The sequence below is a fragment of the Triticum urartu genome, chromosome 7A (assembly GCF_056163025.1).
Source record: "Triticum urartu cultivar PI428250 chromosome 7A, HENAU_Tu73, whole genome shotgun sequence".
NCBI lineage: Eukaryota > Viridiplantae > Streptophyta > Magnoliopsida > Poales > Poaceae > Triticum > Triticum urartu.
Window position 1 is genome coordinate 456,396,956 of NC_141879.1, and position 72,089 is coordinate 456,469,044.

The window sequence follows — 72,089 nt, forward strand, 5'->3', positions numbered from 1 at the left end:
GAGCATCGTTGAAATCATCATGCCTAGCTAGGGGCGTTAAACGATAGCGCTTGTTGGGAGGCAACCCAATTTTATTCTTGTTCCTTGCTTTTTGCTCCTTTTTAGTAATAAATAATTCATCTAGCCTCTGTTTAGATGTCGTTTTATGCTTTTAATTAGTGTTTGTGCCAAGTAGAACCTTTGGGAAGACTTGGGGGAAGTCTTTGAGATCTTTCTGTAAAAAACAGAAACTTTAGCGCTCACGAGAATTGCTGCCATGTTTTATTGGAGAGTTCTATTTAGTTAATTCTTTTTGCATATGATTAATAGATAAATTCCTCAGGTCCATAAATTTATTTTATAATTTTATGAGTTCCAGAAGTATACGTTTGATCCAGATTACTACAGACTGTTCTGTTTTTGACAGATTCTGTTTTTCATGTGTTGTTTACTTATTGTGATGAATCTATGGCTAGTAAACTAGTTTATAAACCATAGAGAAGTCGGAATACAGTAGGTTTAACACCAATATAAATAAAGAATGAGTTCATTACAGTACCTTATGATGGTGATTTGCTTTCTTATACTAACGGAGCTTACGAGTTTTCTGTTAAGTTTTGTGTTGTGAAGTTTTCAAGTTTTGGGTAAAGATTCGATGGACTATGGAATAAGGAGTGGAAAGAGCCTAATATTGGGTACGTCAAAGGTAATATCCAAGGACACCAAAAATCCTACGCTTGGGGATGCCCCGGAAGGTATCCCCTCTTTCGTCTTCGTTCATCGGTAAGTTTATTTGGAGCTATATTTTTATTCACCACATGATATGTGTTTTGCTTGGAGCGTCAATTTATTTTGTTAAGATTTTCTTTCTGTTATTTAGAACAATGTTTTGCATATTTTATTTCAATAAAAGTGGCATTGATAGCCTTTACTATGCCTATTTTAGAAGTCCACATGTTGCTGTTTGAAAACAGAAAGTTTACTTCCTGTTGCAATAATTCCCTAGAAAATTCAGAATGTGATAAAATGTTGAAACCTTTTTCATATTAAGCTCTGATAAATTTACTACAGTGGGAATTTTCTTTCATAATTTTTGGAGCTAGGGAAGTATGGATGTTGCTGCATTCTTTACAGACTGTCCTGTTTAGGCAGATTGTTGTTATGTTTGCATTGTTTGCATATGTTTGCTTCTTTAATGATTCTATTTGAGGATAGGACTATTAAATATGCATAGGCATTTAGTATTCAATGTTGAATAATAATTTTAGGGATTTTCTACAGTAGAGTATGATAAGGTTTTTGCAATGGTTTATACTAACTTATCTCACGAGTCCTTGTTGAGTTTTGTGTGGATGAAGCTTTTGAGATTTAGGGAGACCGTGATATGAGAGGAATTAAGGAGACACAAAAGCTCAAGCTTGGGGATGCCCAAGGCATCCCGAGATAATATTTCAAGAAGTCTCAAGCATCTAAGCTTGGGGATGCCCTGGTTGGCATCCCACCTTTCTTCTTCAACAACTATCGGTTAGTTTCAGTTGATCCTAAGTTTTTGCTTCTTCACATGATGTTTGCCATTCTTAGAATGTCATTTTATTTTGTTTTGCTTGCTGTTTGAATAAAATACCAAGATCTAAAATTCTTAATGTTAGAGAGTTTTCACATAGTTGCATAATTATTCGACTACTCATTGATCTTCACTTATATCTTTCGCAGTAGTTTGTCATTTGCTATAGTGCTTCACTTATATCTTTTTAGAGCACGGTGGTGGTTTTATTTTATAGAAATAATTGATCTCTCATTCTTCACTTATATTATTTTTAGAGTCTTAAATAGCATGGTAGTTTGCTTTGGTTATGAAATTGGTCCTAATATGATTGGCATCCAAGAGGGATATAATAAAAACTTTCATATAAAGTGCATTGAATACTATGAGAAGTTTGATACTTGATGATTGTTTTGAGATATGGAGATGGTGATATTAGAGTCATGCTAGTTGAGTAGTTGTGAATTCGAGAAATACTTGTGTTGAATTTTGTGATTCCCGTAGCATGCATGTGTGGTGAACCGTTATGTGATGAAGTCAGAGCACGATTTATTTATTGATTGTCCTCCTTATGAGTGGCGGTCGGGGACGAGCGATGGTCTTTTCCTACCAATCTATCCCCCTAGGAGCATGCGCGTAGTACTTTGTTTCGATAACTAATAGATTTTTGCAATAAGTATGTGAGTTCTTTATGACTAATGTTGAGTCCATGGATTATACGCACTCTCACCCTTCCACCATTGCTAGCCTCTCTAATACCGCGCACCTTTCGCCGGTATCATACACCCACCATATACCTTCCTCAAAACAGCCACCATACCTACCTATTATGGCATTTCCATAGCCATTCCGAGATATATTGCCATGCAACTTTCCACCGTTTCGTTATTATGATACGCTTCATCATTGTCATATTGCTTCGCATGATCATGTAGTTGACATCGTATTCGTGGCAAAGCCACCGTTCATAATTCTTTCATGCATGTCACTCATGCATCATTGCACATCCCGGTACACCGTCGGAGGCATTCATATAGAGTCATATCTTGTCCTAAGTATCGAGTTGTAATTCTTGAGTTGTAAGAAAATAAAAGTGTGATGATCATCATTATTAGAGCATTGTCCCAGTGAGGAAAGGATGATGGAGACTATGATTTCCCCACAAGTCGGGATGAGACTCCGGACGAAAATAAATAAATAAAAGAGGCCAAAAAAGCCCAAATAAAAAAAGAGAAAAGAGGCCATAAAAAAAGAGAAAAGGCCCATATAAAAGAATGAGAGAAAAAGAGAGAAGGGGCAATGCTACTATCCTTTTACCACACTTGTGCTTCAAAGTAGCACCATGATCTTCATGATAGAGAGTCTCCTATGTTGTCACTTTCATATACTAGTGGCAATCTTTCATTATAGAACTTGGCTTGTATATTCCAATGATGGGCTTCCTCAAAATGCCCTAGGTCTTCATGAGCAAGCAAGTTGGATGCACACCCACTTAGTTTCTTTTTGAGCTTTCATAAATTTATAGCTCTAATGCATCCGTTGCATGGCAATCCCTACTCACTCACATTGATATCTATTGATGGGCATCTCCATAGCCCGTTGATACGCCTAGTTGATGTGAGACTATCTTCTCCTTTTTGTCTTCTCCACAACCACTATTCTATTCCACCTATAGTGCTATATCCATGCCTCACGCTTATGTATTGCGTGAAGATTGAAAAAGTTTTGAGAATGTCAAAAGTATGAAACAATTGCTTGGCTTGTCATCGGGGTTGTGCATGATTTAATTATTTTGTGTGGTGAAGATAGAGCATAGCCAGACGATATGATTTTGTAGGGATAACTTTCTTCGGCCATGTTATTTTGAGAAGACATAATTGCTTAGTTGGTATGCTTGAAGTATTATTATTCTTATGTCAATATGAACTTCTATCTTGAATCTTTTGGATCTGAATATTCATTCCATAATTAAGAAGAATTACATTGAAATTATGCCAAGTAGCACTCAGCATCAAAAATTTTGTTTTTATCATTTACCTACTCGAGGACGAGCAGGAAATAAGCTTGGGGATGCTTGATACGTCTCCAACGTATCTATAATTTTTGATTGCCCCATGCTATGTTATCTACTGTTTTGGGCAATATTGGGCTTTATTATCCACTTCTATATTATTTTTGGGACTAACCTATTAACCGGAGGCCCAGCCCAGAATTGCTGTTTTTTGCCTATTTCAATGTTTCGAAGAAAAGGGATATCAAACGGAGTCGAAACGGAACGAAATCAACTGGAGAAGTTATTTTTGGAAGAAAAGCTACCGGATGGACATGGACCCCACGTCAGGAGCCAAGGGAGGTGCTCACGAGGGTGGGGGGGCGCGCCCCCTGCCTCGTGGGGCCCCCGAAGCTCCACCGACATACTTCCTGCACCCATATATACTCACGTACCCTAAAACTTCCAGAATAGACAATAGATCGGGAGTTCCGCCGCCAGAAGTCTCCGTAGCCACCGAAAGCCAATCTAGACCCGTTCTGGCACCCTGCCAGAGGGGGCAACCCCTCTCCGGTGGCCATCTTCATCATCCCGGTGCTCTCCATGACGAGGAGGGATTAGTTCTCCCTCAGGGCTGAGGGTATGTACCAGTAGCTATGCGTTTGATCTCTCTCTCTCTCTCATGTTCTTGAGGTGATACGATCTTGATGTATCGCGAGCTTTGCTATTATATTTGGATCCTATGATATTTTCTCCCCCCTCTACTCTCTTGTAATGGATTGAGTTTCCCCTTTGAAGTTATCTTATCGGATTGAGTCTTTAAAGATTTGAGAACACTTGATGTATGTCTTGCCGTGCGTATCTGTGGTGACAATGGGATATCACGTGATTCACTTGATGTATGTTTTGGTGATCAACTTGCGGGTTCCTCCCATGAACCTATGCATAGGGGTTGGCACATGTTTTCGTCGTGATTCTCCAGTAGGAACTTTGGGGCACTCTTTGAGATTCTATGTGTTGGTTGAATAGATGAATCTGAGATTGTGTGATGCATATCGTATAATCATACCCACGGATACTTGAGGTGACATTGGAGTATCTAGGTGACATTAGGGTTTTGGTTGATTTATGTCTGAAGGTGTTATTCTAGTACGAACTCTAGGGCTGTTTGTGACACCTATAGGAATAGCCCAACGGATTTATTGGAAAGAATAACTTTGAGGTGGTTTCGTACCCTACCATAATCTCTTCGTTCGTTCTCCGCTATTAGTGACTTTGGAGTGACTCTTTGTTGCATGTTGAGGGATAGTTATGTGATCCAATTATGTTATTATTGTTGAGAGAAGTTGCACTAGTGAAAGTATGAACCCTAGGCCTTGTTTCCTAGCATTGCAATACCGTTTACGCTCACTTTTATCATTGGTTACCTTGCTATTTTTATATTTTTAGATTACAAAAACCTTTATCTACCATTCATATACCACTTGTATCACCATCTCTTCGCTGAACTAGTGCACCTATACAATTTACCATTGTATTGGGTGTGTTGGGGACACAAGAGACTCTTTATTATTTGGTTGCAGGGTTGCTTGAGAGAGACCATTTTCATCATACGCCTCCTACGGATTGATAAACCTTAGGTCATCCACTTGAGGAAAATTTGCTACTGTCCTACAAACCTCTGCACTTGGAGGCCCAACAACATCTATAAGAAGAAGGTTGTGTAGTAGTCATCAAAACACCCCGGTGCCACACTACAGAATCCCAGCCACGCGGTTGCGGTCAATCTCAGACCCACGGATTTGGGTCAGCCTTGGAGATGCCTTCATCGCTGGCATTGGGCTATAGGCTGGAGAGCCTGTACGATGCGAAAGAGCAAAGATGAGGGCTCTGTGCTTTTTTCTTCTCGTGCATGGTAAGGAAGAGTATAGCAACGACATCCAATGGCCAACGTGAGGCCATCGTGCGGCGAGGCAGGAGGCGGATTCATGACTTGGATCGATCGATCGACACCAAGAAGTAACCAATTTCACCATCGACAGAACAAAAGGAAGACTTGGCTGGATCTTGGACTAGGAATAGTCTCTAAGAGCACCTCCAACAGCCACGCTAAAGAACGTGCGCGGTAAACTGCCCATTTAGCGTGCGCGGAAAGTTTTCGTGCGCTCCAGTCGAGACGGGAAACTAGCGCGTGGGGGAGAAAGTTGGCGGTCGCGCGCTAGATTTGGCGCACCGCTTCCGGCGCGCCTATAAATTGCGACGCTCGCCACACGACTATCCATAGTGCCACGCGCGCTCTTCCCCGCTTTCTCGCTGCTTCCTCTGCTTTCTCGCCGCTTCAGCACCCTGCCACCAACGCGCCACCACCATGCCACCATGCCGCCGCGCCGCCGGGGATCTTCGCGCTACCGAGGCGTCCGCGAGCGCCCCTCCGGCGCCTACTACGTTGAGATCCGGTCCGGCGACGTCCGCCTCGGCCTCGGCACGTTCGAGACCGCGCACGAGGCCGCCGGCGCGTACGACGCGGCGGCGTGGCGCCTAGAGAGGCCTCGTGCGCAGATGAACTTCCACGACGTCTACACGCGCGAGCAGGCGCAAGCCGTCGCCCCTCCGCCTCGTCTTATAACAAATCAGGACCAAGAGGAACACCGTCGGCGGCAGCGCCGCCTCCTCATCGTCGAGGAGGACGAGCGAGCCATGGCGGAGTGGCGTCAGCGCCACCCGGAGGACGTCGCCGACGAGAACGCCTTCTGGGCGGAGAGGACGGCAAGGCGCGGCACGGAGCGGGCGGACAGGCATCGGCGGAAGGCACTGGCCATATCGCAGTGCAATCTCGTTAACGCCGGTGGGAAGTCGTCCTTCTCGTCAGACGATGATCATTGGGATGACGTGTGGCTCGTTATCTCGGACAACACCAGCGAAGATGATGATGAGGACGACTCGAAGTAGGTTCTAGTTGCACCGTTTTTATTATGTAGTTGCACCGTAGTTCTTTTATCTATCTATACTATGAACTATGTACGCATTGTGAAATATCTATGTATCGTTTTTATCTATCTAACCTTTTATATATCTATATCTATGCATATACATCGTAGTCCAGAGTGTTTGTGCGAGAGAGCGCGCTGCATTTTAGCGCTCCTGCTGGAGCTATGCGCACGCTAAATTTATCGCGGCCGCTGGAGCCAGCGCTCCCCGCCGCGTCAAAGTAGGGGATCGATGCGCTGCAAACTGATTTTTAATGCGCTGCGCGTTGGACGTTGGAGATGCTCTAACGTTAACCGCCTGCTTACGAGCTAGTTAGACCTCGATCCGATCGAGTCTACACATGAAAGTCCGATCTAATTAGGGCATCTACAGCTAAGCTTGTTATTAATTAACTCCGGAGCTTGTGCTAGTGGAGTACTTACAGAGCAAACCAGTTAGCATACATACATTGGCACAGCTCCATACACGCATCGTACGCGCGCGCACACGGCCGGACGAAAGAACTAATGGCGAGGCCGCACGCCGTGGTGGTGCCGTTCCCGGGCTCCGGCAACATCAACCCGGCGCTGCAGCTGGCCAAGCTGCTGCACCGCCACGGCGTCTACATCACCTTCGTCAACACCGAGCACAACCACCGCGTCATGGAGACCACGGAGGGCGCCGCTGCCGTGCGTGGCAGCGAGGGGTTCCAGTTCGAGGCGATCCCGGACGGGCTTGTGGAGGCTGACCGGGACGCCGGGGACTATGACCTCGTCCTGTCTGCCGCCACGAGCCACCGGTGCGCGGGACCGCTGAGGGAGCTCATCCTGCGTGTCAATGGCAGGGCGGGCGTGCCACCGGTGACGTGCGTGGTGCCAACGGCGCTGATGAGCTTCGCGCTGGACGTGGCGCGGGAGCTGGGCGTGGCCAGCATGGTGCTCTGGGGAGGTAGCGCCGCATCGTTGATGGGTCACATGCGGCTCCGGGAGCTAAAGGAAAGAGGCTATTTGCCACTCAAAGGTAATACCAGAGCCAAATTATTAACCATGTTAGTATTTCACAAAAATGTGATGCCATTAATCGAATCATATGCTATACTCAATCACTAGAACGTGTGTGATTTTTACAGTGCATGTATTGTTCATCTTTACATCTTCAAAATTTACACACATGTACTATACATATGTGTTTGAATTTTTTTTTACTTCTGCTGTGTAAACGTATTATAAAAGTCATCTAAAACATATTACAAAAGTTTACAGAGGTGGATTTTTAAAAATAAAGAGCTTCATGAAACTCGTCCTCCATTTAGCATTTTCGGCCAAACTCCTCCCTATTGAGTGGCAACTCAATCGCCAAATCTATGATCAAAATAGGTGTTAGTGGGGAACATTTGAATTACACCTACCAAAATTCTTATGAAAGTCCTACGGTCTAAAAAATACTTCAAAATCGCTTCTGCATGAGGATTACCATAGCTAAGCTATATAACTGAGAATGCATTTCTAATCCAATTGACAATAAATACATAGAAGAGATAATTAATCTGTCATATGATTTATCTAAATTGTTATCTTATAGCCATGTTGCATGCTTTTATCACTGTTATATTGTTACTTTTTTAATTGACGCTTTGCGAACCAGTGAACCAACCCGTGATTAGACTAGCCACAGTGGGAGTAATTTCTAATATCGAGTCCAACTCGGCAAATCTGCTTATGTGGCAATGAGTTAATGAAGAGAGAGGTAGTTTGAATAACTTAGCTAGTTACTGTAACATCACATGTCCCAATGCAATATGCGTCTACAACCTAATAAATGAAGCTTTGCATGACACAACACTTAGGCTAGTCATAGTGGGGAGTAACTTAGACTAGTGTCATGCATATGACACTAGTCTTTGTTACTACCTTCATAGTGCAAAATAATATACAAGTAGTATCATAGATGATGCATTTATTACATCATAGACTCATTTTGCTTTGGGTTGCGTTATGTTACAGTAACATATTATGTTACTCCAAACACCTCTCTCCTTATTAACTCTATGCCACATAAGTAAACCTGTCTTGAAATGCGCTATGTTATTTGCTAAGTTACTCCCACTATGATCAGCCTTATGTTACTATCCACTATGTAGGTAGTAACATAGTCTAGGGATATGTGTATGTTATTACTGTATGTTACTCACCATTATGACTAGTCTTAGGAGTCTATTCTTATAGGGGTGCGCAAAAAAAACATTTTGTCATTGTGATCAATGCACATCGGAAGGGTCGTTCTGACTCATCAAGACCTCCCATTAAAATAGATCAATCATCTCGCTCAAGGTGCATATGCATGTGTAAGTGAGATTCTCTCACAAGCTATAAAAGTCAAAGTATTGCAAGATCAGCTTAATTAAGCGCTTAACTTGATGTTATGATCTAGGGTATACTTTACTTGTAACTATATATGAGCCCCGAGATCCGCTGATCTCTTTATCTAGTACTACATCCGTCCCCAATTAGAGCATCTCCAGCCGTTGGCCCCCAGGCAACTCGGGAAATCGCCGTCTGGGGCCGAACCGGCGCTAAATTCGGTCTGGGGGTGATCGCGTTCCCAACCGACGTCCCCAGGGTCAGCCCCAGGCGCCTGTTTTAAATTTTTTTAACATTTATTTGACTAAAATTCGGCGAACGGGACAAATATTCGGTGAAACAGTACATTACTTCGGCGAACTGATATAGTTTTTCACATAAATAAAATACTTAAGAGACCGCGACTACAAGTCGAATAACACACTGAGAGAGGCGAAGTCGCCGCCGTCAGCACCGCTTTCGTTGTCCTCGTCGTCCTTCTCCTCCTTCAGGCGGCCGCCCCTGCTGGACCCCTGCCCGGGGTCGCCCTAGCGGACCGGTGGCGGCGCATCGTCGTCGCTATCGTTGTCGAGGACGACGACGCCTCCCTCGTCGCGGCCGCGGCGCCGAGCGACGAACTGCTCAAAGGCGCGGTGCTGGTGCTCCAACTTCGTCCATGCTCAGTCTTCACGTGCCCACTTCATGGCCGCCGCGTCGTCAAGCCCTGACTCCGTCTTCACGCCGGCAAGCCCTGGCTCCATCTTCACCCAGCGAGCCCCCGCTACGTCTTCGGCTTGGCGAAGCGGGGAGGAGTCGAGGAGGAGGCGCGCCCGACCTTGTTGATGACGATGTCGGTGTTGCGGGTGCGCCGGCTGAGCGGCGTCTCCGCGAGCTCGGCCTTGACGCCGAACAACGCCGACGACCCAGATGAGTGGGAGGAGGAGCGGGAGGAGGAAGAAGAGGAGTCGGCCCTCCTCGGTATCCATTGGCCGCCGCTCCGGCGAGGGACCGGGGTGGCAGGGTACGTCAACAGCGGCTCGTTGCCGCCCTCGAGGTGCTGGAGTATGGCGTGGAGAGTGCGGCCGGGGGCGCCCCACCACAGGCGGCGACCCTTGCTGTTCTTGGTCCCCCGCACCACCGGCGCCCCGTTGGTGGAGGCCAGCCGCTCCGCCTGTCGACGCTGGAAGTACGCCGCCTATGCCTCGTGGTTGCCGGCGGCGTACTGCAGGAGGGCCCGCTGCTCCTCCGTCAGCGACGCCCGCACGCGGTCAACCTCGTCGGCGAAGTAGTCGGCGCGCGCGGTGACGTCGGGCAGCGGGGGAATGGGGACACCACCGGCGCTGAGCTTTCACCGCCCCGGCGTGTGCATGTCGGGAGGCGTCGGGCCGTTGGCCTCGAACAGCAGGTAGGCTTCCCACTCGTGTAATGAGTGGCGGCCGAAGCCATTGGCCGCTGCCCCATCGCCGGGGAACCTCTCGCCCATCGTCGCGGCTGGGCACGGGGAGAGAGGGGAGGAACGTCGGCGGCGGCGGCGCACGGGGAGAGAGAGAGCTCGGCGGCTGTGGGCGGGGTGCGGCCATAGGCGAGGGAAGGCGCTGCTTATATAGCGGCCGGGGGGTGTGGGCGTCCTGTGTACGCGTGGCGGGAGGTGGTGTGTCGCCGCGCCGCGCCGCCCGTGAGGAATCAATGGAAGGCTGACCGGCGGCAGCCTTGGCATTGCTTCCCCGTGAGAAACCGAGATGATGAGGACGACGAGGCGCAGGGGTCGGGTCGCTGACTCGGCGGGCCCGCCGTTTTTTCGCGTCAAAAATGATTGCCCCAACGCCCCTGTTGGGGAACATAGCATGCAATTTCAAAAAAATCCTACGATCACGCAAGATCTATCTAGGAGATGCATAGCAACGAGACAGGGAGAGTGTGTCCACGTACCCTCATAGACTGAAAGCGGAAGCGTTATGTTAACACGGTTGATGTAGTTGAACGTCTTCACGATCGAACTGTCGGTTCTATATCTGGCTTATCTCGTAGTAGGGGTCCTAAGCTAGGCGTCTTGGAGCGATGGTAACATGGACACAGGATTTACCAGTTTATCTTCGGTCGTCGGTCTTGAAAACGGGTTCAAGAAATCTTCTCATCTTCGATCTTGAGGATCGCCGAAGTGAATCCGAAGAGTATACACGTTGGGTATCCAAGGAGCCCCTTTTAAGTTTTCAGCCTTCATCAATGCGTTGTTATTGTTATGCCACACCTCGGGTTTGAAGTTGTTTCCGGGCAGCAATGTCCTCTTGCGTCTGAGCTGCAATGCCGGACTGCATGTGAGGTATCCTCTTGCAGCCGAACTCCAACGTCGGACTGTATCCAAGCTCCATTGCCGGACTGTAGCCGAGCTCCAACGCCGGACTGCAACTAAGGTGGCACATAGTAACTCATGTTTGAAAAAGTTTGAAGCAATTTATCCGAGCTTAACGCTGAAAAGTTCTCTATGGAGCCAGCCGCTCGCGGCCGAGCTTTATGCCGGAAACATCCTATATGGATTTAGTCACTTGCATCCGAGCTTTATGTCGGATTACTTTCGAGTTGTGAAATTTATTTACTGATGAGATGTATATAGCCAGTAGCCCTCAAGGTGTGTGTCGGCCTAAAACCCGAGATGCGCATTAGAGGAGATAGTGATCAGCGAACGGGCCCTTGAGAGAGGGTTTTGAGAAGTCACCGTAATATATTAGCTTGATGCCGGATAGGTCCCAGATGATGCCTATTGTTGTCCGAAGACGCGTTTGCCCATAGTTCGGTCAAGTCGAACACTGAGCCCTTTGAATTTTCTGCATTGAATAGGCAATGCAGTAGCCCCCGAGACACTGGTCGGATGGCAACACCATATCAGGGGATCGTTGTGCCCCTTTAATATTAGTAAATTATAAGCTCGAAGCCCAGTAGCCCCCGAGCCTTAATGCGGGCACGGGTGGCCGAATTAAGGATCGATATCCGGAGTAAAATCACAAATTATGTGTAATGATTCTATGTATCCAAGTACTCTACATCATTAATGCTCGGATCCGCATTGTACAAAAACCTTGTTGACCGACCATCGGCTTCAACCTCTTCGGCCAGTAGCCGAGGAGTGTTTCCTACTTTATAAAGCCGTTATAAGGGCAAAGATTTACGGAAAACAAGGCAATCCGGCCATACGGTTTTATAAACAAAGGTATGTAGAGAGATATGAAACATCTTTCAAAGAAAATAATCCCGCTATCGGTTCCTTTCTTTGGGTTGTCATGATGATCATGATCATGAAACCTCACCTCTGATCCATGTGGGAGGAAAATATTGAGGATTCAGTTTGGGGAAAGTTCCCGAACTCTATGGTATTAATGAACCAAAATTTTCACTTCCGTCGTTGCCGACCAATTATATCCTTTAAGATCGCTAGCTTTCGGCTTCACCCATTCTGAGGTAGTAACAATCACAGAGGTGCTCCCTTTACCGCCTAGCCAAACAATCGGGAACATAGGGGTAAGCACAAGAGCCAGACAACCCAGCTTGGCCAAAATCATAAGTCAAATTGATGCATATATATGGCTTTATAACGATGATTACGGAAGGCAGCCTGAGGGAGTCCTGGATTAGGGGGTCTTCGGACAGCCGGACTACCTCCAATGGCCAGACTGTTAGACTATGAAGATACAAGATTGAAGACTTCGTCTCGTGTCCGGATGGGACTCTACTTGGCGTGGAAGGCAAGCTAGGCAATACGGATATGGATATCTCCTCCTTTGTAACCGACCTTGTGTAACCCTAACCCTCTCCGGTGTCTATATAAACCAGAGGGTTTTAGTCCGTAGGACAACAATCATAACATACAATCATATCATAGGCTAGCTTCTAGGGTTTAACCTCTCTGATCTCGTGGTAGATCTACTCTTGTACTACTCATATCATCAATATTAATCAAGCCGGACGTAGGGTTTTATCTCCATCAAGAGGGCCCGAACCTGGGTAAAACATCGTGTCCCCTGCCTCCTGTTACCATCCGGCCTAGACGCACAGTTTGAGACCCCCTACCCGAGATCCGCCGGTTTTTACACCGACATTGGTGCTTTCATTGAGAGTTCCTCTGTGTCGTCGCCGTTAGGCTTGATGGCTCCTACTATCATCGATAGCGATGCGGTCCAGGGTGAGTCTTTTCTCCCTGGACAGATCTTCGTATTCGGCTGCTTTGCACTACGGGCTAATTCGCTTGGCCATCTGGAGCAGATTGAAAGCTACGCCCCTGGCCATCAGGTCAGATTTGGAAGTTTGAACTACACGACCGACATCCGCGGAGACTTGATCTTCGACGGATTCGAGCCACAGCAGGGTGCGTCGCACTGTCGTGATGGGTATGACCTAGCTCTGCCACCGAACAGTACCCCAGAGGCCGCGCCCGCATCAGCTCCGACCCTTAGCTCGGAGCCAACTGTGCCAATCAAGGACGGGTGGCTAGACACCGCCTCAGGGGCTGCAGTCTCGACGACGATCGAGCCAAACACCAGCATAATCCTCCGCACAGCCCGTGACTCCAAGGTGCCGGACTCTTTTTCTGACTCCGAACCATCCGCGCCCCTGCCAATCGAATCCGATTGGGCGCCGGTCATGGAATTCACCGCCGCGGATATCTTTCAGCGCTCGCCCTTCGGCGACATTCTGAATTCACTAAGGTCTCTCTCTTTGTCAGGAGAGCCCTAGCCGGATTATGGCCAACGGGATTGGGATGCGGACGACGAAGAAATTCTACGCCCACCCACCACCCACTTCGTAGCCACTGTCGATGATTTAACCGACATGCTCGACTTCGACTCTGAAGACATCGACGGTATGGACGACGATGTAGGAGACGAACATGAACCAGCACCTATAGGGCACTGGAAAGCCACCTCGTCATATGACATATACATGGTGGATACACCCAACGAAGGCAATGGCGACGAGATCGCAGAGGGATGACCCCTCCAAGAAGCAACCCAAGCGCCGACGTCAGCGGCGCCGCTCTAAGCCTCGCCAAAGCAAAAGTGGTGATACCGGCACAGGAGATAATAACACTCCGGATAGTGCTGAAGACAACAACAATCCCCTCCAGCAAGATTTAGAGCAGGAGGACGAAGGAGCCAGCTCTCCTGAGAGAGCGGCAGACAAAGAGGAGGAGGATGATCACATGCCCCCCTCCAAAGATGAGGCAAGCCTCAGCGACGATGAATTCGCCGTACCAGAGGATCCCGTCGAACAATAGCGCTTCAAGCGCCGGCTTATGGCCACGGCAAATAGCCTGAAGAAAAAGCAGCAGCAGCTTCAAGCTGATCAAGATCTGCTAGCTGACAAATGGACTGAAGTCCTCGCGGCTGAGGAATATAAACTCGAGCGTCCTTCCAAGAGTTACCCAAGGCGCAGGTTACTACCCCGACTGGAGGAAGAAGCGTATGATACGGCTGATCGGCCACCTTGTGGCCGCGATAGAGAGGCATTCCAGCCAAAAGCTCAGCCTCCACCCCAACGCCATTCAAATAAAAAGGCATGGGGAGATACGCCAGACCTGCGAGACATATTGGAGGACAAGGCAAAGCATTCAAGATCGATCTACGGATCACGAGGGCGCACCACTCTGCGAGACGACAAACATCACGCTGGATACAGTAAAAGCAAATCCGGTCGGGCCGAACACAGCGGGCAAGACCCATTCGAGCTGTGTCGCGATATAGCCTAATACAGAGGCGCCGCATACCCCTTATGCTTCACAGACGAAGTAATGGAACATCAATTCCCAGAAGGTTTCAAACCTGTAAATATTGAATCATACGATGGCACAACAGATCCCGCAGTATGGATTGAGGATTTCCTCCTCCACATCCACATGGCCCGCGGCGATGACTTACACGCCATCAAATACCTCCCACTAAAGCTCAAAGGACTAGCGCGGCATTGGCTTAACAACTTGCCAGCGGACTCCATTAGCTGTTGGGAAGATCTGGAAGCCACATTCCTCGACAACTTTCAGGGCACTTATGTGCGACCACCAGACGCCGATGATTTAAGCCACATAATTCAGCAGCCAGAAGAGTCGGCCAGGCAATTCTGGACTCGGTTCCTTACAAAGAAAAATCAAATCGTCGACTATCCGGATGCGGAGGCCTTAGCGGCTTTCAAGCACAACATCCGAGACGAGTGGCTAGCCCGGCACCTTGGTCAGGAAAAGCCGAAATCTATGGCAGCTCTCACGACGCTCATGACCCGCTTTTGTGCGGGAGAAGACAGCTGGCTGGCTCGCAGTAATAACATATCAAAGAACCATGGTACCTCAGATACCAAGGACGGCAATAGCAGGTCACATCGCAACAAGCATAAGCGCCGCATTAACAGCGAAAATACTGAGGATACGGCAGTCAATGTCGGATTCAAAGGCTCTAAACCTGGTTAGCGGAAAAAGCCATTCCAACAAAGTACGCCGGGTCCATCCATCTTGGACCGTATACTCGATCGCTCGTGTCAAATACACGGCACCCCAGACAAGCCAGCCAATCACACCAACAGGGATTGTTGGGTGTTCAAGCAGGCCGGCAAGTTAATTGCCGAAAATAAGGACAAGGGGCCGCATAGCGATGACGAGGAGGAGCCCCGGCAGTCGCACACTGGAGGACAGAAGAGGTTTCCCCCGCAAGTGCGGACGGTGAACATGATATACACAACCCACATCCCCAAGAGGGAGCGGAAGCGTGCGCTTAGGGACGTATATGCGTTGGAGCCAGTCGCCCCAAAGTTCAACCCTTGGTCCTCCTGTCCGATCACCTTCGATCGCAGGGACCACCCCACTACTATCCGTCATGGCGGATTCGCCGCACTGGTCCTATACCCAATCATCGACGGATTTCACCTCACTCGAGTCCTTATGGACGGCGGCAACAGCCTGAACCTGCTTTATCAGGACACAGTGCGCAAAATGGGTATAGACCCCTCAAGGATCAAACCCACAAAAACGACCTTTAAGGGCGTCATTCCAGGCGTAGAGGCCCATTGCACAGGCTCAATTACACTGGAAGTGGTCTTCGGATCCCCGGATAACTTCCGAAGCGAAGAGTTAATCTTCGATATAGTCCCGTTCCGCAGTGGTTATCACGCGCTGCTCGGGCGAACCGCATTTGCTAGATTCAATGCGGTACCACATTATGCATACCTCAAGCTCAAGATGTCAGGACCTCACGGAGTTATCATAGTCAATGGAAACACAGAGCGCTCTCTCCGAACAGAGGAGCACACCGCGGCCCTCGCAGCAGAAGCGCAAAGCAGCCTCTCAAGGCAATCAACCAGTTCGGCGTCTCAAAGCCCGGACACCTTCAAGCGCGCTCGGGGCAATCGGCAAATAGGCCGCCCGGCGCGATCTGAGCTCGCGTAGCAATACGGCGGCCACCCCAATCCCAGCACAACGGCGATATTCGTGCCGCGCGTACATAATTACGCATTAAAAATACCATGGACACAGGTGGGGAGGGGGGCACAACTGCGGCACGCCCCAAAATGGGGCCTAAACCACACTAGGGGCTTCCCGTTTGGTTATTTTTCTTTTTTCTTTCAGGACCTTAATCTCTGGAGACACTGTCCAGCAGCACTATTGCCGAACACATGATACAGCAACCAAGGAGGCAGATAGCTACGTTATACCACGGAATTCCCAGGTTGATTACAGTAATGAGCGAAATTGTAGCGACCCGACCCGAATGGATCAAGTCTCTGTGCTTATGTGTCATCCCTGGATCAGTATGCTGACACACACAGTACTCGAAGGATTTATAACAGAGGTAAATCACATGTATAAAGTAACGTAAATACTATTACCTCAAACCATATAGCGGAAGCAACAAGGTTGTGGTTTCCCATCAACACCAACGGCAAAGTTGAGTGTAGAAACCGTAACCCTAACGTATCACTTACTCGTCGTAAGAAACCTGCAACATAAGACGTTGCAGCCCGAAACGGGTCAGTACATTGAATGTACTGGCAAATTCACACCATAGAGAATAATGAACAATGGCTATCACTATATGCATATTTGGCTGGTGGAAAAGCTCTATGGTTATAAGGTTTTTGCGTAAAGCCAATTTTTCCCTACTGCAAAGGAATAAATTTTAATTAACTATCATGGTGGTTGTGAAACATCGAGAATGGTTGACAGCATTCTCAATCCCAATTAAAAATAATTAAAACCCAACAACATTAATTAGGAGTAACGTGATGAGATTCACAATGATATTCAAGTACTAGATACTCAAGTTGTCCATAACCGGGGACACGGCTAATCATGATTAGTTTGTTACTCTGCAGAGGTTTGCGCACGTTTCCCCACAAGACTCGATCGCCTCCGTTTGGTTTCTCGCACTACATGGTGTTTGAGAAGACGGATGACCGAGACACAGTCTTTCAGAAGTGCTAGCACCTTACATGTGGGGTAGACCGTACCACCTACAACCCCTACATCTGCTAGTCCACCCCGTAAGAGTTCGCACAACTTAGTCAACTATGCCAGAGCCCATAGTAGCATGTGGCTGCACACGGAAGTTTCTAGCATGAAAGATCTTATGATCCCTTTGAGCCTGGGTGGCGGTCCAAAAAAAACAGGAAAGTCCTGATAGACATCAGGTGCCTCAATCCACCCAGATGTGTGTTAGGTTGCCACCTTAGATAAACCATTAAAATTATCAATCTCACATCTGTCATGGATATCACTCATCCAATCCACGTCTACTAGCATAGCATGGCATAATAAGTAAACGTAGAAGTAACTCCCAAAGGTTTCATAATAATACAGGTAATAGGTACTACCTCATCTACTTCCCATCCCACAATTTATTAGATCCTAATCATGCAATGTGTGAGGATTGATCTAATTCAATAAAACATGGGTTGTAGAAAAGGTATGATCAAAGTGTGAACTTGCCTGCAATGTTGATGAAGATGATGCGCACTCAAAACTCTTGATAGATCTACTCGTCACACTCCGGTCAATCTATCGTAAGAAAACAATAGTAACCACACAATAAGTACTCATCTAATGCACAAGTAAAACTCGAACGAGAGAACGAACCAGATAGTTCAAATTAAGAACTCCGGTTGCAAAGAAAGAAAGAACCGAACAAACGACGGAAAACGGCGGAAAAACAACTCGGTTCTAGCAAGTTGAAACTAGGTCAAATTTTACTGGGGCAAAAACTTGTTCAAGTTGATTAGACGGAACGGCGGTTTCGAGATGAAACTCCAGGCGCTTGAATCACCTGATTCCGATAAACGAGCGCGAAGAAAAACTAGAACGAAGATCGGATCTGAGATCGCGATCGCGGAATAAATCCGACGAGAAGAAAAAGAAGAACGGTTATACGAATGGACGTTCTTTAACCTAGAAGAATCTGGTGATCACGTTCGTTAGGACGAACGGTCCGGCGAACGGTCCAAAGGCAACTAAATCGGAAAAGAAAACGAATCCGATCTAGGGTTTCGGAGAAAAAGAGATCGAAACGAAAAACCGATCTAGAAAACCGGAACGGTTTAGCGAAGAATCGGAGAGAAAACGAATCGGTAGAGAAGAAAAGAATCGGAACGGTTTATAAGAAAACCGAACCGAGGGAAAGAAGAGAAGCGGCGCGGTACCTCCGGTGAACGGCGGCGACGGTGGCGTTGACGCAGGGCGGCGGCGACGCGGTGACGCATGGCGGCGGCGGCGGTGTATGGCGGCGTTGGGCGCGGCGGCGATGCACAAGGGCGGCGGCGCGGGTGAGGCGGCGGGCGAGGCGGCGTGGCGCGGTTGAGGGACGCGGCGGCGGGTGAGGGGTGGCGCGGTTGAGGGACGCGGCGGCGGGTGAGCAAGGTGCGGCGGCGGTGCTAGGGCACAAGGGCGGCGGCGGCGCTAGGGCACAAGGGCGGCGGCGCGGGTGAGGCGGCGGGCGAGGCGGGGTGATGGTGAGGTGGTGGTGCGGCGGCGGCGGTGGGCAAGGTGCGGCGCGGCGCGGTGATGGTGAGGCGGCTTAGGCGCGGGGCGGCGGTGACGCAGGGCGCGGGGTGGAGCTGCGTGTTGCTGCTTGTTGCGGCTTTGATTTGATGTGTTTAGAGGGGGGTGCTTGAGTATTTATATGGGTGAGGGGAGACAAAACTTAAAGTAGGGGGCAAGGAATAAGAATAGGAATAGGAAAGATCTAGAAAAATAAACGGAAGTAGGACAAAAGTCCTACTAGGATTTCCTAAAAGAAAGAGGCGGCGGCTCCCTGGCGCCTGGCGCCTGCGCACGGGGAGGTTGGGGCGCTAGCGATGGCCTTGGCCTCGGCCGGCTGGTGGCTTGGGCCTTTGGCCCAAGGCGCTGCAGTTTTTTTTTAAACAGATCCGCGCTCGGAAAAACACAGAAAAACAAAATCTATCGGACTCCAAAACTAATAAAGTAAATTTTCCCCCACTCCTAAAAATGAGCCGAACAAAATGAACTTTTCTCCGGGCCTAAAATAAAATTTTCAAAAACGCGCATTTTTCCCTATCCAAATAAAATGCGAATAAACACCGAAAAACAAAATTTGATCTATTTATTAAATCTTCATTTTTCCTATATTTTGGGAAAGTCATATTATTCCCTCTCTTATATTTTTGACGTCGGAAAAATAATTGAAGATGAAATAAATAAATCAAATGACCCTCTTTTCAAAATTTGAGAAAACTCAAATATGAAAATAACGAAATCTCCAACTCTTTCCGGAGGTCCTTGAGTTGCGTGAAATTTCTAGGATCGACCAAAATGCAAGAAAAAGATATGCTTGACGGTCTAATGTATTCCAATTTGAAAAAAAAATAAATTCAAAAGAACTTTGAATTTAATTCTTTGAAACTCCCAACTCATATTTCATAATTTGAAGAAGTCATTTTATCTTCTCTCGTGAAAATCATTGAGTTGCTTAAAGTTTCTGAATTGGAAATATTTTCAAATGAAATTCAAATATTTTCAACACCCCTTGTCATTTAAATAAATGGAAGAAGTCATGTCATCTTCTCTCCGGGGTTTTGTGTTGAAAAGAATTTGAATTCACGAAGATCAGAAAACCAATATGAAAGTTTGGGAAAGTCCTTTTATTCCCTCTCATTTAACTTTCAAAAAGAATTCGAATTTCACTCAATTCACGCAATCAATCAAACAATCAATCAATCTATCTATGTGTTTATAACATTCCAAAATTTAGAATTTTGGGATGTTACAAACCTACCACCCTTAAAAGGAATCTCGTCCTCGAGATTCGGAGAGGCTAGCAAGAAATAGGTTAGGGTTTGGGGGTCTCCAAAAAAATCCATCAATCGTCTCCGGGGTCTGGGGTGCTACCACCCTTAGAAACATCATTACTGTTCCATCAAAACTCATATACTTCATCCATATTCTTGACAGCGTCGGTCTTCTCAAATCCTCGAGAAAATTTCTTCTCTGAGCTCTTCAGGTAGTGGCATAACCTTTACCACAATTTTTCTATCCTTCATCTAGGTAAGGTTCTTCCGAGATTGGGTCTTCTTAGCTGACGGGTCTGGCGCCAAAACTAAACAACTATCGATATCTCATGGTGGTCAACAATTTGTGGTTTCTCCTGCAGGAAATGGGTCTGGGTTGATCCTCACCGTATAACCTACGGTTGGCAAAAAGCTGCCATGTACAAGGGAAAAATTCTTATACCATTCTAAGGTTTAACAAGGTTTAATATCGTCGTCTCTCTACTATAGGCAAGCCACTCAGATTTACCATCCCATATAGCAAGGCGAATAATAAGAGTAAGTCGGTATGGTGATCAATCCATCCCGCACCCAAATCATTACCATGTATACAGTTTAGCGAATCTCGCATTCTAACACTCGGTCATCCTCACAAGCATTGCAGAATTTCTCTTGTCGACGAACCAAGTTCGGATAATCCATTGATTCTGCAAGCCAGACATACAACTATCGTTCCTTCACAACTCTCAGGTTTTGCGTAACTCCTATAAGATCGTCTGTCGATAAAATCGTAACTTCTTCCAGGGTTTTTCCTTCAGCAAGAATGTGCTTGCTTCTTCGCAGGTCCTGGGCCTGTGGGTTATGGCCCATCTCATCACTTATAGTCCTTGAACTTATCATCGGGCAACTGTTCATTATTCCAACATCCAACTTCCAGCTTCCTAGCATACTTAAATCCATCCAATTGTACTGTCTTCCTTCCTTCTATTGGCACCAAACTAAGTCTTGGTTACTCAGACTCATCAAGGAGTTTCCATTGATCCATATTTCCAACATCATACCTCCTTTATATCCAATAGTAATTCATCTCTTCATCCTCATGGATTATTCCGCATACCGAGATAAAACTTATACTTATGAAGTCCATATTCCACTTCGTGGAACATCATTATCCTTTCCGCGGTCAAGCGTCCTTACAGGGGAATATTGGCCATCTCTGCATGGCACTTCTTCAACTGGGAAACGTGAAACACATCTTGAACTCCTGACAGTCCTTCGGGTGACTCCAACTTGTTGGCCACTTCTCCATACGCTCCAAAACTCGGTATGGTCCTACAAATCTCGGGGCTAACTGTCCCTTAACTCCAATCCGTTTAACTCCTCGCAGAGGGAACACATGAAGACATGCTCTATCTCCAATATCATAGACTATCGCCTTGAGTTTTGAGTCTGCACAACTCTTCTGCCTGGACTGAGCTACCTTCAGTCGATTTTGAATAAACTTAACATTCTCTTTTGACTCCTTGATCACAGTTGGTCCAAACCACTGTCGGTCTCCAACTTCATCCCACATACTCTTGGGGCATCATACATATCGAGACAAAACTCGTATTCATTTTGTCCAAAATCCACGCAGTGGAGTATCTTTATCCTTTCTGGGGGTCAAAGGTTCTTACAAGGTACTACCACCCTTAAAATGCACAAATCTTCCATAGACCATATTTCTCTTATCCTCAAAAATGGTCAAAATCCTCCTTCATAGAGTAGCAACTCATAAAATCCATATAAGTACCAACGATGCTACTTTATTCCTTCTCAAATGATTACAATCTCTCGTTTCTCCATTACATGTCTCAACTCAATACCTCAATATAAAATAAAAATGTTCTCACTTCTACTACTCCATTTCTTTTGTTGCAAACTCAACTATTTATCACAAGTCTCCTTCTCCTTCGGACAACCTCTGGCAAAGTGCACTGCTCCATTACAACGGAAACATATTACTTCGGGCAAGTTTCGAGGTTTCCTTGTGATTATATAGCCTACTTGGGTCCTTGGCTTCCTTTGTGGGCAATTGCTGAGGTAGTGCCCTGACTCCTTGCATCTGTAACAGATGATATGACTCAGGTTCCTCCTGGGCTCCAATCGGTTTCTCTTCCTGGACCTTTCCATTCCAATCATGGCTTCTATTTCCTGTGGGTCATATTCTACTTCCTCTGTCGGGAATTCTACTAGATTCCCATTCATACAATTCTGGGAGATGTGTCCTTCTTCCCCACATGAATAGCAAGATTTAGTGCAGGGTTTACTCGGGTCCTCTTTACGTGTGTCTTCCACATCTTCCTTCATCACGGGTTCCTTTAAAATTTCCATGAGGGCTTCTTTCATTACTTCGTTCTTCTGCTGGATGGTTCGTTGTACCAAGGGGTAAATGTGACACTGTGCAGGGTAGTGGGTAGTCCCTTCACACAAGAAACAAGTGATCTGCCTAGTTGGGCATTCTTCAGCTGGGTGACTTCCTTCACAATTAGGGCATTCATCCTCGTGTTATTTATGGGTGTGTCCGATTTCTCCACAAATCTTGCATGCACAATGTTTCTTCATATCCTTTCCATAGGTCTTCAACTTCTGGGAAACAAGCCGAGACTTTGGCAGAGTCAACTTAAATTCTTTCCAAGTGGTTACTCTTTGCCATCCATTGATGGTTTGGTACATCCTCCACCAAGTAGCAGCACCTCTTTCAAAGCATTGAAGAGCATGCTGGGCCATATCCTTTCTGACTATAGGGTTGTTCTCCATATGATCCTCCATGTTCTGAATCCATCGGTCCGTCTCCAATTGACTCATCGGTCCAGAAAATATAAGCTCATCTTCATTTATCCTCTATTGGGTCCATGGGTTTTGGGGTGAGATAAGAGAGATCAAGAGAGAGGGATACACAAAATGCAAACAACAGTTTTGAAAAGACAGATTTTTGTTGTGGCTGTCGAAAAACATCAAACAAGTGATAGCTCACAATCGTCGCATCTAACGTAGGTATATAACAGGGGTTTGGTCTTCTAAAGGTCAATAAATCTTCAACGTCTCCAAACTCTTCAAGCCTTGTTCATGCCTCCAATGGCTTCTTTCGGTCGTGCTTGATCTTTCTCAAGTCCTTTTGCCAGATCAACTCTGTTGACGCGAAGTCTCTCATGACATCCTTGAATATTCTGGAGATGCATTTCAAACTTCTGGGTTTCAACATCCTTGGCATGAGCCATGGTCATACTATCCTTCCGTTCCTGATAAATCTCCGGTATCTCGAGGTTGTAGCTCCTCCAGATTGGCTACTTTCAGCTTTTGGTTCCTGGGTTCTTCACGAAATGCTCCTTGTCAAAATACGGCTTCTTGTAGCTCCACCTTAAACTTCTTGATGTACTACTCCAGACCCTGGTGTTACACCGGCTAAGGTTAAAACTTCATCTTACTATTAGGTGCTCCATCAGCCTTCTTCCATCAAATCCATTCTGAAGAAATGCATCCTTAACTCAGCACGGTGACAATAGCATTAGCGGGTGATAACATCACGGATAACCGTGTTTCTGCCCTTGTCATTGCCATGAGCTATCTTCCATAGTTGATATCCCCTGCCTTAGGGTTTTCTTGACAAAACTTTGAGTTCTCAACTCTCCATATTTTGAACTTTCTCCAATACACCTTGATCTCGGGTATTGACAACTTCCATAGTCTTCCAAGTTCCATAAGGGTAGCCTTCCTAGGTCATACAAATCTGGGGATTCTTCGGAGCCTTCAAATTCTACTTGTCTTCGGTCTTCAACCGTTGTAGTTTCCATTATCATAATGTATGGTAAAATCTCCTTCATTCCATAGTGGTCTCAGTTGTCCGATATCTTGTACTTCTTGGAGTGGTCTCATCCGTCGAATCTTCGAATGGTCAAAAGGGGAAAGGGGTATGGTCTCACTAAAGGGAATTTTTGAATAAGCTCAGAAGAGAAGAGAGGTAAAAGGTCTTTTTGAAAGGGAAAGTTGTAGAGAAAAAATCTTTGCTATGGGCTTGCCAGTTTCTAGGGTCACGTCCTACAGTCAACATGTGCTCTGATACCATCTTGTAGCGACCCGACCCGAATGGATCAAGTCTCTGGGCTTATGTGTCATCCTTGGATCAGTATGCTGACACACACAGTACTCGAAGGATTTATAACAGAGGTAAATCACATGTATAAAGTAACGTAAATACTATTACCTCAAACCATATAGCGGAAGCAACAAGGTTGTGGTTTCCCATCAACACCAACGGCAAAGTTGAGTGTAGAAACCGTAACCCTAACGTATCACTTACTCGTCGTAAGAAACCTGCAACATAAGACGTTGCAGCCCGAAACGGGTCAGTACATTGAATGTACTGGCAAATTCACACCATAGAGAATAATGAACAATGGCTATCACTATATGCATATTTGGCTGGTGGAAAAGCTCTATGGTTATAAGGTTTTTGCGTAAAGCCAATTTTTCCCTACTGCAAAGGAATAAATTTTAATTAACTATCATGGTGGTTGTGAAACATCGAGAATGGTTGACAGCATTCTCAATCCCAATTAAAAATAATTAAAACCCAACAACATTAATTAGGAGTAACGTGATGAGATTCACAATGATATTCAAGTACTAGATACTCAAGTTGTCCATAACTGGGGACACAGCTAATCATGATTAGTTTGTTACTCTGCAGAGGTTTGCGCACGTTTCCCCACAAGACTCGATCGCCTCCGTTTGTTTTCTCGCACTACATGGTGTTTGAGAAGACGGATGACCGAGACACAGTCTTTCAGAAGTGCTAGCACCTTACATGTGGGGTAGACCGTACCACCTACAACCCCTACATCTGCTAGTCCACCCCGTAAGAGTTCGCACAACTTAGTCAACTATGCCAGAGCCCATAGTAGCATGTGGCTGCACACGGAAGTTTCTAGCATGAAAGATCTTATGATCCCTTTGAGCCTGGGTGGCGGTCCAAAAAAAACAGGCAAGTCCTGATAGACATCAGGTGCCTCAATCCACCCAGATGTGTGTTAGGTTGCCACCTTAGATAAACCATTAAAATTATCAATCTCACATCTGTCATGGATATCACTCACCCAATCCACGTCTACTAGCATAGCATGGCATAATAAGCAAACGTAGAAGTAACTCCCAAAGGTTTCATAATAATACAGGTAATAGGTACTACCTCATCTACTTCCCATCCCACAATTTATTAGATCCTAATCATGCAATGTGTGAGGATTGATCTAATGCAATAAAACATGGGTTGTAGAAAAGGTATGATCAAAGTGTGAACTTGCCTGCAATGTTGATGAAGATGATGCGCACTCAAAACTCTTGATAGATCTACTCGTCACACTCCGGTCAATCTATCGTAAGCAAACAATAGTAACCACACAATAAGTACTCATCTAATGCGCAAGTAAAACTCGAACGAGAGAACGAACCAGATAGTTGAACTTAAGAACTCCGGTTGCAAAGAAAGAAAGAACCGAACAAACGACGGAAAATGGCGGAAAAACAACTCGGTTCTAGCAAGTTGAAACTAGGTCAAATTTTACTGGGGCAAAAACTTGTTCAAGTTGATTAGACGGAACGGCGGTTTCGAGATGAAACTCCAGGCGCTTGAATCACCTGATTCCGATAAACGAGCACGAAGAAAAACTAGAACGAAGATCGGATCTGAGATCGCGATCGCGGAATAAATCCGACGAGAAAAAAAAGAAGAACGGTTATACGAACGGACGTTCTTTAACCTAGAAGAATCCGGTGATCACGTTCGTTAGGACGAACGGTCCGGCGAACGGTCCAAAGGCAACTAAATCGGAAAAGAAAACGAATCCGATCTAGGGTTTCGGAGAAAAAGAGATCGAAACGAAAAACCGATCTAGAAAACCGGAACGGTTTAGCGAAGAATCGGAGAGAAAACAAATTGGTAGAGAAGAAAAGAATCGGAACGGTTTATAAGAAAACCGAACCGAGGGAAAGAAGAGACGTGGCGCGGTACCTCCGGCGAACGGCGGCGACGGCGGCGTTGACGCAGGGCGGCGGCGGTGCGGTGACGCATGGCGGCGGCGGCGGTGTATGGCGGCGTTGGGCGCGGCGGCGATTCACAAGGGCGGCGGCGCGGGTGAGGCGGCGGGCGAGGCGGCGTGGCGCGGTTGAGGGACGCGGTGGCGGGTGAGGGGTGGCGCGGTTGAGGGACGCGGCGGCGGGTGAGCAAGGTGCGGCGGCGGCGCTAGGGCACAAGGGCGGCAGCGGCGCTAGGGCACAAGGGCGGCGGCGCGGGTGAGGCGGCGGGCGAGGCGGGGTGATGGTGAGGTGGTGGTGCGGCGGCGGCGGTGGGCAAGGTGCGGCGCGGCGCGGTGGTGGTGAGGCAGCTTAGGCGCGGGGCGGCGGTGACGCAGGGCGCGGGGTGGAGCTGCGTGCTGCTGCTTGTTGCGGCTTTGATTTGATGTGTTTAGAGGGGGGTGCTTGAGTATTTATATGGGTGAGGGAAGACAAAACTTAAGGTAGGGGGCAAGAAATAAGAATAGGAGTAGGAAAGATCTAGAAAAATAAACGGAAGTAGGACAAAAGTCCTACTAGAATTTCCTAAAAGAAAGAGGCGGCGGCTCCCTGGCGCCTGGCGCCTGCGCACGGGGAGGCTGGGGCGCTAGCGATGGCCGTGGCCTCGGCCGGCTGGTGGCTTGGGCCTTTGGCCCAAGGCGCTGCAGTTTTTTTTTAAATAGATCCGCGCTCGGAAAAATACAGAAAAACAAAATCTACCGGACTCCAAAACTAATAAAGTAAATTTTCCCCGATTCCTAAAAATAAGCCGAACAAAATGAACTTTTCTCCGGGCCTAAAACAAAATTTTCAAAAACGCGCATTTTTCCCTATCCAAATAAAATGCGAATAAACACCGGAAAACAAAATTTGATCTATTTATTAAATCTTCATTTTTCCTATATTTTGGGAAAGTCATATTATTCCCTCTCTTATATTTTTGACGTCGGAAAAATAATTAAAGATGAAATAAATAAATCAAATGACCCTCTTTTCAAAATTTGAGAAAACTCAAATATGAAAATAACGAAATCTCCAACTCTCTTCGGAGGTCCTTGAGTTGCGTGAAATTTCTAGGATCGACCAAAATGCAAGAAAAAGATATGCATGACGGTCTAATGTATTCCAATTTGAAATAAATAAATTCAAAAGAACTTTGAATTTAATTCTTTAAAACTCCCAACTCATATTTCATAATTTGAAGAAGTCATTTTATCTTCTCTCGTGAAAATCATTGAGTTGCTTAAAGTTTCTGAATTGGAAATATTTTCAAATGAAATTCAAATATTTTCAACACCCCTTGTCATTTAAATAAATGGAAGAAGTCATGTCATCTTCTCTCCGGGGTTTTGTGTTGAAAAGAATTTGAATTCACGAAGATCAGAAAACCAATATGAAAGTTTGGGAAAGTCCTTTTATTCCCTCTCATTTAACTTTCAAAAAGAATTCGAATTTCACTCAATTCACACAATCAATCAAACAATCAATCAATCTATCTATGTGTTTATAACATTCCAAAATTTAGAATTTTGGGATGTTACAAAAATATTCGATTTCATATCATTCCTCAGCTTGCCCTTGGAAGGGACATAGTCCTACTCTTTGCTTATCGCACTATCTGTATCACCCTGCTTTAACACAATTTTTCAATAAACAATGCATGACATTACGACTATTATTGCATTCTTGTTATATATATATATATATATGTGTGTGTGTGTGTGTGTGTGTGTGTGTTCATTAATGACGTCTTGCAACCATACACTCTGGTACGGCCAATACACCAGGGGCTTACGTACCCCACAATGCGGTGTGAAAAGTCCGAACACTTTCACAAGTGCGGCACCCCGAACTTATAGCATTATATGCATCAGCTCCGAATCATGTCTTTGGTCAAATGTTGGGGTTTGCCCGGCTCCTATGTTTTGGTACCTTACGTTCCGCTCTATCGGCTAAGGTAGCGCTAGGAGAACTACTGCGATTGTGCCCCGGTTCTGCCGGGCTGAGCACCTCAGTAGAGAAAGCTAAAACTGACTGTCATGATAAGGTGAGAGACTGGTCGCTGTTCGGCGAGGTTTTTCGAGTCCCTAAAGACTTATGCCGCTTAGGGCGAGGGGCCGTCCCTGTCCGGCTTACAGGCGTGTATCGCGCCCCGAATTCGGCCTTCCGAATACCAGGGGCTTTGCCAAAATTTAAAATTATAGAATTCTATGGCTAAGTGAGAGTGATAAAGCATTATTAGTCTGGTTGCCTTGTTCGTTGTGCTGAGCACCTCTCTCGAAGGACCCAAACATGGGAACAAGAGTGCTCAGGTTTATCCCGAACACCCCAGCACTCGTGGCATGGGGGCAGAAGTCGAGGACTAGCCATCTCTTAGATTGGATAAACAGCCAAACAGAAGGTAATATTTTAAATTCCAACAAGCGTTGCATAGCGCATATGAAACAAGTTTTCATACATACAGGATAAAACGAGCAAGTTTCATTCAAATATTACATCTTTTGAACACTCGTCCGCGATGAGACGGGTGCCCGGCAGAACACCCTCGTAGTACATCTCGGGGTGGCGGTGCTCCTTGCCCTCTGGCGGCCCCTCCTTAATCAGCTTCATGGCGTCTAGCTTGACCCACTGCAATTTCACACGGGCGAAAGCCCGGCGTGCACCTTCAATGCAGACAGATCGCTTGACGACCTCCAGCCGCGGGCAGGCATCCACGAGCCGCCTCACCAGGCCGAAGAAGCTGTTCGGAAGGGCGTCGCCAGGCCACAACCGGACTATAAAGCTCTTCATGGCCTGATCGGCCGCCTTATGTAGCTCGACCATCTGCTTCAGCTGGTCGCTCATTGGCACCGGATGTTCGGCCTCGGCATACTGAGACCAGAACAGCTTCTCCGTCGAGCTTTTGTCCTCAGCCTGGTAAAATTGTGCGGCATCGGACACACTGCGGGGCAAATCTGCGAATGCTCCTGAAGAGCTCCGGATCCGGGTAAGTAATCGGTAATTTACTTTTACATGCTTGCTTTGCATATAGAAAGCCTTACCCGCCACTATCTTCTTCATCGCGTCGATCTCTTGGAGGGCCTTTTGGACTTCGGCTTTGGCGTTTTTTACACTCTCGAGGGCCGCGGCAAGCTTAGACTCCCGCGTCTTTGAGTCAAGCTCCAACGCCTCGTGCTTCGCCATGAGAGCCTAGAGCTCTTGCTGCACCTCGCCCACCCGAGCCTCGTGCTTCTCTCGCTCGGTGCGCTCCTTGGCCGCTTTATCTTCGGCCTCGGTTAGCGCTTGCTTCAGGGTCGCCACCTCGGTCGTGGCCCCTGACAAACATACAATGATCCTGTCATTTTGCAATCGCGTCCTTTTTATATATACCTATCTATAGACTGGGTATTACTTACCCTTGTTCTCCTCGAGCTGCCTCTTGGCAAGGCCGAGCTCTTTCTTGGACCCCTCGAGGTCCTGCTTCAGTACGGCGACCTTCGCAATTAGTGCGACGGATGCCAGTAGCGAAGCCTGCTTATGCATATTGACATACTTATATTAGACTCCTGCGATATTATTTGATCCTCTGTTCGGCTTTTCTTTGTGAACACCGAACAAAGCATCAGGGGCTACTGTCTATGCGGTAATATTTCTACTACATTTTAAAAACACTTAACTCAAAGCCTGTTAGAAGGCTGGCACAGGCTTCAGTCAATCCGCTCTTGGCGGACTGAACCTTCTGGATCACCGCACTCATGATAGTGCGGTGCTCCTCGTCGATGGAAGCACTGTGAAGCGCTTCCAGCAGATTGTCCGGTGCCTCTGGATGGACAGAGGTCACCGGCACAGGCGTTTTGCCCCTCTTAGAAGGAGGCCGCCTGCCCGAGTCCGGAACCGCTGGAGGGTCCGGCACGGTGTTCGGCTGAGGGCCGAACTCGGAGCTCTCGGGGCCCCCGTCCCCGCGGCTCCCGGAGTCCGGAAGGTCGCCTTGAGGCGCCTCCAGGACTGTCTCCCCTTGATTCGGTGCCTCTTGAGACAACACCTCGGCGTCGTCGGCAGGATGAGGGGAGGTGGTGGTCGGGACTGGATCGCTATCCATGTCCGACAAGCCCAAGGAGCCGTCCGATGATACATCGATACTGGCTCGTGGCGGCCTGCATAATTGCGTTCCGCGTTAGGGAAAGCAGTGCGACAAAGGAATCCTAGGAGTTACTTTGGTATCCGAATACTTACGATCTCCCCGGGGCCTTGACCCTAGGCAACCACTCGCCTTCGCCTTCATCGGCGGCGGTGGAACTGTCCAGAAGGAGAGTCCTTCCCTTCTTGGACCCTCCGGCCTCCCCGGTTGGGGCGGCCTTCCTTTTCTTGTCTCCCCCAGTCGGTGGGGGGCCATCTTCTTCTTCTTCTTCCTCGTCTTCGGGGGAAGAGTGCGCCGCAGAGTCATCGGACGGTGAGTCCGGCAACACCGGGCGTCGGGAACTCTTTCGGGTTCCCTTGGCCTTCTTGGTCTTCTCTGGCACCTTATAAGGGGCCGGAGTTAGCATCTTCGCCAGAAGAGCGTCTACGGGGCCTTCGGGCAAAGGAGCCGGACAGTCGATCTGTCCGGCCATCTTTTGCCAGTCTTGTCAAAGGTATGGGAGTTTAGATCCCGCATAGAGTCAATCTATATAAAAAAGTATCCTGTGAAAGGTAAAGCAGCTTACCGCACTGGCTTGGCGCTTCACGCTGAATCCGTGATCCTCAGTAATAGGGGGAGAGACCTTGGCACTTTTGAACAGCACCCTCCAGGCGTCTTCATGAGTCGTGTCGAAGAGCCTGTTCAGAGTCCGGTGCTGCGCCGGATTGAACTCCCACAAGGTGAACTCCCATTGTTGGCACGGGAGTATCCGGCGGATGAGCATAACCTGGACTATGTTGACAAGCTTGAGCTTCTTGTCCACCATGTTTTGAATACATGTTTGGAGTCCGTTTAGCTCTTTCAAACTACCCCAGGACAGGCCCTTCTCTTTCCAGGAGGTGAGCCGCATGGGGATGCCAGATCGGAACTCGGGGGCCGCTACCCATGCGGGGTCGCGCGGCTCGGTGATATAGAACCACCCCGATTGCCACCCCTTTATGGTTTCCACAAAGGAGCCCTCGAGCCATGTTATGTTGGGCATCTTGCCCACCATGGCGCCTCCGCACTCCGCCTAGCGGCCGCCCACTACCTTCAGCTTGACATTGAAGGTCTTCAGTCATAGGCCGAAGTGGGGCTTGATGCGGAGGAAGGCCTCGCACACGACGATAAACGCCGAGATGTTGAGGATGAAGTTCGGGGCCAGATCGTGGAAATCCAGGTCGTAATAAAACATGAGCCCCCGGATGAAGGGATGGAGAGGGAATCCCAGTCCGCGGAGGAAATGGGTGAGGAATACCACCCTCTCATGGGGCCTAGGGGTGGGGATGAGCTGCCCCTCATCTGGGAGCCGGTGCGCGATGTCGTCGGGCAGGTATCCAGCTCTCCTCAGTTTCTTGATGTCTCCCTCCGTGACGGAGGAGACCATCCACTTGCCTCCTGCTCCAGACATGACTGGAGAAGGTCGAGGTGGAAAGTGCGGACTTGGGCACTAGAGCTCGAGTGTGCGAGAATGGATGAGCAAAGGAGGAAGAAGGCATGGATAGAAAGGTGAATCCTTATCCCTTTATATGGTCGGACGAAACTAAGCATCCCCACTTGCCTGGTAAAACTCGCTTATCCCCCAAGCGCCGCAATTGATGGCACGGTTGGGTTACCCACGCCCGTATTGATGAGAATCCCGTAATAAGGGGACACGATCTCTGCTTTGATAAGACGTGTCGAAAAACTGCCTCGCGTTATGTGTGGGGCTGGTTAAAAGAAACGGTTCGAATAATCACCAGGCCATGACGCAACGTCACGCTGCCAAAACAAGCCAGCAGATTAGATCTGCAAAAATATTATTCTCTCTACGGTGGAATGTGGAATTTATTTTGCAGGGTCGGACACTATCCTCGTATTCAAATTCTTCTGTGATGTATTCGGAGAAGGAACCCGCCTTGCAATGCCGAAGACAATACTGCGCGCCGGACTCATCGTCATTGAAGCCTGGTTCAGGGGCTACAGAGGGAGTCCTGGATTAGGGGGTCTCCGGACAGCCGGACTACCTCCAATGGCCGGACTGTTAGATTATAAAGATACAAGGTTGAAGACTTCGTCTCGTGTCCGGATGGGACTCTACTTGGCGTGGAAGGCAAGCTAGGCGATACGGATATGGATATCTCCTCCTTTGTAACCGACCTTGTGTAATCCTAACCCTCTCTGGTGTCTATATAAACCGGAGGGTTTTAGTCCGTAGGACAACAATCATAACATACAATCATACCATAGGCCAGCTTCTAGGGTTTAGCCTCTCTGATCTCGTGGTAGATCTACTCTTGTACTACTCATATCATTCATATTAATCAAGCAGGACGTAGGGTTTTACCTCCATCAAGAGGGCCCGAACCTGGGTAAAACATCGTGTCCCCTGCCTCCTGTTACCATCCGGCCTAGACGCACAGTTCGGGACCCCCTACCCGAGATCCGCCGGTTTTGACACCGACACAGCCCTCGTATATGAAATACGAGCGCCGATGATATGTTTATTTTGACTCTGTTGCGACCGTTTATTTGTTGAAAGTGGCCCATTGACAGCTTCCACCCCCTTGTAGATGCTACTCAGGGTGTTTCTGCAATAACAAAACAACCCTTAGCCGACGTCTCGGTGCCCGAAGGCGGTTGTGTTAGCAGAAACAAGGCAATCAAATATGCGGGATTTATAACTTTCACTTAGACTTAGTCATAGGAGCTTTAAACTGGGGAAGCTGGCTACGAGCCCCCGGTTAGTGTTCGGCACCTACTGAAGTCTAGCCATTAACACTTCAGCCAATGTTATGAAAGGCCCATCGTCTAACATGGGGTAATCGGTATCGATCTATAATTTGACATCGTCATCGGATCGCTGACCAGTTTACGCCCATTGTGACAGTCAGTTTCCGGCTTTCTCCACTAAGGTGCTTAACCATTCGAGCTGAAAGCACAATCGCAGTGGTTCTCCCTTTGCACACCTAGCCGAACAAAGCGGAACATGGGAGGCAAGCACAGGAGCCGGGCAACCCAACTATTGACCAAAGACACAATTCGAAACCGATGCATATAGAGCAATATCCGAGAATGTTTTTGCCGAATCTCTAAAGGTGCCCGGCGTTGCACTGCGAGACTTATGCTAGAAACACACAAATAGTTTAAAAGTGCCATAGACTTGGAAAACCAAAAACATCAGTAAAAACTTGACGTCCGAACTAGATCAAGTGTTCGGTACCAATACGAAAATTGGTCTTAAAAAAATATGCTTCTGTCGTGCTTTAACATGACACATCCTATCTCAAAAATTCAAGCGAGTCAGCCTACGGCTTCAACCTTCTATCCCGAAGGCGGAGTACTTCTCGTTAGGCCAGTTTAGCAAACTAAACTTTAGCGGCTTTGAGAGAGAAATTAGGCTCCTCGGCTATTGACCACACACACTCGCGTCGAAAAAAGGAGTGATAAAAAAGATTTTGCAACGACTAAGAAGAATAATACTTATTATAAAACAGCTCACATAAATTTAAGAGCCCCCAAGTGATTTGGTAAAATAATTTTATGTATAATGATTGTATGTACCGAAGTACGTATATCATATATGTGTTCATCCGAACTTTGAACGCGTCTTAACCGACCGTCGGCTTCTCCCTCTTTGGTCAAGGGCCTAAAAGTGTTATATACTCCATCTATCGAGAATATCGACGGTGTTTCCGATAACCAGACAATCAGGACATAAGGCTGTAACAGACAAATCACGCTCAAGGAACTTATGCTATATTACTGATGAAGTATAAGAAGTATCTTTGAAGAAAATAGTACCCCCACCGGTACCTTTCTTCAGTTGCTCATTGTTACTATGAGACTTGTGCAATAGATTTTTTGTACTCATGAGTTCTGTTGTGTGCCGACCATGATTGAATACAATAAGAGTGCTAGCTTTTGGCTTCATCCAGTCTGAGGTCCGAGCTCGGATGACCCGATCGTGACAATCGCAGAGGTGCTCCCTTTACTCCCTAGCCGAACAGTCGGGAACATGGGGGTAAACACAGGAGCAAGGCAACCTAGCTTGCGGAACACTTAGGTCAACATGGTGAATATTGTGGCGTAATACACGAACAAGAAATGATGTCGTACAAGTATAATCATATGCAAGAGGAAAGGCTTCATAAAGGAAGCCCCCAAGTAAACGGAGTATTTGAATTTGTGTGTCACAAACAAAGTTTTGACAAGGAAATTTTTCACAAACAACTCTTTGCCAAAGAAAAAGTATAATGCTTGGTCGAACCGAACAAAATTTAAAACTGAAAGCTTTTGAGCATGAAAGCGACTTAGCTGGTTAATGTGCTTGATGTCGATGACGCAGGCCGAGATTGCGGCGGGACGAGGTCCCAGCCCCCGAGCCGGTCCTGAGATGGCCGAGCACGGAGTTCGGCATTCCAAAGTGGTGACATAGCACGGTCGATGTGACCAGCCGAAATCCTCAGTCCGACTGAGGCGTGATGATGACGTCAGCACGCCGAGGTGAACGCGTGACGCAGCCGAAATCGTTAACACAGGGACACGCACTGAGGCGACGCCACAACTTGATCGATGCAGGCAGGACAACGACGTCGGCCCACAGAGTTGACCGCGTGACGCAGTCGAAGTTGATTATCTACACACATAAAATAGTGCAAGCAAGAAATTACAACAATAGTAATAGTTGAAAGAAAAAATGATTATTTGCACAATTAAGTTTATGTAAAGTAGATAAAAGAAAAATAGTCTGGCGTCTAGGTTAATGAAGACGGAGGAGTGACGACGTATTTTTATAGGGTAGATCCGGTTGCAGATATGGCGTTCGCCAGACTGCGGACAAAAAATCCACATCCATGTGATGATGAAGCGCTAGTGCAAAGCTAGTTTGCATTGTTTGTTAATTAGACCTCAAAAACCGTATTGCAAAAACTGGCATTTTTGCATTAGTACTTTGGCCTATACACACGGTAGAGAAAACCACTACCAGTGGACGATAGCAACCAATTGTGCCGAATTAAAGAAAGGAAAGAGCACAAAGAAATAGAAAGGACTTCCTGGATGGCCGCTGCCCCTGTCGGAGTATCACAAGACTGCATCGAGCTGACCAATATGCAGAACGGCTGATCTGAACGTGAAGGTTGGTCTGACGAAGGTTCTGATACGTAGGTCGGCCTGCCCGATTGACGCAGACAGAAAGTGTTTGTACATGCGCCATTAAATATCTCTGTAGAAAATAATGCAGTACAAACAGACAAAAAATATATTCTGCATGTAATAATTTTACGTGTTGACCAAATAGTTAGGAAGAAATAAACACGCTCGACTACGATGACCGTAGCAAACCGAGGTGAGAAAACAAAAGTGATCTGGACAAAACTAGTATCAACTAGTACCTAGACTACATTGGTTTTGATCTTATACGTTGAAGTAGTAGTACTCAAATTACCAGAATCTACCAATCAAATCTAGGGTACCGCACTGTAAAACTAGTAGCCAACCAGGTTAGCAATGCCCCAGGTCCATGCACTTTTTAACAAAAGGTAGAGGAGGACCGGCAGCCGAACTAAGGGCCGGAATAAAAAACAAAAAGAAAGGAATCTTCCTTGATATGCCCGACCGAGGCGAGATGTGATCGGCCCATGGATCGCCCCTGTTTTTGCACTGACCCAAGCAGTGTATCTGCAACCCCAAGGTGCTGCTGCATGCACACGTTTCTTCGGGAGTTTCCATGGCGCGCGGGGTAGCAATCTTTGTGATTAATATTGCTTTCTATAACCGCAGCGGTGTCCCGATCTAACACACTGTCAGGCGACGGGTACGACCATCGTCGTTAAAATTTTCCTGATCTTGGTTTGACCGCGAACAAAGTAGCCCAATTCGGCAGCAACAATTTGCAAAAAGAGATGATATACATAAAATAGATCTAACTAGAAGAATATCATCTGATTGTCCCATCAATCCGCGACGATCGTCCAGCAGGCTCTCAATGAAAGCACCAATGCCGGTTCTATATCCGGCGTACCTCATAGTAGGGGTCTTAAGTTAGACGTCTTGGAGCGATGGTAACATGGACACAGGATTTTACCCAGGTTCGGGCTCCCTTGAAAAGATAATACCCTACGTCTTGCTTTTGATTGTATTGATATGAGGATAGTACATACTACAGGTATCTACCACGAGATTGTAGTAATGAATATGAGATTATCTATTGACTAGCCTGGCCTCGGCTTTTATATGCATCCTAGGCCTAGGCTTTAGGAGAGCCCTTGACTTGAGCGCCAAGTCTTGTGGAGTCTTTATTGTATGCGGCATGGGCTGCCTAAATTGGCCCATTAGTGAAACGTCATGGGGTCCTCGGCCCGACCCACCTGGTCGGGAGACGACGTGGTGAGTACCCCCTAGTCCAGGACACCCTCACCAATTGATCTAAGTACCGAACGTACGGCACCTCCGTGTTCAGCACACGTTCAGCTCAATGACGTCCCTCGAACTCTTGATCCAGTAGAGGGTCGAGGGAGAGTTCCGTCAGCACGACGGCATGGTGACGATGATGGTAATGTGATCCGCGTAGGGCTTCGCCTAAGCACTACGACACTATGACCGAAGGAGTAAACTGTGGAGGGGGCACCGCACACAGCTAAGAGAATTCTTGGTGTGCCTTTGGGGTGCCCCCCGCCCTCGTATATAAAGGGGGGAGGAGGAGGCAGGCGGCCAGGAAGGGCGAGCAAGGGGGAGTCCTACTTGGACTCCTAGTCCAAGTAGGATTCACACCCTTCCCCTTTTCCTTTCTCCACCGGAGGGAATAGGAAGGAGAGGGAAGGGGAAAGGGAAGGGGGCCGCGCCCCTCCTCCTTGTCCTATTCGGACTCCCTAGGAGGGGGCGCGCGCCACCCCCGCAGGCTTTCCTTTCTCTCCCTTTACGTCCATGTAGGCCTAACACTTTCCCGGGGGCTCCGGTAACCCCTCGGTACTCCGGAAAAATACCCGAATCACTCGGAATCATTCCGATGTCCGAATACTATTTTCCAATATATGAATCTTTACCTCTTGACAATTTTGAGAGTCCTCATCATGTCCGTGATCTCATCCGGGACTCCGAACAAACTTCGGTCACCAAAACACATAACTCATAATACAAATCATCATCGAACGTTAAGCGTGCGGACCCTACCGGTTCGAGAACTATGTAGACATGACTGAGACACATCTCTGGTCAATAACCAATAGCGGAACCTGGATGCTCGTATTGGCTCCTACATATTCTATGAAGATCTTTATCGGTCAAACCGCATAACAACATACGTTATTCCCTTTGTCATAAGTATGTTACTTTCCGAGATTCGATCGTCGGTATTCTCATACCTAGTTCAATCTCGTTACTGGCAAGTCTCTTTACTCATTTCGTAATGCATCATCCCGTAACTAACTCATTAGTCACATTGCTTGCAAGGCTTATAGTGATGTGCATTACCGAGAGGGCCTAGAGATACCTCTCCGATACACAGAGTGACAAATCCTAATCTTGATCTATGCCATCTCAACAAACACCTTTGGAGACACCTATAGAGAATCTTTATAATCACCCAATTACGTTGTGACGTTTGATAGCACACAAGGTGTTCCTCCGGTATTCGGGAGTTGCACAATCTCATAGTCAGAGGAATATGTATAGTCATGAAGGAAGCAATAGCAATAAAACTAAACGATCGTAATGCTAAGCTAATGGATGGGTCTTGTCCATCACATCATTCTCTAATGATGCGATCCTGTTCATCAAATGACAACACATGTCTATGGTCAGGAAACTTAACCATCTTTGATTAACAAGCTAGTCAAGTAGAGGCATACTAGGGACACTCTATTTTGTCTATGTATTCACACATGTACTAAGTTCCCGGTTAATACAATTCTAGCATGAATAATAAACATTTATCATGATATAAGGAAATATAAATACCAACTTTATTATTAGCTCTAGGGCATATTTCCTTCACTCTCCCACTTGCACTAGAGTCAATAATCTAGATTACATAGTAATGATTCTAACACCCATGGAGTCTTGGTGCTGATCATGTGTTGCTCGTGGAAGAGGCTTAGTCAAGGGCCTGCAACATTCAGAACCGTATGTATCTTGCAAATCTCTATGTCTCCCTCCTTGACTTGATCGCGGATGGAATTGAAGCGTCTCTTGATGTGTTTGGTTCTCTTGTGAAATTTGGATTCCTTCGCCAAGGCAATAGCTCCAGTATTGTCACAAAAGATTTTTATTGGACGCGATGCACTAGGTATTACACCTAGAACGGATATGAACTCCTTCATCCGGACTCCTTCATTTGCTGCTTCCGAAGTAGCTATGTACTCCGCTTCACACATAGATCCCGCCACGACGCTCTGCTTGAAACTGCACCAACTTACAGCTCCACCATTCAATATAAATACGTATCCGGTTTGTGACTTAGAGTCATCCAGATCAGTGTCAAAGCTTGCATCGACGTAACCATTTACGACAAGCTCGGTGTCGCCTCCATAAATGAGAAATATATCCTTAGTCCTTTTCAGTTATTTCAGGATGTTCTTGACCGATGTCCAGTGATCCACTCCTGGATTACTTTGGTACCTTCCTTCTAAACTTATAGCAAGGCAGACATCAGGTCTGGTACACAACATTGCATACATTATAGAACCTATGGCTTAGGCATAGGGAATGACCTTCATTTTCTCTCTATCTTCGGTAGTGGTCGGGCATTGAGTCTAACTCAATTTCACACCTTGTAACACAGGCAAGAACCCTTTCTTTAACTTATCCATTTTGAACTTCTTCAAAACTTTATCAAGGTATTTGCTTTGTGAAAGTCCAATTAAGCGTCTTGATCTATCTCTATAGATCTTGATGCCCAATATATAAGCAGCTTCACCGAGGTCTTTCATTGAAAAATTCTTATTCGAGTATCCTTTTATGCTATCCAGAAATTATGTATTATTTCCAATCAACAATATGTCATCCACATATAATACTAGAAATGCTACAGAGCTCCCACTCACTTTCTTGCAAATACAGACTTCTTCAAAAGTCTGTATAAAACCATATGCTTTGATCACACTATCAAAGCATATATTCTAACTCTGAGAGGCTTGCATCAGTCCATAAATGGATCCCTGGAGCTTGCACACTTTGTTAGCACCTTTAGGATCGACGAAACCTTCTGGTTGCATCATATACAACTCTTCTTTAAGATATCCACTAAGGAATGCAGTTTTGACATCCATTTGCCAAATTTCATAATCATAAAATGCGGTAATTGCTAAGATGATTCGGACGGACTTGAGCATCGCTACGGGTGAGAAGGTATCATCATAGTCAACTCCTTGAACTTGTGGAAAATCTTTCGCAACAAGTCGAGCTTGGTAGACAGTAACATTACCATCAGCGTCAGTCTTTTTCTTGAAGATTCATTTATTCTCTATGGCTTGTCGGTCATCGGGCAAGTCTACCAAAGTACACACTTTGTTCTCATACATGGATCCCATCTCATTAGTCACATTGCTTGCAAGGCTTACAGTGATGTGCATTACCGAGAGGACCCAGAGATACCTCTCCGATACACGGAGTGACAAATCATAATCTTGATCTATGCCAACTCAACAAACACCTTCGAAGACATCTGTAGAGCATCTTTATAATCAACCAGTTACATTGTGACGTTTGATAGCACACAAGGTGTTCCTCCAGTATTCGAGAGTTGCACGATCTCATAGTCAAAGGAATATGCATAAGTCATGAAGAAAGCAATAGCAATAAAATTAAACAATCATAATGCTAGGCTAATGGATGGGTCTTGTCCATCACATCATTCTCTAATGATGTGATCCCGTTCATCAAATGACAACACATGTCTATGATCAGAAAACGTAACCATCTTTGATTAACGAGCTAGTTAAGTAGAGGCATACCAGGGACATTATGTTTTGTCTATGTATTCACACATGTACTAAGTTTCCGGTTAATACAATCATAGCATTAATAATAAACATTTATTATGATATAAGAAAATATAAATAACAACTTTATTATTGCCTCTAGGGCATATTTTCTTCAGCCCCAGGGTGTCCCCCAGTGCGCCGAGTTCGGCCTGGGTCCGTCGGTGCCAGTTTCGGCCGAAACCGGCGAAAAATAGGCTCTTGGGGCGCGACTGGACCGATTTTTGGGCGTCGACTCTAAAAAATCGCCTGGGAGGGTCTGTTGGGGACGCGGCTGGAGATGCTCTTACGTGTCACTCAAATGGTTGTATATAGTACTCCCTTCTTTTCAAAATATAAGGCGCGTGATTTCATATTTTTATCGCATAACTTTGACTATGAATTTTACTTATTTGCCTACAAAATTATGATAAAGACATATAAGATAAAATTGTTTTGCAAGACAAATACAATGATACTATTAATACATGTTTCATCCATGTATTTTAGTATATATACATATATATTAGTGGTCAAAGTTGTGCATCAAGGACCGTGCAGAGTCCAACGCGGCTTATATTTTGAAAAGGAGGAAGTACTATTTTAGTGCTAGATACGTACATTTGAGCGACAAGTAATTCTGCACGGACGGAGTACTTCTTAAAGAAAATCTAAAGAGTACATCTAAAACTTCTCAAATAAAATCTAAACTGATATAGTGTGTCAGAATAAAATATAATATTCTAAATTTCTATGAAGACAAACTATGAAAGCGATATGGACACCACCAAAAGAGAGAACAACATTAGCCAAGTTGCTTTTCATTCCCCTCTTGCAAGGTGACTAAGGAAATTCTTCCTCCCCTCGATATTCGCCGGCGTGCCTATGAATTCGCTCCCCTTCGCTTGCAGCTCTAGTGACAGGAAAGGAATTTCTGGTGCCTCGACTCTGGCCAATAGATAGCTAGATAGGGTTTTAGTCCTCGCAGGGGCGGCACACCGACCGATGATTGCACTTCTTCCTCAAGACAGTCTTTCGGGCACCCATTCGCCTCAAATTCGTCTGTCGGGACAGGTTAGAGGAACTCCGGCGTAGATTTCTACTAGCTCCCCAGGGCGACGAGATTAGGCTTTTCCATGGTGCATACGCAACTACGAGATTTGGTGTCAGATTCTTCAGATCGATTCAATGACGAGGACTGCGGTTCTGAGGCGTTGGTCATGAGAAGCACGTGCTCGAAGACTTCTCGGTTGTCACCAACAAGGTCAGCCTGGCTCCGGTATGGAAGCGGCAAAAGAGACACATCGATGACTCATTCTGACGGAAGCAATGGCCATTCAGCGGTCCATGGATTTCAATATAATTTTTACTATGCTTGAGGTGCTTTGTACATCTGGTGATTTTTTATAATAGATCTGATCCTTTTCGGAAGAAGTGGGGGGGGGGGGGGGGGGTAATGGGAACTGCATGAGCACTAAATGGTAGAGGAGCACTCCTACATCATACTGCCTTCAATCTTTTTATTTACATATAAGATTTTTCTGAAGTACTTTGTAAAGTTTGACCGACCTTTTTTAAAAAGTATCAACATTCACAATACGAAATCAGTACTATTAGATGCGTAATGAATTTAATTTTCATATTATGTAATTTTAGTATTGTAGATGTTGCTTTATTTTTCAAATAAATAGGCCAAATATTACTAAATTTGACTTCAGAAAAATCTTATAAGCAAAGTAAAAAGGACCTGGAAGGATCTGAACCAACCATAATCTTAGGGATCTCGGTTGAATATTCAGATTGTATTCTAATGTTTATACTTAACTTCAAACAATTACCTTCCATTTCGGCCCGACATCACCTGACCAGCGCTCTTTCTTATTGTTGTCGCTGTCGGCAAGTGCCTTGGCCGCGGCAGGGCTCACACCCAAAGCGGGGCTGACAGTTCCCGGCTAGTGGTGAGGCGTCGAGATGGTGCGATGGATCCCTCCGTGGGCCCCTCGCATTGGATCGAGGTCGCTAACTTACCTGGCCGCACCAAAAGCAAGCATGGATGGTTCCCCTTTCCTCTCTCTTCTCTTAACTGAACAGATTAGAATTAATTTGTGAATGGTGTTGGATAGCTCTCACCCGCATTATGTCTGCGGATCATGTCCGGACATTTGTGGTGTCCATTTGCGGGTTAGGAGTACTTAGCATTATTTGAAATTAATATAAACACTTTGTTGTATACCAGAACCAAGTAACCTCAGTTTCCTTTTCCCAAAATACGAACTAGAAAATGTTGTACTCCCTTCGTTCCTAAATATTTGTCTTTCTAAAGGTTTCAACAAACGACTACATACGGAGCAAAATGAGTGAATCTATACTCTAAAATATGTCTATATACATCCGTATGTGGTAACCGTTTGAAATCTCTAAAAAGACAAATATTTAGGAACGGAGGGAATAATATTCATGAACCATGGTGTTTTGCGTTGCAGTTAGCTAGTTACAACTCTTAAAACCATGGTTTCTGAGAACTGTGATTCGTTCTTTGGCTCCAAACCTCGCCTGAATTTATAAAAATTTCGAGCAGCTTAATTAGCAACAGTCAAGCCGTTCTCCTAGACTTGATTTATTCATTCCATGATTATTACGTAAGCTTGCAGACGAGAGCTGCTACACGAACGGACACCTGAGTACGACGCTCATCGACTGGATCCCGGGCATGCCGCCGATCAGCCTTGGAGACGTCTCCAGTTTCGTCCGCACCACCGACCCGGACGACTTCGGCCTCCATTTCAACATCGTGGAGGCCAACGGCTGCACCAAGGCCGGCGCGCTCATCATCAACACCTTCGACGACCTAGAGGCTGACGTCCTCGCCGCCCTCCGCGCCGAGTACCCGCGCATCTACACCGTCGGCCCCCTAGGCTCCCTCCTCAACCACCAGCTAAGGGGCGACGACGATGCCTCCGCCATAGGCCTGAGCCTGTGGAAGCAGGACACCGAGTGCCTCGCGTGGCTGGACACGCAGCAGCCGGGCTCCGTCGTGTACGCCAACTTCGGCAGCCTTACGGTCCTTTCCACCGACCAGCTCGCCGAGTTCGCGTGGGGCCTCGCGGCCAGCGGCCATCCGTTCCTCTGGTCCATCAGGGACAACCTTGTCCCCGGCGCCGGCGCTGGCGCGAGCTCGCTGCCGGCGGAGTTCGTCGCGGCGACGGCAGGGCGGTGCTGCCTGACCACGTGGTGCCAGCAGGATCGGGTCCTTGGGCACCCGGCCGTGGGGTGCTTCCTGACGCACAACGGGTGGAACTCCACCTGCGAGAGCGTGGCGGCCGGCGTGCCGATGGTGTGCTGGCCGGGGTTCGCCGACCAGTACACCAACTGCAAGTACGCCTGCGAGGTGTGGGGCGTGGGCCTCCGGGTTGACGAGGAGGTGAGGAGGGAGCAGGTGGCCAGCCACGTCAGGCATGCGATGAAGGCAGAGGAGATGCGGGGGAGCGCGGCTGGGTGGAAGGCCAAGGCGGAGGAGGCAGTGGCGCCCGGCGGGTTGTCGTGCGAGAACCTGCAGAGCATGGTCAGAGCGCTCGGCTGTGTCAATGCTGCTGAAGTCCCAGGAGTTTAACTGACCGACCAGTATCGGGGTCACCCGGTCCTCAGGCAAAGTGTTCTACGACTGCAATTGCAATCAGTGATGCCAATAAAGTGCCTGTAAGGCTTAAGCCACTGCTCGTTATTTATTTCGTACTCTATAATTCGAATATCCAACACAGCCGTCTGATCGCACCGTGATGTAGGAGTATAATATGCTTTTGGATCGTTTGATTGATGCGGATAAATGGATTTTGGGCACAAGCTTAGCTTGGTACAATTAATTCAGGAATCTGATAAACAAAACGAGCGTTTTCGGTGACAAGTTTAGTGAAGCATTGATGACAACTTCAGTTGATAGACATGACAATTTCATGCTTTAGTTTATTTTTAACAGAAAATCAGTGTGTGTTAACTAAATTGTCATCCTTGCATCACTAGAATTGTCATTGAAAACGTTTGATGTCATGTGCTCGTACCTGACGTATCATTTTTATTAATTTACACAGTGATGAAGGAAGAAAAAGATTTAAAGCAGGACAGACTCTGAAACATAAAAAATAAATCATACACACTACAATGAATTATATTTTTAAAGAGTGAACTTCCGTTTTGACGTTTTATTTTAACAATTTTGTCGCAGACTACCCCATTTAATAGTTTTCCATTGGATTACCCCGTCTAGCGAGAACCGTGTCATTTTTACCCTCATTTAGTAAAAGGTTTGCCAGTTCTTATCCTATTTGGTGCTCTATCACCTGGATCTCGACTATTAGGTACACGTGGCATATGTCATACTGCAATTTCGTGTACATATGCACCTCATTCACATTACAAAACTGTTGGGGCAAGCGGTTCGCTAAGATGGCGCAAAACAAAAACAAAACCTATCATTTGAACCTGGAACATGTTGTAGATCTATATCACAATTCATGGGATCAGTTTTTTACCACTAGATGTGCAGTCATGACAGTGGACATAGAGTTGGTGATGCGCGTTCCTATCTCTTCCCCGCGGACCCCTCGAATAGTTTGTCGTGGTTCCCTCCAACGCTCCGTCCAACCATCGAAGGTACGGCGGCTCGAAGGTTTCTTCGTGCGCAGGGAGGGACGTTGAGCGGCGAATAGCTAGATCCAATCGCAAAACATGACTACATGAGTGTGGGGGTGACGACGGCTATGTCATGAGACTGGTTGAACCCTTTCGAGGGTCTGGCCCCTCCACTTAAATAGACTTCGGAGAAGGGCTCAACAAGTGAGGCTCGTTAGGACTTCACACCCTATTTTCCATTCGGATCTGATCCGAATGAGCTCCTACCCCTTAAACATGTGACCCTACAGGTTCGCGCACACATGGACACGACTCAAGTCGATAACTGGTAGCGGCTTCTACAGAATGTGACTGGTCCCATGTGTGTGTGCAAATTGCAAAGTCATGTTGAATAACCTTAACATTGTGTCATATGCACCATTCCTTTTCTCTCGTGATACATATTGTCCAGCACAAGGCAAGTACTTGTCACCCTTGTTAGTAGCTTGACCTCTTTTCTAGAAACCGTGAGGCAAATTCTCAAACCATTTTATCGTTAACTCAAGTTGCATATCCATGCTTTTAAAATATGATCACTCGAGGGGGCCAAAGGATATCTCTCTGAATCAAAGGGACTAATCCAATCTTTGTCGACTAATACTTCTCAAACGTATCTAGTATTTTTACTTGTTTCTTGCGATTTTCATTTCATAATTGCATAGTTTTGGCACCAATGTTTATTATTTTGTAGACTAAGCTATTAATCCAGTCCACGGTGCCACTTGTTTTTTTAGACCTTTAAGAAAAAATTGTTGCAAAGGCCAAAAAAATTAAAATACATCGCATTGTTTTGGAGGAGGGTGAAGTCAGCCAGCACCTGAGGCCCCGAAGGAGAGCCTCAGAGCTGCCATGCAGTGGGCCCACACGGCTAGGATGTTAGCCTTGAGCTAGGAGCGTGTGGGGCCTAGGGAGCTCCGCTCAACCACCTCTCAATCTCTCTCTCTATATACTCTTCTAAAGTGGGAATTCATCGCGGGAGCCTTCTTCATCGACATTGCTACCACCATGACCATGTGTGAGTAGTCTTCCTTGGACTATGGATCCATAACAATAGCTAAATGACATCTTATGTGCCTTGTTACTCAATATAAAGATCACATGAACTGCCCTATATGATTGTGATCCATCTGATGTAATTACCGGTGTGTTGTTTGTGGTGTGATAAATTGTCACCTTATGATCAGATCTATGTATGATTTTTGGGGGATTCTTTTGAGTTCTTTGTTGCATGATTTATATTCGTATATGCTCTCCAATTTATTAGTCTTGCACTGGCCAATTTTAGATGAACAAGCTCCAAGAGGGAGTTGTCTATGTTAGTTAGGTTCAATGCTGCAAGTAATATATTGCAATGACAGAAAGTGGAAAAGGCTTTTATTGTGTTGTCGTCATTAAGGATAAAAAGATAGTGTGTAGTTCTCAGATTAGCTGAAAGTAAAGACAATAGACTATTGACATTATGTCACCTTGCTTAATGCACTCTTTTACTTAATACTTTGAGCCATATGCTGGATAACGGTCTTATGGTGCAGTGTTAGCTCCAACGGAGATGTATGGAAGGTTAGTGACTGCATTTTCAAGAGATTTTCATAGCACAGAGGATTTGGAGCAATATGGAAATCATATCCTTCTTTATCTTCTTAATCAAACTAATTGTGTGTAGAAATTTATCATGATCGTAGGAGTTGGCGAACAATGGCCATCCCATCCTTCATCTCCATGTTCCTTTTCTTACTCATCAATTTCTAAACATTCTTTCTAAAAGGGTCCCCTTGTTGCTCGATTGTTTCCTTGGATTCCTGTATAAGGTTATGTTCGTGCAATATAGAGGCTTGGGAGGTGGCGGTAATCTGCTTCACATATTCCAAGAATAAAGAGGCTTTATGGAAGTCATTAGCGATGCAAAAGCCATGGACATTCTCCAGCAAGCCCGTATGCTTAGAGACCTCCTCGTGATAAGGTGAGAGTTCCTTATCCAACAAGTTCCAACAAGCCATGGACATTCTCCAACAAGCCTATGAACATTCTCCAACTACGGTTGCACCCAATCCATAGTCTGAAAATAGGTTATTCTATTGGTTGCTAGGAAAATGAAAATAAAAAGGAAGTTTAACTAAACTACAAACGAGAAGGTAAAAACAGAAAATAAAAGGTACTAGGTTAGTAGGGACGGCGCTTCAGTAATAATGCATTCATAGGGGTTTCAGATTCATCACCCCTATTGTAATCTAAGTAATTATGCGAAAGCACAATTCTAGGTTCAGATAACTAAGATGCTTTGCATAATTTATACCAGTGGGCGGAGCCTGGTAGGTTTAGGGTTTAGTGAATACATGAACTCCTCATACTACGGTCATCACCGGAGTGAACCCCGATTGTTGTAACTTTGAGGTATGTGGATCATAATACGTAATAGGTGCATACAACTTGCAAGATATGATCCAAAACACACTTATATTCATGAAAACATTATAGGTTTAGATGTGAAATCATGGCACTCAGGCCCTAACAAGCATTAAGCATAGCAAAGTCGTAGCAACATCAATCTCATAACATAGTGGATACTAGGGATCAAGCCCTAACAAATTGACTCAATTACATGACAAATCTCATCCAACTCCATCATCGTCCATCAAGCCTACGAAGGAATTACTCACTCCCAGTGGTGAGCATCATGAAGTTGTTGATAAAGAAGGGTTGGTGATGACGATGGCGATGAATCCCCTCTCCAGAGCCTCGAACGGACTCAGTACAAACCTCCTAATGAAGAATATGAGGTGGCGGCGGCTCTGTATCGTAAAACATGATGAAACTTCTTGTCTTATTTTTTTCTTGGCGAAACAGAATTTATAGAGTTGAGATTAGGTCAGACATCCACTTGTGGGCCCCCACAAGGTAGCAGGGTGTGCCCTGTTGCCTTGTGAGCAATAGGTGGCCCCCTCTGGTGGATATTCATTCCGGTATTTTTTATATATTTCATAAAAAATCTCCAAAATGTTTCATCTAATTTCAATAACTTTTATTTCTGCACAAAAAACAACTCAATGGTAGTTTGATGACCCACAAGTATAGGGGATCAATCGTAGTCCTTTCGATAGGTAAGAGTGTCGAACCCAACGAGGAGCAGAAGGAAATGATAAGCAATTTTCAGTAAGGTATTCTCTGCTAGTACTGAAAGTAGCAGTGCTATATAGTTTTGTAGCAAGATAACTCATAACAAGTAACAATAGTAGCAAAGGTGCAGTGGGGTGGCCCAATCCTTTTTATAGCAAAGGAAAAGCCGGAAACTTCTCTTATATAAAGCAAAGGGCTCTCGAGGACACATGGGAATTGTCGTCTAGTCACGTTCATCATTTTAGTTGATTCGCGTTCGCTACTTTGATAATTTGATATGTGGGTGGACCGGTACTTGGGTGTTGTTCTTACTTGAACAAGCAACCCACTTATGATTACCCCCTCTCGCAAGCATCTGCAACTACGAAACAAGAATTAAGATAAATCTAACCATAGCATGAAACATATGGATCTAAATCAGCCCCTTACGAATAACGCATAAACTAGGGTTTAAGCTTCTGTCACTCTAGCAACCCATCATCTACTTATTACTCCACAATGTCTTCCCTTAGTCCCAAGTATGGTGAAGTGTCATGTAGTCGACATTCCATGACACCACTAAAGGAAGCAACAACATACATATCGTCAAAATATCGAACGGATATCAACGTCACATGTTTACTTATGACAAGATTTCTCCCATGTGCTCAAAAACAAAAGTAACTAGTCACAAATCATATTCATGTTCAAGATCAGAGGGGTATTGAATATGCTTCAGGATCTGAACATTTAATCTTCCACCAAATAAACCAACTAGCATCAACTACAAGATGTAATGAACACTACTAGCAACCCATAGGTACCTGATACGTCTCCCAAGTACCTATAATTTTTTATTGTTCCGTGCTATTATAGTATCAATCTTGGGTGTTTTTATATGCAATTATATGCACTTTTATATCATTTTTTGGGACTAACCTTTTAACCCAGTGCCTAGTGTCTGTTGGTGTTTTTTGCTTGTTTTTGGCTTTTCATAAAATCAATGTCAAACGGAGTCCAAATACGATGAAACTTTATGGTGATTTTTTATGGACCATAAGTTTCCCATGAAGATTCGAGAGAAGACCAGAAGAGCCACGAGGGAGCGACAAGCTCACTAGGCGCACTCCAGGGGGCACGCCTTGTGTTTTTTGGGCCCCTCGTGGCACCTCCTGACCTAATTCTGCCTCTATAAATTTCCAAATATTCTAAATATACCAGAGAGCCACCCAAAACACTTTTTTCGCCGCCGCAAGGATCTGTTCTTCAGTGATCCCATCTGGAGGCCTTCTCGGTACTCGGCCAAAGGGGAATTGATCAAGGAGGGCGTCTACATTATCCTTGTTGCCCTACCGATGATGCCTGAGTAGTTCACCACAGTCCTACGTGTCTATAGCTAGTAGCTGTTGGGGAATGTAGTAATTTCAAAAAAATTCCTACACACACGCAAGATCATGGTGATGCATAGCAACGAGAGGGGAGAGTGTTGTCTACGTACCCTCGTAGACCGTAAGCGGAAGCGTCATGACAACGCGGTTGATGTAGTCGTACGCTTCACGATCGACCGATCCTAGTACCGAAAGTACAGCACCTCCGCAATCTGCACACGTTCGGCTCGGTTGCGTCCCACGAACTCACGATCCAGCAGAGTGTCGGGGAAGAGCTTCATCAGCACGACGGCATGATGACGGTGATGATGATGCTACCGGAACAGGGCTTCGCCTAAGCACCGCTATGATATGACCGAGGTGGATTATGGTGGAGGGGGCACCTCACACGGCTGGAAACAATCAACTAATGTGTCCTAGGGTGCCCCCTGCCCCCGTATATAAAGGAGCAAGGGGGGAGGCCGGCCGGCCCTAGTGGTGCGCCAAGGGAGGAGGAATCCTCCTCCTAGTAGGAGTAGGATTCCTCCTTTCCTAGTCCTACTAGGAGAAGAAGGGGAAGGAAGGAAGGGAGAGGAAGAGGAGAAGGAAAGGGGGGCGCGCCCCCCTCCCTAGTCCAATTCGGATTCCCTATAGGGAGGGGGCGCGGCTGCCCCTTGTGGGCTGCCTCCGATATATCAATCTTTATCTCCGAAATCACCCGGAACACTTCCGGTGTCCAAATATAGCCGTCCAATATATCAATCTTTATCTCTCGACCATTTTGAGACTCCTCGTCATGTCCGTGATCATATCTGGGACTCCGAACTACCTTCGGTACATCAAAACACATAAACTCATAATATCGATCGTCACCGAACGTTAAGCGTGCGGACCCTACGGGTTCGAGAACTATGTAGACATGACCGAGACACGTCTCCGATCAATAACTAATAGCGGAAACTGGATGTTCATATTGGCTCCCACATATTCTAGAAGATCTTTATCGGTCAAACCGCATAACGATATACGTTGTTCCCTTTGTCATCGGTATGTTACTTGCCCGAGATTCGATCGTCGGTATCTCAATAACTAGTTCAATCTCATTACCGGCAAGTCTCTTTACTCGTTCCGTAATGCACCATCCTGCAACTAACTCATTAGTCACATTGCTTGCAAGGCTTATAGTGATGTGCATTACCGAGAGGGCCCAGAGATACCTCTCCGATACTCGGAGTGACAAATCCTAATCTCAATCTATGCCAACTCAACAAACACCATTGCAGACACCTGTAGAGCATCTTTATAGTCACCCAGTTACGTTGTGAAGTTTGATAGCACACTAAATGTTCCTCCAGTTGGAGAAAGCAATAGTGATACGTCTCCAACGTATCTATAATTTTTTATTGTTCCATGCTATTATATTATCTGTTTTGGATGTTAATGGGCTTTATTTTACACTTTTATATTATTTTTGGGACTAACCTATTAATTGGAGGCCCAACCCAAATTGCTGTTTTTTTGCCTATTTTGGTGTTTCGCAGAAAATGAATATCAAACGGAGTCCAAACGGAATGAAACCTTTGGGAGCGTTATTTTTGGAACAAACGTGATCCAGGAGACTTGGAGTGGACGTCAAGAAACAATCAGGAGGCCACGAGGCAGGGGGCGCGCCCTCCAACCTTGTGGGCCCCTCGTTGCTCCACCGACCTACTTGTTCCTCCTATATATTTATCCATATACCCCGCAAACATCTAGGAGCACCATGGAAACCCTATTTCCATCGCCGCAACCTTTTGTACCCAAGAGATCCCATCTTGGGGGCTTTTCCGGAGCTCCGCCGGAGGGGGCATTGATCACGGAGGGCCTCTACATCAACTCCATGGCCCCTTCGATGATGTGTGAGTAGTTTACTTCAGACCTTCGGGTCCATAGCTAGTAGGTAGATGGCTTCTTCTCTCTCTTTGGATCTCAATACAAAGTTCTCCTCGATTCTCTTGGAGATCTATTTGATGTGTTCTTCTTTTGCGGTGTGTTTGTCGAGATTTGATGAATTGTGGGTTTATAACCAAGTTTATCTATGAACAATATTTGAATCTTCTCTGAATTCTTTTATGTATGATTGGTTTATCTTTGAAAGTCTCTTCGAATTATCAGTTTGGTTTGGCCTACTAGATTGATCTTTCTTGCAATGGGAGAAGTGCTTAGCTTTGGGTTCAATCTTGCGGTGCTCGATCCTAGTGACAGAAAGGGAAATGACTGTAAGTGCATCTAGTGCCCCTTAGTGATTTTGGTGTATTGAAGACTTATAGGTTAAGGGAGTAATGCGTTTGTGAGTGTACACAGGTCTATAAGTCTATGAGGAGTTTGATATTTACAGAGAAAGTCGACCCCTAAAAATGAAGTTCTTCGACTGAAGACTTTGGATTTCTGAAGACTTTCTGAAGACTTTGAAAGTGAAGAAATTGGTGTGACCTTGAAGACTTGGTATTCATTCGAGGAACATGAAGCGTGAAGACTTTTGTTTTCATAGTTTCATTTTCTCTTCCTTGAGTCATAGGAAACACCGTACTGTTAAAGGGGGTCGAGGAAATACTAAGGAAAAATCTCCATGTGATGCTCAACTCAAAATCCTACACCTACCAATCCCTTCGAATGAAGCCTTTGGAGGGAATTTATGTCTTATCATGTCAGGCTGCTCCCTAGGCTATAAATAGCCGCCCCCTACAACCACTAGCTGGTTGGCTGCTCCGAGAGAAACTGACACTTGTCATTTGAGAGCAACCCATCCTCTGAGGACTTTGAGAGAAGATCATCAAGTGAGGAAAAACCCAAACCCAAACACCTACGAACCCCAAGTGATTGAGCATCACTGAAGAGATTGATCCTGCGTGGATCCGACGCTTGTTATCTTTGAAGATTGTGCTTCTTCTAGACGGTTAGGCGTCATGGTCTAGAGCATCCAATAGGAATTGTGGATCGCCGAGTGACCAAGTTTGTGAAGGTTCGGAAGTCACCTGAAGACTTACCACGAGTGATTGGACGAGGTCCGTGTGACCTTAGTTCAAGGAGAATAAGGTGAGGACTTGGTGTCCTGAGCTGCGTGTTCAGGATTGGGTGTCTGGGACTGTGTGTCCTCGAGTTTAAATACTCAGCCGCTCCAACCAGACGTACAACTGAGACAGAAGTTGGAACTGGTCTACCAAATCATTGTCTTCACCAAGCTTACTGGTTCTATTCCCTCAACTCTTTCATTTCCTCATAACTGTGTTGTGTGTTTGTTCATATCTGTATTTGAAGACTTTCTCAATTTCCTCAGTTCAATTTCTTCAGTCTGTTTGTCTTCATCCTGTGTTATCCTGTGCTTACGCTTCCTGTACTCTGTGCCTGTCTTCATTTCATCATGATGACTATGCTTGTATTCTGTTATGTTTACTTTTGAGTACTTATTCCGTTGCTAGTAGTTCTTTGCTAAGGAATTTCCTCACCGGCAAATTCCTCAGTGAAGAATTTCATAAAAATCGCCTATTCACCCCCCTCTAGTTGATATAACGCACTTTCAATTGGTATCAGAGCACCATTGGGTTTAAGTTTACAACTCGATCCAATAAAGTCTCAGAAGAACGAGAGTTGTAACTTGAAAAAAATGCCCATATAGAAAGACCCGCTTGAAGACTAACTTAAAATTCTCCCCCTTTGTCATCAAATGACCAAAATGATCGAATATGAGGACTAACGCCCCTAAAGAATATCAAGTTGATGAAGTAGCGCCAGCGTTGTTGGGGTCGTTTGTCATAGTAGGGCCTGCCGCAGTGTCGTCCAAGTCTTCATTTTCATCAGTGTCGCGCGATGAAGAATATGAGATGGCCACCAAGGAAGGAACCTTGACCTTGTTGAATTTCTTCGGTGGAGGTGCAGACCAGTCAAAATCTTCCTTGAGACCCATTTTCTTCAGATCTTCTTCACCATACATATGTGACAGTATTGCCCAGGTGCGACCGAAGACTTCATGGAGGTAGTAATGGTTTTTCTTCACTGCATTGTGTGTAGCAGTCATGTTGTGAAGAAATGAACCAAACTGACGCTTAACCCATTTATGATTTCGATCCACCTTCTGGTGAAGACTAAGCAGAAGATCACAATCAGTCATCACACGAGGAGCAGTGGCTTGAGGAGTAGACTTGGGTGCATTGGCGGAGTCATGTGTGGCAGAGTCATCATTGGTGGAATAAGAGGCAGCTTTGCAAAACTATCCATCCAATGGACGAATGCCTCTATCTATAATAGCTGGTGCCTTGCCCTTTTCATCAACTGAGGAATATGTCCGCTTGAGGACTTCAATTGGGGGCAAGTAGCTGAGGTGATTCTGAAAATCAGCTTTGTAGTTGAGTGAAGACCTTGTCTTGAGGAATCTCATAATCCAAGGTGCATAAGGCTTCATCTCAAATGGGGACTGTGCAACATTTGCCAGAGTCCTCATGAAGAAATCGTGATAATTGACAGGAATGCCATGAACGATATTGAATACAAGATTCTTCATGATGCCAAACAATTTCCTCATCAGATGAGTCGTGGCCTTTGATAGGACTCATTGTCCTCGTAAGAATACGATAGATAGTTCTGGGCACCTAGAGTAATTCCTTCACGAGGAATTTGGTTCGTGGGGCCTGACCTGGCTTCAATGGTTTCATCAGAACTTGCATGTAGTGATTTGTAAGCTCAGGTTCACTGTAGATGCAACGAGCTTCTTCAAGGGGAGGACTGAGTGGTAAGGCACGAAGCAATTCAGTAGCTGGTGCTGTGTAGTGAGTGTTCTCAGACATCCAGTCCAGCACCCATGAATTCACATCTTTAGAATCTCCTGTGATGTGCAGCGTTGCATAAAATTGAAGAATCAGTTCTTCATTCCAATCACAGATGTTAGAGCAAAAGTTTAACAGTCCATTGTCGTGAAGAACACTGAGGACTGGCACGAAACACGGCAGAGATTCCATATCCACGTGAGGAATGTGCTCATGGTAGAAGATTTTCTCTTTTTGAACAACACTGAGGAATAGAAATTTGCTTGACTAGCAGTCGAGAAATGCCTCTTCCTTATACGAGCATAATCATATGGGTTGTAGTCTTCGAAGAATACGTGCTCACCGAAGAAATCATCAGCCTTGAACTTTTGCTTGCGTGAGAATGGATCCTTTGGCTTGGGCAAAGGATTGTCAGTTAGTTGCATCACGACCTCAGGAATCGCAATCTCAGGTTCTTCAGGCTGAGGAATTTCTGGTTCCTCTTCAGTGGCAGTCTGTGTCTTCAGATGTTCAGTAGGAGCAGTTTCTTCAGCACTAGTGGCTGGAATTTCCTCACGTACAGATGAAGTGGGGTGAGTTTCTTCAAAGCCCATTTGAACAGTTTGTGCGGGGGACTGAGGTATTTGCTGCAACGGTGTGAAGATTGGAGAGTTTGGATGCTGACTTTCCCAGAATTCATCACTCATCACTGGTGTGGAGCAGCCAACGTCCACATCTTCATCTTCCATTTCTTCAACGCCAGCCTCTTCAGCTGTGAACTGAGGCATAGGCGAGGAGATAACAGGTGTTGAAGGGATCCCATCCACTTCAATTTCTTCATCAATCTGCTTTGACGAAGCAGCAGAATGATTTTCTTCATCAGATCCGCTAGGGATCTCATATTCTTCACCAAAAGGGACAAGGCTTCATCTTCTTCGGAGCTGAAGAATCTGAAGTAGCTGATGCTTTCCTTTTCTTCACTGCTGCACGCTCTGCAGCCTTGGTCTTCTTCACATCTGATGCAGATGGAAGGATCGGAGTTGGTGTTGGCATGGGAGGAGCAGAAGAATCTGGTTGATTTTCTTTAGGCACAACTGATGCAGTTGCCCTGATTTCTTCAATTTCTTCAGGCGCACGACAAGAGGATGCCCTCGCAATTTCTTCAGCGGCTGGAATGCAGTTATCAGCCCTGGAACTCACATGTTCTTCAACAGCCTGATTTTCATCAGCGGTGCTGGCATGTTTTTTAGTCGGCTGAGCAGATGCTTCAGCCTGAGGAATTTCCTGTTGTGTTGGGGCAGCAACATTGGAAGTGAACTATTCAATTATCTTTACAAATCTGTCTTTGGCTCCTTGCCAATCAGGATAGTAGGCTTTGAAGTCATCGCTGAGGGTTTTGATTTCAGATTGGATTTTTACAAGTTCGTCAGTTGTTATAGTGACAATGTTGTTCTTCAGAAATTTCTCTTCTTGTATTGCGCTTTCTTGATCTGCCTGGCCTTCTCATATTTCCATTTTTCTTCTTGGATGAAATGGGTCAGCATGTGACTTTGGCCAGGAGTCAGCTTGAAATCAGGCATGGGAGTGTTGGGGTTCTTGTGCCAAACATCAATATATTCGAGGATCAACTTGGGATCCAAAAGCAGTGGCACATCTGTTCCTTGGCTCTAGCGGTCCTGACTTGCCTATCTATGATGATTTCAGCAAGTTCATCATCATCAGCTTCGTCTTCTTCAGACGGCACTTGGAAGGCGACCTGCTTCTTCTGAGGACTAGGGCGAGGACCTCGTCCAGCAGTGGCCTTTGTCTTCAGTAGAGAGGGTCCCGTTGAGGAATTTGGTGCAGCTGAGGAACTAGCTGAAACTCCTGAGGAAATTGAGACGCATGTGGTCCTTTGACACGTGGAAAGATGCACAGGTGCAAAGGACTTTGTCGGAGCGGCCGAAGACTTTGGTGGAGGAGCTGAGGACTTTTGAGGAGCAGGAGCAGCATGAGGAATTGGTCGTGAGGGCTTTGAGGATTCTGGCCGTGAGGGCATTGCTGAGGAACTTGGCCTTGAGAGCACTGTTGGTGAAGCACTTGGCTTGCGCGCAGGCTTCTTTGGCATAGCCTTCTTCGACTAAACAGAAGAGGCCTCAGCAGAGGCAGTAGCAGCAGCAGAGTCTTTATTGAATTTCCTCACTGCTTCTCTGGCTTGCTTAGCCAACTTGGCTTGGCGCCTGGCCCATTCATCAGGATAGTCCTCACCGCGCTTGAGGCTGGTGGGATCAGCTATTTGGCCAGGTGCCAATGGAGGTCTTGGGCATGGAGGATTGAGTGCGAATTTCTTCATGTACTTGGGAGTAACATACCTGTAGTCCCTCCACTCTCTTGCCCATCTCCTTTCTATCCTCTGTATGCGCACCTTGCGCTGATTTTTGTCCTCTTTTCCAAACTTGGTTTCATCAGGAGTGCAGTAATCCTTGTATATGTCATCAGAGATTTCAAACGCTGTGTTGACCTTAGCCCTCTTTCCTCCTTTCTGTGGCTTTTTACCGTCAGCCATTTTCTTCAGTTGAGGAATTTGAACAATTGAATTCTCTGAAGAAGTATGCAACTTTTCTTTGAGGAACGCTGCAAATGAGTTAAGTTGATGAGAACCTAGTGATTCAGCAGCTGACATGAGTACCTGTGAACAGAGTATAGTTACGAGGAATTTGGAGAGGTCATATGCGTTCTCAGAAGGTTTTGCAAAAATAACAAGTTTGAGGAATTTGACCAGATGAGTCTCGAAGAATTTCACTAAGCATTCTTTGTCTTAGGTTCCAGAGATGTGTAGATCAAAAATCCACACATTTGAGGAATCTTGAAGAAAAACATAGTTTAGAGAAACGAATCAAGAACAAATGATATGAGAGGTGTTTTAGTGTGTGAAGATATGAAGAAAACACCTTTGAAGATTTTGTAGATAATCATTCGAATCAACGAGGGCAGTAAAAGTAACTTTTAATTACCCTAGATGAAGAATACGACGAATAGTGAGGTGGAGAGGTGAAGTTCGTCTGTGTAGATCTTCCACGCCCTAACTCGGCGGAGGAAGACGGCTATGGCGGCGGCGAAGTGAAGATTTCCGCGGCCGGCGCGAGTACGGCGGCGACGAGGTCAAGGCAGTGAAGCTCTTCCTCACCGGCGACGATTAAGTAGCGGCGGCGCTAGGGTTTGAGAAGCTTGAGCTGGAGAGAGGTCGAACGGGGTAAAAGAAGTGAGGAAGGGGAAGAGGGGTATTTATAGCCATGGTGAAAAACTGTTCGCCCAAAGAAATTGGACGAACGTGCCCTGACCCTTCTCATTCGCTTGACATGTGTCACCCACGTACTGAGAGGTGGAGACCGTGTGCGATCGTGGGTGAAAGGATAAGTGTATCGTGGGATGCGGAACGGTTTGAGCAGCAAAGCCAAAAAATTAGATAAGATAGGTTTTAAAGTTCCATTCACAATTTCTTCAGCTGACAAGGACACAGTGAAGATTTTGAACGAGTTTCAAATAGAACGCACATGAAGAATTTGTGAACAGATTGGGTTGAGTATAACATAGAGGGGGAAAGGGTTCGATCACATTCACTTAGCAGAATAACCAACTTGAAGAATTAGCAATAAGTGAATGCTGTAGAGGACATAATCTCATATATATATAAGATATATACATATATAGCCAATGAAGAAAAACGACGAAAACAGTGAAGACAATGCAAAGCTGAAGAATATGAACAACTGAGGAATTTCAACTTTTGGTGGTGGCGTGACCCACCGTATAAGAATGATGATTTCAGACACCGCATACAATTATCGTAGGGTTCTGAGAATCAATTCTTCGTTAATTTCTTCACACTTAGAGTGTTATTCTTCATTGATTGAAGAAAAACGCTTCTTCATGTGTTGCACATCTAAGTCATCGATTTTGCATAAGTGTTAGGATGAGTGTCCTTTTCAAAGAATATTCGATGATTCTAGGATATTTAGCTCACACCGCAACTTGCTAAATCTCTTCTCATCCAAGGGCTTTGTGAAGATATCGGCTAGCTGTTCTTTAGTCTTCACATGCTCAATAGAAATGTCGCCCTTCAACACATGATCATGAAGAAAATGATGACGAATCTGAATGTGCTTAGTCTTCGAGTGCTGAACTGGGTTGTGAGCAATCTTGATGGCACTCTCATTGTCACAGAAGATAGGCACATTCTTCATGTTGACACCGTAGTCCTTGAGAGTTTGCTTCATCCATAGCAATTGAGCACAGCAAGAACCAGCGGCAATGTACTCAGCTTCAGCAGTAGATAGTGATACGCAGTTCTGTTTCTTCGAGGACCAACAGACCAAAGATCGTCCGAGGAAATGACATGTACCAGATGTTGACTTGCGGTCCACACGATCACCAGCATAGTCAGAGTCAGAATATCCAATGAGATCAAAAGCCGAGCCCTTGGGGTACCATAATCCGAGTGTTGGTGTGTGAGCTAGATATCGAAGAATATGCTTCACAGCCTTATGGTGTGATTCCTTCAGTGTAGCTTGAAATCGGGCACACATGCAAACACTAAGCATTATATCTGGCCTAGATGCACATAAGTACAATAAAGAACCAATCATGGAGCGGTATACCTTATGATCGAAGTCAATACCATTTTCATCAGTGCACAGATGGCCATTTGTGGGCATAGGAATTTTGACGCCTTTGCAATCTTGCATGCCGAATTTCCTTAGTACATCCTTGAGGTATTTCTCCTAAGATATGAATATGCCATTGCGTTGTTGACGAATTTGAAGACCTAAGAAGAATTTCAACTCTCCCATCATAGACATTTGATATTCTTCACTCATCACATAGTCAAATTCATCACTATAACGTTGGTCAGTACAACCAAAGATAATATCATCAACATATATTTGGCACACAAACAATTCACCATCATAAGATTTAGTGAAAAGAGTAGGGTCGAGTGAACCGGGTTTGAAGCCTTTCTTCATGAAGAATTCCTTCAAGGTGTCATACCATGCCCGTGGGGCCTGCTTGAGGCCATAGAGGGCCTTGTTGAGTCTGAAGACTTTGTCAGGATTCTTCGGATCTTCAAAACCTGGGGGTTGAGCAACATATACTTCTTCCTCAAGCTTACCATTAAGGAATGCACTTTTCACATCCATTTGATATAAAGTGATATCGTGATGGTTAGCATAAGCAAGTAATATGCCAATAGCCTCAAGTCTAGCAACAGGTGCAAAAGTTTCATCGAAGTCAATTCCTTCAACCTGTGTGTAGCCTTGAGCTACGAGCCATGCCTTATTCCTCACCACAAGGCCATTTTCATCTTGCTTGTTGCGGTAGATCCACTTTGTGCCAATGATATTGTGCTTGTGAGGATCTGGACGTTTGACCAGTTCCCAGACATTGTTGAGCTCGAACTGATGTAATTCTTCTTGCATGGCCTGAATCCACTCAGGCTCCAGAAATGCTTCATCTACCTTAGTGGGCTCTATGATAGAGACAAAGGCATAGTGCCCACAAAAGTTAGATACATGTGAAGCTTTTGAGTGTGTGAGAGGACCTGGCGCTTTGATGTCATTGATGATCTTTTCAACTTGCACTTCTTTTGCAATGCGAGGATGAGCTGGTTGTTGTTGAGGAATTTGATCAGCATTCTCTTCAGCAACATTTTCTTCAGTATTTTCTTCAGATGCATTAGCTCGACGTTCTTCTTGTTTTGGAATGAATTCTTCAGCAGATTCTTCAGTAGGAATGACATCCTCAGTAGCCTTGAACTTGATAGTTTCCTCGGGTGATGGTTCATCTATCACAGCAGGTAGGTGCTCTCTTTGCGAGCCATTAGTTTCATCGAACCGCACATCTACAGTTTCAACAACCTTGTGAAGAACGTTTTTGAAGACTCTGTAGGTGTGCGAGTCCTTCCCGTAACCAAGCATAAAACCTTCATGTGCTTTCGATGCAAATTTTGAGTTGTGATGAGGATCTCTAATCCAACATTTAGCACCGAAGACTTTGAAATAACTTACATTGGGTTTCTTATCAGTGAGGAGTTCATAGGCAGTCTTCTTGAAGAATTTGTGAAGATATACTCTGTTGATGATGTGGCACGCAGTATCAATTGCCTCAATCCAGAACCGATGAGGCGTTTTGTATTCATCAAGCATAGTGCGAGCCATCTCAGCAAGAGTCCTGTTCTTGCGCTCCACGACACCGTTCTATTGAGGAGTGTAAGGAGCAGATAACTCATGAGTAATACCAAGTTCATCAACGTAGTCATCTAGACCAGAATTCTTGAACTCAGTTCCATTGTCACTTCTGATGTGCTTGATCTTCACACCAAAGTTGGTTGAAGCCCTCGAGGAAAATCGTTTGAAGACTTCCTGCACTTCATGTTTGTAAGTAACAATGTGTACCCATGTGTATCGAGAGTAATCATCAATATTTTTGAGTTAGTCTTCAAGCGGGTCTTTCTATATGGGCGTTTTTTCAAGTTACAACTCTCGTTCTTCTGAGACTTTATTGGATCGAGTTGTAAACTTAAACCCGATGGCGCTCTGATACTTTTGATATGTTTTTCTGTATGCTTATTCCTCATATATGCTAATGCACGCATGTTGAATTACATCAGTCACCATATTTCATCATGCATTTCAAATTCTTCACTGTTATATGTCAAATGCGTGTATGAATTACAAGATATAGGGGGAGATCTCCATGATTCAACTCTTCAAGTGTGCATTGCTTCAAAAGCAAATTCCTCACTATGCACATCTTCAGGGGGAGTTCTTCTATATCTTGCAATCAAATTCCTCAATATCAGTATTTACACTTCATATGTTTATCCCTGTTGAAAACTTAACCTATATTATCATCAATCACCAAAAAGGGGGAGATTGTAAGTGCATCTAGTGCCCCTTAGTGATTTTGGTGTATTGAAGACTTATAGGTTAAGGGACTAATGCGTTTGTGAGTGTACACAGGTCTATAAGTCTATGAGGAGTTTGATATTTACAGAGAAAGTCGACCCCTAAAAATGAAGTTCTTCGACTGAAGACTTTGGATTTCTAAAGACTTTCTGAAGACTTTGAAAGTGAAGAAATTGGTGTGACCTTGAAGACTTGGTATTCATTCGAGGAACATGAAGCGTGAAGACTTTTGTTTTCATAGTTTCATTTTCTCTTCCTTGAGTCATAGGAAACACCGTACTGTTAAAGGGGGTCGAGGAAATACTAAGGAAAAATCTCCATGTGATGCTCAACTCAAAATCCTACACCTACCAATCCCTTCGAATGAAGCCTTTGGAAATCTCATACAGTCTAGTCATATTCTTCAGTGATAGAGACGAAGTTCTTATGGTCTCTGAGGAATTTGTTCTGACTGAGGAGTTAGGAATTCGCCAGTGCGGATTTCCTACACAGTGAGGAACATGATAGCCCTGAGGATTTTGCTACTCAAAATTCCGACCATTGCTGTGCTATGCACCAGCTGTCCCAAAATATCTATCCACCTAACGATCATATCATTGAAGGGCATTTATGTCTTATCATGTCAGGCTGCTCCCTAGGCTATAAATAGCCGCCCCCTACAACCACTAGCTGGTTGGCTGCTCCGAGAGAAACTGACACTTGTCATTTGAGAGCAACCCATCCTCCGAGGACTTTGAGAGAAAATCATCAAGTGAGGAAAAACCCAAACCCAAACACCTACGAACCCCAAGTGATTGAGCATCACTGAAGAGATTGATCCTGTGTGGATCCGACGCTTGTTACCTTTGAAGACTTTGCTTCTTCCAGACGGTTAGGCGTCATGGTCTAGAGCATCCAAGAGGAATTGTGCATCGCCGAGTGACCAAGTTTGTGAAGGTTCGGAAGTCACCTGAAGACTTACCACGAGTGATTGGATGAGGTCTGTGTGACCTTAGTTCAAGGAGAATACGGTGAGGACTTGGTGTCCTGAGCTGCGTGTTCAGGACTGGGTGTCCGGGATTGTGTGTCCTCGAGTTTAAATACTCAGCCGCTCCAACCAGCCGTACAACTGAGACAGTAGTTGGAACTGGTCTACCAAATCATTGTCTTCACCAAGCTTACTGGTTCTATTCCCTCAACTCTTTCATTTCCTCATAACTGTGTTGTGTGTTTGTTCATATCTGTGTTTGAAGACTTTGACTGAAGACTTTCTCAATTTCCTCAGTTCAATTTCTTCAGTCTGTTTGTCTTCATCCTGTGTTATTCTGTGCTTAGACTTCATGTACTCTGTGTCTGTCTTCATTTCATCATGATGACTATGCTTGTATTCCGTTATGTTTACTTTTGAGTACTTATTCCGCTGCAAGTAGTTCTTCGCTAAGGAATTTCCTCACCTGCAAATTCCTCAGTGAAGAATTTCATAAAAATCGCCTATTCACCCCCCCTCTAGTCGATATAACGCACTTTCAACGACATGTATTGTATTGTTGCCATCGAGGATAAAAAGATGGGATTTACATCATATTGCATGAGTTTATCCCTCTACATCATGTCATCTTGCTTAAGGCGTTACTCTGTTCTTATGAACTTAATACTCTAGATGCATGTTGGATAGCGGTCGATGTGTGGAGTAATAGTAGTAGATGCAGGCAGGAGTCGGTCTACTTGTCACGGACGTGATGCCTATATACATGATCATACCTAGATATTCTCATAATTATTCGCTTTTCTATCAATTGCTCGACAATAATTTGTTCACCCACCGTAATACTTATGCTATCTTGAGAGAAGCCACTAGTGAAACCTATGGCCCCCGGGTCTATTCTCCATCATACAAGTTTACAATCTATTTTATTTTGCAATCTTTACTTTCAATCTATATCATAAAAATACCAAAAATATGTATCTTATTATTATTATCTATATCAGATCTCACTCTTGCAAGTGGCCGTGAAGGGATTGACAACCCCTTTATCGCGTTGGTTGTGAGGTTCTTATTTGTTTGTGTAGGTACGAGGTGACTCGTGCGTGGTCTCCTACTGGATTGATACCTTGGTTCTCAAAAACTGAGGAAAATACTTATGTTGCTTTACTGCATCACCCTTTCCTCTTCAAGGGAAAACTAACGCAGTGCTCAAGAGGTAGCAAGAAGGATTTCTGGCGCCGTTGCCGGGAAGATCTATGCCAAGTCAAGACATACCAAGTACCCATCACAACTCTTATCCTTCGCATTACATTATTTTCCATTTGCCTCTCGTTTTACTCTTCCCTACTTCACCCTTGCCATTTTATTTGCCCTCTTTTTCTTTCGCCCTCTCTTTCCATTCGCCTCTTTCCCGCTTGCTTCGTCATTATGGCTAGTCCTTTATCTACTCCTTTGTCTCCCAAGAATGAAGTTCTTAATTTTAAACAAAGGGAGGGAGAAAATCTAAAAGATGCTTGGTACAGAATTTGCAATGCGCAAAATAGATCTACTAGGAAGCAATCTACTTCCGTTCTTCTTGGCAATTTTTATGTAGGCATCACTCCTTGGAATAGATATATTCTTGATACCATTGCTGGAGGTAATTTCTTGGGTAGCTATACTTTTGATTCTTGTAATGTTATGATATATTTGTTTGGCCCACCACCTCCTTTTGTTAATGGAACTATTTTAACTTTGGAACACGTGATGCAACGGCTTGAAATTATTGAAAATAAAGTTGCCACCATAGAGTTGATTGAAAATTTGGATAGAAAGATCCATAACCAAATTACCCAGTACGGATCTAAGGTAGGAGTTGCTCTTAATTTTTTTAAAGAAAAGGAACTTATGGTTAATGAAAAGATAGATCAAGATTCCACTAGAATTGATAAAATTGAGGATATTATTACCAACCTAGGGTCTGCCTTTTCTTCCGTGAAAAATACTCCTTCTAATGCTAAGATTTCCAAATTGATGTATGTTCCTAAAAATAAGGGTGAAACTTCTAGTAAAGGAAATGCGGATCTCAAATCCATAAGTGTTCACCCCAACTTTCTCACTATCCTTAAGGAACATTTTGCTACAAATGATTTTCTTGATTTCATGCCTAGGAGTTTGATAATTAATAAAAATAAAGAAACTCCTAAGATTTATAGGTGCCTTATGGAAGAATTGCCTACCAAAGATGGCAATAACTAGATCTATCTTCGCTTTTATGCCTAGCTAGGGGCGTTAAACGATAGCGCTTGTTGGGAGGCAACCCAATTTTATTTTTATTCCTTGATTTTTGCTCCTGTTTAGTAATAAATAATTTATCTAGCCTCTGTTTTGGTTGTGTTTTTTGTGTTTAATTAGTGTTTGTGCCAAGTAGAACCGTTGGGAAGACTTGGGGAAAGTCTTTTTGATCTTGCTGTAAAAAACAGAAACTTTAACGCTCACGAGAATTGCTTCCATTTTTTATTGGAGAGTGATATTTAGTTAATTATTTTTGCATATGATTAACAGATAAATTCCTCACGTCCAGCAGTTTATTTTAGAATTTTTGGGGTTACAGAAGTTTGCGTTAGTTATAGATTACTACAGACTGTTCTGTTTTTGACAGATTCTGTTTTTCGTGTGTTGTTTGCTTATTTTGATGAATCTATGGCTAGTAAAAGAGTTTATAAACCATAAAGAAATTGGAATACAGTATGTTTAACACCAATATAAATAAATAATGAGCTCATTACATTTCCTTGAAGTGGTGTTTTGTTTTCTTTCGCTAACAGAGCTGACAAGATTTTCTGTTAAGTTTTGTGTTGTGAAGTTTTCAAGTTTTGGGTAAAGATTTGATGGATTATGGAACAAGGAGTGGCAAGAGACTAAGCTTGGGGATGCCCAAGGCACCCCAAGGTAAATCCAAGGACACCAAAAAGCCTAAGCTTGGGGATGCCCCGGAAGGCATCCCCTCTTTTGTCTTCATTCATCAGTAACTTTACTTGGAGCTATTTTTATTCACCACATGATATGTGTTTTTCTTGGAGCGTCTTGTATGATTTGAGTCTTTGCTTTTTAGTTTACCACAATGATCCCTATTGTACACACCTTTTGAGAGAAACACACATGAATCGGAATTTATTAGAATACTCTATATGCTTCACTTATACCTTTTGAGCTATATAGTTTTTGCTCTAGTGCTTCACTTATATCTTTTAGAGCACGGCGGTGGTTCTTTTTTATAGAAATAATTGATCTCTCATGCTTCACTTATATTATTTTGATAGTCCTTTAGAACAACATGGCAATTTGCTTTTAGGCATTATAAAAACTTTCATATAAGTGCATTGAATACTATGAGAAGTTTGATACTTGATGATTGTTTTGAGATATGGAGATGGTGATATTAGAGTCATGCTAGTTGAGTAGTTGTGAATTTGAGAAATACTTGTGTTTCAGTTTGTGATTCCCGTAGCATGCATGTATGGTGAACCGTTATGTGATGAAGTCGGAGCATGATTTATTTATTGATTGCCTTCCTTATGAGTGGCGGTCGGGGACGAGCGATGGTCTTTTCCTACCAATCTATCCCCCTAGGAGCATGTGCGTAGTATGTGAGTTCTTTATGACTAATGTTGAGTCCATGGATTATACGCACCCTCACCCTTCCACCATTTCTAGCCTCTCTAGTACCGTGCAGCTTTCGCCGGTACCATAAACCCACCATATACCTTCCTCAAAACAACTACCATACCTACCTATTATGTCATTTCCATAGCCATTCCGAGATATATTGCCATGCAACTTTCCACCGTTCCGTTTTTTATGACACGCTTCATCATTGTCATATTGCCATGCATGATCATGTAGTTGACATCGTATTTGTGGCAAAGCCACGATTCATAATTTTTTCATACATGTCACTCTTGATTCATTGCATATCCCTGTACACCGCCGGAGGCATTCACATAGAGTCATATTTTGTTCTAAGTATTGAGTTGTAATTCTTGAGTTGTAAGTAAAGAGAAGTGTGATGATCATCATTATTAGAGCATTGTCCTAGTGAGGAAAGGATGATGGAGACTATGATTCCCCCACAAGTCGGGATGAGACTTCGGACAAAAAATAAAAAAAGGAAAAAAGGCAAAGAGGCCAAAAAAAAGAAGGCCAAAAAAATGAGAGAAAAAGAGAGAAGGGACAATGTTACTATCCTTTTTCCACACTTGTGCTTCAAAGTAGCACCATGATTTTCATGATAGAGAGTCTCCTATGTTTTCACTTTCATAAACTAGTGCGAATTTTACATTATAGAACTTGTCTTGTATATTCCAATGATGGGCTTCCTCAAATTGCCCTAGGTCTTCGTGAGCAAGTAAGTTGGATGCACACCCACTAAGTTTCTTTTGTTGAGCTTTCATACACTTAGCTCTAGTGCATCCATTGCATGGCAATCCCTACTCACTCACATTGATATCTATTGATGGGCATCTCCATAGCCCGTTGATACGCCTAGTTGATGTGAGACTATCTTCTCCTTTTTGTCTTCTCCACAACCACCATTCGATTCCACCATAGTGCTATATCCATGGCTAACGCTCATATATTGCGTGAAGATTGAAAAAGTTTGAGAACATCAAAAGTATGAAAAATTGATTGGCTTGTCATCGAGGTTGTGCATGATTTAATATTTTGTGTGATGAATATAGAGCATAGCCAGACTATATGATTTTGTAGGGATAACTGTCTTTGGCCATGTTATTTTGAGAAGACATGATTGCTTAGTTAGTATGCTTGAAGTATTATTATTCTGTGACAATATTAAACTTTTATCTTGAATCTTTCAGATCTAAAAATTCATGCCACAATAAAGAAAAAATTACATTGAGAAATATGTTGGGAAGCATTCCACATCAAAAATTCTGTTTTTATCATTTACCTACTCGAGGACGAGCAGGAATTAAGCTTGGGGATGCTTGATATGTCTCCGACGTATCTATATTTTTTTATTGTTTCATGCTATTATATTATCTGTTTTGGATGTTAATGGGCTTTATTTTACACTTTTATATTATTTTTGGGACTAACCTATTAACCGGAGGCCCAACCCAAATTGATGTTTTTTTTGCCTATTTTAGTGTTTCACAGAAAAGGAATATCAAACAAAGTCCAAACGGAATGAAACCTTCGGGAGCGTTATTTTTGGAACAAACGTGATCCATGAGACTTGGAGTGTCCGTCAAGAAACAATCGAGGAGGCCACGAGGCAGGGACGTGCCCAAGGAGGGAGTCCTGGACTAAGGGGTCCTCGGGCGTCCGGCCTGTTATCCATGGGCCGGACTGATGGGTTGTGAAGACATGAAGGCTGAAGACTGTACTCGTGTTCGGATTGGACTCTCCTTGGCGTGGAAGGAAAGCTTGGCGACCGAAGATGAAGATCCCTTCTTATGTAACCGACTCTATGTAAACCCTAGACCCCCCTGGTGTCTATATAAACCGGAGGGGTTAGTCTGGAAAGGATATACTCATTACCATAGTTATACAGGCTAGGCTTCTAGGGTTTAGCCATTACGATCTCATGGTAGATCAACTCTTGTAACACTCATATTCATCAAGATCAATCAAGCAGGACGTAGGGTATTACCTCCATAGAGAGGGCCCGAACCTGGGTAAACATCGTGTCCCCCGTCTCCTGTTACCATCGATCCTAGACGCACAGTTTGGGACCCCCTACCCGAGATCCACCGGTTTTGACACCGACATTGGTGCTTTCATTGAGAGTTCCACTGTGCCATCAATGAAAGGTTCGATGGCCCCTTCAATCGTCTATAGCGACGCTGTCCAAGGAGAAACCTTCCTCCCCGGACAGATTTTCATGTTCGGCGTCTTCGTACTATGGGCCAACTCGCCTGGCCATCTGGAGCAGATCGATAGCTACGCCCCTGGCCACCAGGTCAGATTCGGAAGCTTGAACTACATCGCGGATATCTGTGGAGACTTGATCTTCAATGGATTTGAGACCGCAGCGATCGCTCCCCCTCGCCTCGATGAACATGACTTAAATCTGTCATCGGATCACATCCAGAAGATGGTCCCTATTGCTGCAACGGCCTTAGAACTGGAGCAGATCGTGCCATCCGAGACCACCGAGTCCGTGGCGTTGGAGCCGCACATGGACCCGGCACCCCGCAATATTTGCGTCAATGGAACTCCGGACTCGTCTCTGGCTATAAATCCCGGACCGGGTACGCCTGCGAACACCGAGCTGGATCGGTTATCAATTCTCGAATTTAGCGTCGCAGACATCTTCCAGCACTCACCTTTGGGTGATGTGCTAAAATCTTTAAAGAACTTGTCCTTGGAGAAGGACTCACAACCGAACTATGTTCGGTTCGAGCCAGAGGCTGATCATGGGAAATTTCGCTTCCCACCCGCCACCCACTTCATAGCCACTGTCGATGACTTAACCGATGTGCTTGATTACGGCTCCGAAGACATCGACGATATGGACGACGATGCCGACATGGAGCAAGGCCAAGACCCGCCGTTTACTGGACGTTGGACGACCACCTCTTCGTACAATGTGTACATGGTCGACACACCTAAAAAAGCTAGCAACGATGACAAAGGAGATCCAGTTGCGAATAAACCTTCTGATACACAATCCAAGCGTCGGCGCCCTAAACGCCGCTCTAAGCCTCGTCGCCCAAATGATGGCAACACTGGCACCGGAGAAAATAGTACTCCGGGTGACGCTGAAAATAATGAAGACCCTATCGGGGCCGCATCCGAACAGGAGGAACAAGACAACGGGCAAGATAACCCTGATAAACAGGCCATACCCGATGACCCAGACGATGGTAGTTATCGTCCAGTCTCTGAGGATGATGAGAGCCTCGGCAATGAGGACTTCATTGTGCCTGAGGCACCCCTCGAGCAGGAGCGCTTCAAGCGCCAGCTAATAACCATTGCAAGAAGCCTGAAGAAGAAGCAGCAGCAGCTCCAAGCTGATCAAGACCTGCTCATTGGTAGGTGGACTGATGTCTTGGCAGCCGAGGAATACGGCCTCGAGCGCCCAGCCAAGAGTTACCCAAAGCATAGACTGCTACCTCAGTTTGATGAGGAGGCACTAGATCCCATACCTCCCTCACGCAATACGGACCGATCACCACGTGGTCGGGATAATGCGGCGGACCGACCACCCCGCGGTCGGGATAAAATGACAACTCAAGCCAAACAACAGCCCGCCCCACCGCCTCGCAAAAACAGGGGCAGAACAGCTCGGGACCATACATACGACCTTCGGCAGGAGTTGGACAGTAGAGCAGGACACACCAGATCAATCTATGGATCGCGAGGATGCTTCCCGACTTAGGATGACGTCTACCTATTCGGACGTGACAAACCTAGTCACACCTGAGCCGATAACCACAGACGGACTCCATCGGAGGTGCGCCGTGACACGGCCCGATCTAGAGGCGCCGCACACCCTCTCTGCTTCACAGATGAGGTGCTGGATCACGAATTCCCGAGGGGTTCAAGCCCGTCAATATTGAATCATACGACAGAACAACCGATCCCGCCATATGGATTGAGGACTTTATTATCCACGTCCACATGGCCCGTGGAGACGACCTCCACGCCATCAAATACCTCCCACTAAAGCTCAAAGGGCCAGCTCGATGCTGGCTAAACAGCCTCCCCGAGAATTCCATCGGCAACTGGGAGGACTTGGAAGAGGCCTTCACTACAAAAAAATACACTTCCGTGATGATACGTGTTTGTCATAGTAGGTCACGTTTTCTATCATGCATGTACATCCATGACAAATTTATGACAGAATCAAGATAGTCATACCTGTGCTGTCGTAGAAGTGTTCCATGACATTACCAAAATTATCATCACGGAAGTGTCCACTTCCATGACGATAAATCGCGCGTCACAGAAGTGCTTTCATCAAGGGTGACCGACACGTGGCATCCACCGTAACGGAACGCTGTTAAGCTATCGGGTCCGGTTTTGGATCCGATAACCCGTTAACAGCCCGGACCAATGGGGATTTTCCACGTGTAAAATTCTGATTGGCTGACGGAAACACGTGTCCGCATTGGCATAGGTGTCACTCCTCCAATGGGCGAGATGCGCCTATGATATGTTGACACGTGGACCGACCCAAAAGTGGCCCATAAAATTTAAATGGGCCGACCCAACTAAAGGCCCACAAGATTTTGCGGTCCGTAATGGGCCAACCCAGAAAAGGCCCACGAGATTTTGCATATCATAATGGGCCGGCCCAGCTAAAGGCCTACGAGATTTTGCGGGCCATAATGGGCCCGCCCAGCTAAAGGCCCGCGAGATTTTGCGGACCATAATGGGCTGGCCCAGCTAAAGGCCCAACATTCTCAGTTAAGGCTCGTACAGCTAGTGTGAAATCGGCCCGTCAACGACCTGTCCTAAACTTGTCATCATCGCGGCCCATGGTCACTTCTGGCCCGTTAACAGTCCGCTAAGTGTATGGGCCGAATTACGGCCTGGTGTATTTCCGGCCTGTTAAAGGTCCTGCTTCATTTGGGCCCATTTACAGGCCATTGAAACTTTCGGCCCATAAACGACCGTGAAGGATTTGGGTCCTATTCGGCCATGTCTGACATTCGGCCTGTTAGAGGCCCACTATAGATTTGGGCCACTTTCGGCCTATTGTGATTTTCGGCCTGTTAACGTCGGACGAAATCCATGGGCCATATGTGGCCCAACGTCACATCGGGCCCATTAACGGCCCATATAAAAATGACGATCATCTAGCCCGACCGAACTTCCGGCCTGTTAAAGGCCCGTGTATTAGGTCAGCGCATTTACGGCCCGTCCGAATTCGGCCTATGAAAGATCTGCATCATAGATGGGCCCAATCTCACTTTCGGTCTTTTAAAGGCCCATGTTTTTATGGGCTCGAGATATTTACACCTGTAAATGGCCTATTGTTACTGAGGGCCCAAATTATGTTTCAGAAAAATATGAAATCTTATGCTGATTTAGGCCCAGATATTTTTAGTGGGCTACATGCAAATTTCGGCCCATAATCGTTTTTAGCCCAATTGTAATGGGCCCGACGAATGTTGATATGTTGGGATCCTACGAAGCTTTCGGCCGAATACATTACTAAGATAAACCTACACTATACAAAAATAGTGTCATAATTATTGTAGGCTTTGGCAGCATCATAAATGCTGTATCACAACAAAAGGCCTGTTGGCATAAAGTTTATAGTCCTTGTAGATAAAAGCACCATCAGATGTATAGAAGCATAGATCATTTGACCTGAGTGCTAATGTTTCAGGCTGTAGAATCTGATGGAGCAGCACGATCTTCACCTTTTTTCCGCCATTGCTCTTGAACAACGAAGCAAATGTCTGATAGTCTGGTTTCAAAACCATTCATATCTTGACGACATTTGTCAACCACTATTCTTGTTTCCAAAACAACGTCCATTAGGGATTGGACTTGTGTCTGGAGCATAGATATATCACTGTCTAGCAGGAAGATTTTGTTCAGTAGGTGATTTGGACGAGGTTACCTTGACAACCAACCCAGAATTGCGCAGGAAGGTGCTTTTGCACTGTTAGTGGAGAGATACTGACGCACTGCAGCAAGAGGTGATATTGTGCATGTGGTAGCCTTGTCACCTTCAGGTGGTTATGGTTGTTCAATCATTTTTTCCATAGCTTCCTGAAAGTTTGAACTTGTAGATTAGTGTACCAGATAAGTTACTAATGAGACAAAAACAAACAAAGTAGGTTACATGTTTATACATAACTTATTTTGGTGAACTATTGTAATACATTAGCATGTATTGTAGTGCCAACTACATAATAAAATCACTTTCGGAACATATGTCCATGTAGCATGCCTACTGTATTGTCTATTTCCTCACATTTGTTGACATCTAAGGATAAAGAGACATGGTTTAAAGTAGGATGAACATAGTATGACATCATTCATATCATGGGTAAACAGATATAAAACAAACAGGCTGTTTTA

General features: G+C 45.4%; 2 protein-coding genes across 2 annotated transcripts; both read left to right on the plus strand.

Annotated features, from left to right (window-relative positions):
* The first annotated feature begins 5,888 nt into the window (after nt 1–5,888).
* On the plus strand, nt 5,889–6,461 carry LOC125518457 (uncharacterized). Its single transcript, XM_048683291.1, has one exon. It carries the CDS (start codon nt 5,889–5,891, stop codon nt 6,459–6,461), a length of 573 nt encoding a protein of 190 aa, XP_048539248.1.
* A 421-nt stretch (nt 6,462–6,882) lies between these two features.
* Nucleotides 6,883–44,118, plus strand: LOC125525860 (UDP-glycosyltransferase 85A3). Its single transcript, XM_048690866.2, has 2 exons — nt 6,883–7,499; nt 42,883–44,118. The coding sequence occupies exons 1-2, from the start codon at nt 7,007–7,009 to the stop codon at nt 43,839–43,841; spliced, it is 1,452 nt and encodes a 483-aa protein (XP_048546823.1). The 5' UTR covers nt 6,883–7,006; the 3' UTR covers nt 43,842–44,118.
* Nucleotides 44,119–72,089: the final 27,971 nt, after the last annotated feature.

Coding starts and splice junctions, on each gene's coding strand:
- LOC125518457 (XM_048683291.1), top strand. CDS start 5,889: ATGCCGCCGCGCCGCCGGGGATCTTCGCGCTACCGAGGCGTCCGCGAG.
- LOC125525860 (XM_048690866.2), top strand. CDS start 7,007: ATGGCGAGGCCGCACGCCGTGGTGGTGCCGTTCCCGGGCTCCGGCAAC. Junction 7,500..42,882: donor AGGCTATTTGCCACTCAAAG/GTAATACCAGAG, acceptor GTAAGCTTGCAG/ACGAGAGCTGCTACACGAAC.